The 61,459-nt window shown below is 38.0% G+C and overlaps 3 protein-coding genes and 1 pseudogene across 3 annotated transcripts; 2 read left to right on the top strand and 2 right to left on the bottom strand.

The window, feature by feature from the left end:
- Window positions 1-25,268: 25,268 nt before the first annotated feature.
- LOC111906349 (uncharacterized) lies at window positions 25,269-28,340 on the top strand. Its single transcript, XM_023902111.1, has 3 exons — window positions 25,269-25,439; window positions 25,763-25,982; window positions 26,524-28,340. The coding sequence occupies exons 1-3, from the start codon at window positions 25,269-25,271 to the stop codon at window positions 28,338-28,340; spliced, it is 2,208 nt and encodes a 735-aa protein (XP_023757879.1).
- A 22-nt stretch (window positions 28,341-28,362) lies between these two features.
- Window positions 28,363-31,993, top strand: LOC111906558 (uncharacterized). Its single transcript, XM_042901994.2, has 3 exons — window positions 28,363-28,755; window positions 28,833-31,281; window positions 31,548-31,993. The coding sequence occupies exons 1-2, from the start codon at window positions 28,363-28,365 to the stop codon at window positions 31,272-31,274; spliced, it is 2,835 nt and encodes a 944-aa protein (XP_042757928.1). The 3' UTR covers window positions 31,275-31,281; window positions 31,548-31,993.
- Window positions 31,994-33,667: 1,674 nt separating this feature from the next.
- On the bottom strand, window positions 33,668-38,727 carry LOC111906339 (lon protease homolog 2, peroxisomal-like; annotated as a pseudogene).
- A 16,832-nt stretch (window positions 38,728-55,559) lies between these two features.
- On the bottom strand, window positions 55,560-60,435 carry LOC111906547 (probable serine/threonine-protein kinase At1g54610). The gene is made up of 7 exons (XM_023902298.2): window positions 59,740-60,435; window positions 59,367-59,651; window positions 58,421-58,738; window positions 57,684-57,911; window positions 57,396-57,496; window positions 57,167-57,290; window positions 55,560-56,099 (listed from the first exon to the last, which is right to left on the bottom strand). Exons 1-7 carry the CDS (start codon window positions 60,049-60,051, stop codon window positions 55,788-55,790), a joined length of 1,680 nt encoding a protein of 559 aa, XP_023758066.1. The 5' UTR covers window positions 60,052-60,435; the 3' UTR covers window positions 55,560-55,787.
- Window positions 60,436-61,459: the final 1,024 nt, after the last annotated feature.

Here is a 61,459-nt window from a genome sequence, read left to right as displayed (position 1 = left end):
AAATTGGTTGGATTAATGTTTTCATTGATTTTACTTTCATTTTTTTCCTGTTAAAACTTTTCTTAGAAAACCTGATAAAGAAAATAGGTAATTAGGTAACTTTAGCTACAAAATTTTCCACAAAAGCAAAAGTTGGTGATTTTGATAAACAAGCGCCAAGTGTCTAATTGAATAAGAAGATTCATTTAAAGGGCAACAACATACTTTTGTTTACTTGAATGAATATTGTAGTTCTTTCTATTATATAGTATTTGTTATTAAGGAATTAATTGTAGTTTGAAAATATGGGGATGCAGGAAGGTGGTCTAATCATAAGCCATCTTGCCAACAATATAACATTTGTTATCGAGGCCTTCATTTCCAAAATGTTCACACATGTTCGTAATAATTTTTTCTTTAACTGATCATGGTTATAAAGTTGGCTCTTATACATATTTTATTATTTATACTCATTCAGGAATGGGATCCCTTTGTGTAATCTACTTTAACCTGTTCGAAAGATCGTACTCATCGACCTTTTATTGGACAAACACCTGGATTTAATCTTCCACGTGTATGTGTATCTTTACAATTTGTAGTTTTTTCTTAAAAGATATTTGGATTTATTTGTTAATCATGAGTCTTATTATTCCTCTTAGAATTTGTGGTATTTGATGATTGCATTATGCTTAACTCTAACTATTGAGCTTTTCGAGTGTGATCAAGTATTGTTATTATAGTTTCATTTTTTTTCAATTTTAGCATTCAACTTTCATGTTATTGTCAATTATGGCATTGAACTTTCATTTTTAATGTTGATTATAACATTTTAATTGCATTTTTTTTTCAATTATATCATTCAACTTTCATTGTAATGTATGTTATTATCATTTTACTTTCATTTTTGTTTCAATCATAACATTTACCTTTCATGTTAATGTCGATTATAGCATTTTACTTTCATTTTTTTTCTATTATAGCATTCAACTTTCATATTAATGTCATTTATAGCATTTACTTTCATCTTAATGACAATTATAGCATTTTTAATCTAAATTATAGCATTTTACTCTCATGTTAATGCATAACATTCAACATTCATTTTAATGTGAATATAGAGTTTTACTTTCATTTCTTTTTCCAATTATATCAATCAACTTTTATATTAATGCCATTTATAGCATTCTATTTTCATAAAAAAGTTTTTTTTCGAACACAAACCGGAAATTAAATAAAAGAACATTTTTTTATAGCATTCTCCTTTGTAAAATGGTCCCTTTCTAAGAATTTCTAACATGGGGTGGAAAACATAAAGAAAAAACATCTTTTCTAACATTCTACTATTTGGAAATTATCATTTGTAGCATCCTACTTTGTAAAATGTGTGTTTGTGTGTTTTATTTAGATTTTGAACCTGGAAGGAGTAGAGAAGGTCTTGTAATTGAAGAAAGAGAACATTTTATATTCGGTAATCTTGGAACAAAGAAGTGTTTTTATTGGAGGAAACGTCCGGGGGTGGAGGACTTCATGTATATCATCATAACAACAATTACAATAGTGATTAAAGCAAACACAACCAACATATATATAATTGAAAGAGTTACATCATTGTAGGAATTACATGTTTCCAAATCAATTACAATATGTTGACAAAATGTGAAATGTTTGATGCCTTAACGTCCCATCCTCAAAAGCACTTGGTTACCTGTTTAGTGATTTCCTGAGAATACAAGTTGTTTGAAAAAGTGTCAACACAAAGGTTGGTGAGTTCATACGCTTTTGTTTGGAACTGATAAAAGCCTTGTTCCTTGTAAAAGTATTGTTTGTTCCAGAAAAATCCAATATTTTCCTTAAAATTTGAAATGTAGTCTTAAAACCCAAAACCAAATTGTATAAGTAACTTTCCTTACTTATAGTAAATAATGCATGTTTAAATCGACATAAACTCGGTTGATTTCAATGAAATCCCTGTAAATCCTATGTTTGTTAATACTTAATGTGAGTTACTATAACCATGCTATGACCTAGATGGCCTGAAACGACGTTCTTCAGGCGTCGAAAATGTTATGACATTTGTCACCTCAGACATGCCAGTCTAGTTGTTGCATGCAGCTAAGGTGTGGGTTTGTCAGACCCAATATAGATCTATATACAACTATCATGCTCTCCCTCCAGGAGACTCTGGTTACAATACATGACTTATTTTATAAAGTGAAGCGAACGTCTCACAAAAGTCATTAACGGATTTACGTGTAATGTAATGAAAACCCCTTTATTTATAAATATACCCTTTAGTAATGAATTTGTTATGTAAATGGATCACCAACTATACCTATTATAGTTTATCACAAGGGTAGTAGTAGTAGTGTTCATAAACTATAGTGGTCATAGTTTACCAAATGTTCGTGTATAATATATGTAAACATTTTGTTAAAACGATCTATCATTTAGCATGCTTGATGTAGCAAAAATCCATTTGTCTACTGATGTATGTCTAATTACCAAGACAAAATGACATATAATGTAATGATATATGATCACATAATGATATACACCTTTCTCAACAAGTTACAAGGTGTAAATGAAATGACAACATTTTTCTAGTAATAGCATTTCTATTTCCTATTCTTAGAAAATTTATAGAAAATTCATAACAGGTCCAAATCAGAATCCGTAAATTCTGGGAGTTTGGAAAATGTGTCTTCTCATGATTTTTAGTGACATCCAACTCGTGTGAAAAAGTCCATAATCACAGACTGGTCCAGATTTGTTCTTGAAATGATAGACAGTTTTGTAAAATTCACCATAAATCATAGAAAAATTGTATGGAGATGTGCAAGTAGTCATTTTAAAGCTAATAACTCGAAATATTTTCACTTAGTACATTTTAAAAAAATAAAATGTTTAAGTTGTCCAAAACAGTCCGTGAATAGAGTCCAACTTTTTTGATGAAAGTTGTTGGAGGAGTTTAGTTGTGTTCTTGTTGTTTTAACTTGTATTCCCCCCCCCCCCTTAAAACTTAAGAAAACGTGAAAAGATGGGGGTATGAAATCACCTTGTGTGATTTCAGTGGATGGATGTTGAGGAAAAGGAGTGTTCAACTCAAGAACACTTAGAAGCTTGTCTTGAAGATTCGAGAATCTAACGCCAATGTGATGGAATTTGTGTAAGCAATCTATGATTTTGAGTAAGAGGATGTGTAATAATCATAACAAAGATGATGATACTTACCAAATGAAGGAGAAAATCCTTGAAGTTCTCGAAATTGAGAGAGAAAGATGAGAGAGTTTGGAGTGTGATTCTTGGTGGAAAATGAGAGAATGAATGAAGTGTGAGGAGAGAGGGTGGATGTTCCAGCTCCTAGGACGTGGGAATGGAGGGGAAATGAGTGGGAAAGTACTCTTGAATGACCAGGTATGGTGGGGAGGGGTGTGGGTTGGTCATGGAGTGGGTATGGGGGTGGTTGCTTGTATCTAACATTATGGCAAAGTCAACACTCCACCACAAGATCTTATTTAATGGATTTTATTCTTAAAAAAGGATTTCCTTAAAAAATGCTGAATTTGTGAATATATGGGACTTTATATGTCAAAATATAAGTTTGGGTGAAAATCCCCCATTAAAAATAATCAAAAACGGGCTTAAAACGGAGTCGTTGTCGAAAACCGGGTAAAAAGGTGGAAAATCCGAAGTCTGGGCGAGGGTCCGGTCTCAGCAGCCTTAGATCTAGAGTGGCTTGGTCGCTGAATTGGGTCCGAGGGGGAGGGGACTGCGGTCCGAGGAGATACCGCAGGCGGCTCATTAGGAGGTACCGAAGGCGAGGCTCGGATGCGGTGCTTCAGGTTGAGTGGCTTCGGTTCGGCGCTGCGGGTCTTCATCAGCCTCGGTTCTCAGCAGATCTGGTCCAGTCCGATGGCTGCGGTTCAATGGTTGCAGCCAGATGGCTGCGACTACTCATGGGGAATTTGGTCTCGGCCTCTTGGGACCTCGGTTCAAAGAGGGTTTGGCCCCTATGGAGAGACTTCGGCCCTAAAAGGCTATTTTCCAAGATATCACCCCTTTTCGAGTGGTTTTTCACCAAGTCAAGTGTTGGGATGCCCCAAATGATTGTAAAACTCAAAATAGGTTTTGAGAGAGATTTGGGAGAGATTTGAAATAGATAGAGATAGAGTGAAAGAGATTGAGAGAGGCTTCTTTTGTGTCCTTTTTGAGTGATTGGCTTCGTAACGCAAGGTCTGAAAACCTTGTTAAGCCATGTTTAAGTATCTTACACACTCCCGATGAGTAGGCAACAATGTTTTATCGGTTTGGTTCATTACTTACCACAGTTTTAGGCTAAGGAAATCTAGATATACAAACTTTTCAGTTGATGATTTCTCATTAGAATAACAAGTTTTATTGTAATTACATAGCGTAAACCTTAGTATACAAGGGTTAACTGAGTTGACCGGTTTGACTTGTTGACTTTATTTGACTTTGACTTGACCAAAATTTGACGGTTGTCACAAAGTGTTTATAATTTTATGGCATGTATGTATGTTTTTGTTATTATCTTTTTTATTTTAAAATAATTGATTAATAATCCATCGTCTGGCGGCAATGGGGTCTTTCGCCCCATGAAAATCCGGCGCACCACTGCCCCGAAAGTTCTTAAAGGACAGTGTGCGAGATCCCGACTGGCCAGATGCCATGTCGCTCCTGAACGCCCGAAGGCGATCTTCCATCAACTCGATGATCCCCTCCTTAATCGACCCGAAGATAATGGGGGTCGACTCAAGGATACCCCTGGTGATCTCTGACGCGATGAATTCGTGTAGTCCCTCATCCACTGGCTCGAAACCTGATCCCGAACCTGACCCCTTTCCTGAACCGCCATCTATCGGCCTCGATCGTAGTACCACCATACTGCATTACATAAATAACAATCATTAGTGATACTGATACTTCTTGAGGGATCACAACTATTTACAAGTTCCCTGGTCTTATCTTGGCCTTCTTTGGTTCGGGTACGGATCTTCTGCTTTCAATAGTATGGGCCCATACTACCTTCCACATCTATCTGTACCTTCTTCAAGGACTGCCTCGAATCCACCAGATTCCTTCCACTACTGCTGATCACCGCTATACTCATCCTAGGCTTGCCCTAGAAAATCTCAGGCTCCACCCTACCAGGTCCTCAGCTGCTGAAGGCCTCCTAGTAATGCCAATTAACCATTACCTGAATACCATCACATGGGGTGAGGCTCGGATAATCCTTCGAGTAACAGACTCGTCCCTACAACGGTTAGACTCAAACGAGAGCTGCGCAATAGGGCCAAATCCAACACTCTAAGATTATTCAACCCTGATCACATGTGACGTGGCGTATTCACCTAATGGCTAACTCCCACCACTCAAAGTCCCACAAAGCACAAAGCAAGCAGCATTCGAACTAAGGGAACAATCTCAAGCAAATCCGCTCTCATAGAGAGAAACTGATCTAGCATACAGAGCTAAACTCATACTATCAGGCATAACCTAACAGACTATCCTACTGCTGTCTACTCAATTCTAGCATGCAATTTTCATATACTGAAGCACATAAAGCAGGCACATAAGGCATCACTACTAGATCCTTAGTCCTATTCTAGCATGCTGTTCTACTAAAACTGATAAACACAACATAAGCTTGTATGGGTACTTTGGGGAATACTTACTTGAGCTCGGCCGGTTGCGCACATCACACACTTCATTCTTTCTCAAACCCTTTTCTTAATTCTTAGAAAACATTTCTTTTTGAAAAATCTTTTACTCCCTCGATTTGAGTTCAGACACCCCCGAAGGTGAGTCCGAATCCCTCAAACCAGGGCTCTGATACCAACTTGTAACGCCCCAAAAATACCGGCTAAAATTTTCATTTTTAAAACAAGTACATGACAAAACATTAAAAATAAAAGGCTCGACGATGATATCATTTCACAAAAGATACCGCATGTCTAGAAACATTTTTATAAAACATTAAAGTGTTAGAGTACAAATTCCCAGGAGGATCTCATGATGCGGAAAGCAAAGCATGTGTGTGATGTATCGCTACCACGCCGACTCCTTCCCCTTCAAAGAAGAGGTACCTGAAACCAAAACTGAAAACCGTAAGCACGAAGCTTAGTGAGTTCCCCCACTGTACCACATACCATATAATCACATAACATACATATATTGTCAGACATATCTGGGTGCCCGACCTACCCCTTCGGTCCTCTCGCCCGGATACTACCTAGCATACCTGGGTGCTAGCCTCCCCTTCGGTCCTCTCGACCGGATACTGCCTAGCATATCTGGGTGCTGGCCTCCCCTTCGGTCCTCTCGACCGGATACTGCATGGCATATCTGGGTGCTGGCCTCCCCTTCGGTCCTCTCGACTGGATACTGGGGAACTATTTCTCCCCTGTACTACTACCACATAACATGTATCACAATATCAGAATCTATCTAGCATGGCTGGGTATGACTACCCCTTCGGCCCTACCGACCGGATATCTTGGGGATTATCTCCCCCTACTGTCACTAGCACATAAACATAACACAGGTAGTAGTAATCCCTAGATGAATATCACAGAGACAATCATTTACATACAACTCCTACTGGTGGGCCGGCATTGTGGCCGTAGACCCACCGCTACTGGAAGGTAACTCACCTCGACGTAGCTGCTGATCTGTGTGGGAATTAACTGCCTGCTGCTGCTGCTGCTCCGGAAATCCTCCGGCTATAATTCCCACAAAACACTCAATCAATCACTGCTAACTGTCCCTTGGGGTAAAATGACCATTTTACCCCTGACCAAGTCATAAGCCAAGGTCAGAGTCAACTTTCAGTTGACCCGACTGGCCGAGTTGGCTCTCCAACTCACCGAGTCCCTATTCAATCGATTGACCTGTATCCCGTCTCTACTCGTCGAGTTAGGCGTTGACTCGATGAGTTCTCCTTCTAAACTGATGTCCAAGTTCTTCATCCTACTCGCCGAGTTCATCTTCATCCGATTGAACACTTTATGTTGTGACTCGCCGAGTTGTATGAACAATTCGTCGAGTCTGTTCTTGATCTAAGAAGATTGCCTTGAACTCGCCGAGTCAGGGCATTGACTCGCCGAGTTCCTTCATGTGTGAGTTCGGCTTCCAACTCACCGAGTCCACTCAGGACTCACTACACTACTCGACACAACGAAAAGGGGACAAACTCGGAGACTCGCGAACCGACTCGCCGAGTCAGATGAACGACTCGCCGAGTCGTTACCATGCAATTACTATATGGTCGATTCTGCTTGAATCCAGCTCATGCCATACATAGATCCGTGATCTTGGGGCTTGATTAACACGTAAAGTTTCCAACGTGTAAATAGACAACCATGAGGGTTTTAAGGTCCAAAATGCACCAAAAGGGGGTTGATCTAGGGCTTTCATGCAATATGGTTCCAAAAAGACAGTAGATCTGAGCTCTTGGAGCTCAACCATGCCTAAATTTAAAGGTCAATCAGCTTATTACCAACCCTCAAACATACACAAGCTTGGAAATGGTTCAAAAAGGACTTTAATGGAGCTATAAGGGACAATAACCATGAAAACAAGGGGGAAAACGAGTTATATGTCACACCCCCGAACCAGACGGCGGAAACGTCCGGGGGTTGTCGTGACTCAATTGAATACCATAACATTGAATATATATGAAACATAACAACATTCGTCACCGTGCATTAATATATTACAACCAGCAGTGTTTACATTGTCGTACATTGTTTACACATTACATTCCCAAAAATTTAATTGTTTGATTCATACACAAATAAACTGCAACCGTCACTGATTATGAATTCCCTTGATTCACTGGTTCCCTGAGAATACAAGTATTTTGAAAAACGTCAACATATGAAATGTTGGTGAGTTCATAAGTAGTATTCGAAATCAAATGTTTGTATTGTTTGAAAAACCACCAGAAAATCCGATATTTTCTGAAAAGAAAAGCTTTTGAAAACGTTTGTGAAGATCCACATGTATGCTTGTTTGTTTCTATACTTGTAAAAAAAATATATTCATTGAATATGTATGCTTTTCAAATCTGTATGTATTGAAAACCCTAGGAAAACCCGACGTTCTCCTAGTTCCTTGAGTTACATGAAGTTATATTGAAACCGTTGCATAGCGTATAGTGTCAGTCCCAGGCGACGTTGGAAGGTTCTCGAGCAGGATTATTTACTACAAACCCGCGTTACACAAACGCTCAGTTTATAGATATACTAACGAACCCGAAGGCGTCGTCAGTACTAATCGCGTTATCCAATCGCCCGGACTAGGTGTAGCCCCACATCCGAAGAGAAAGAGGTCACGAAGACCCCGGTGACTCCATTAACCGGTTGGGGAAAATATGCGTGCGAGGGGTCCCCGACCCGCCTCGTAAAATATGCAGACTCTTCTAGCAATACCAAGGACCCTTGGGGACCAGTGGTACAAGCCATTGAAAGTCACTCTACGTTGTGCCAAGTCGGTGAAACTCAACACTTCGTAGAAAATATGTGTCTTCGGGCCTTAAGATCAGGTCATTGGGCTAGCTAGGCCCAACAAGCAAGATTTTACACTTTTGGGGCCCGAAGATGGTGCGTAGACGTCTGTGCACACTCGTATGTATATGTATTACCAAACTTTACTTGTATGAATCGTAGTGTCGTAGAGTTAGTAGTTGTAGATTTCTATTGGCTCGAGACCGAGCCAATTCGTTTAACAACGACTTTTGGTATTGTAATGAGTTGTATTTCATCGATAGTCGCGGTGCCATTATTTGATCAAATTGTACGTATTGAATTAGACTTGAAATATTTATGTTTTTCAGCCCCTCATTGTTTGTAAAATTTACATTTTCAACCCTTTTTATGTAATATTTCCCGGTTTGGTCCTTAAACTATTTTTCTTGACATTTTAACACCAAAAATTATTGAAATTAATATTTTTCAGCATATTTTTCATAGAAAACAGTTTAAGTCCCTAAAAATGCAGTTTTCTCGGTTTTTAACCCTTCTTTTCGCAATTTTGACAATTTTGGCCCAAATTGGAAAATTTTTGCAACTTTGGTCCTTTTTAAATTTAAAAAGCATTTTAAACCTTTGAAAAGGATTTGGGACACTTATAGTCCACTGTTTTACAGAAATTCACAGTTTTGGCCCTCCAAAACAGAAAAATTCTCATAATGGGCCTCATTGGGCCGAAAATGTCATTTTTAGCCCATTAAGCTTGAAATTTATGTTTTTAATCCTCTAATTGAGTATAATTCCAGAAATAATTTTATGGAAACGGTTTTGGCACATTTCATCCATCAGAATCTGTGAAATGTCAATTTGGGCCCTTAATTTTGTATTTTTCACATTTTTGGCCCAAAATTTGTGTTTTTAGCTTAAAGAAAATTGTTGCTAACCACTTAGCTATTTTTCTTGTATCACTTTATATGTAGAAATATATTTGAAGCTAAAATCATAAAACATAAGTTATATCTCGGTTTTGAGGGGTTTAATGGCTAGATCCAACATTAAAACACATAAAAGCATACATATAAGCATGGAAATCATACAAGGCATACAAAACACATATAGATCTACACTTTCACTTGTATTCCCCCCCCCCCCCCCACAAAACTCATAAAACAGAAAATAGGGGGTATGAAGCTCACCTTGGGTGTTGATTCGGTTTTTGAAGAAAGATTGGAAGAAATGAAGTGATTTTTGGCCTTTGCACTCCTTGATGAACTTTTCGAGATTATGGGGGTTTCTAGAGTGCAAGATCATGATTTTTGCATGGATTAGGAAGAGATGTTTGATAAATAAGGAATACAAGTCATAGATCCAAGCAAAACCTTACCTTAGATGATGATTTTTGTGGAAGAACCTTCTTGAATGCTTCCTAATTTTCGAGATTTTGGATGGAGGGGAAGAGTTGTTCTTGAGTGATCTAGAGAGGATTTGAGAGATTTTTGTGTGTGTGTGTGAGTGTATGGCCGAGAGTGAGAGAGGAGAGAAGGAAGAAGTGATTTTGAAGTGATGTTGCATGGATACATGGACTATATTGCATGGATACCCTATGGACAATAATGAGGTGGCACACTTAAGTCAACTCTTCCTTATCTTCTTGGGTTTGGGCCTTTGGGCCGAGAATGGTGGGGAAAAAAAAAATTGGGCCTTTTGGCCCTTAAGCCCAATATTTGAGGTAGTTTGGGTGATCATTGGCCTTATAAAATAAAATTGTGATTTTTATGCTTTATTAGGCGAAGTTAAGTTAAATTATGGATCAAAGCTTGTGATTTATTTCATTCTAGGTTCAACATGGTCCAAAATGTTGAAATAAATAAGTGTGGGTCCAATTAGAGCCCAATTAGGGTTCTAAGCCCATGATAGTCTAATTGGAAGCTTATTGGCCCATTTGGATCCAATAAGGAAGTTCTAGTCTAAAATAGACTTAATAAGAGCTTCTAGGGTCTCCAATTGTTTGATGACTATTTGTAGTACTAGCATGTTGTGTTTGATTGAAGTTTTTGATTCACATTAACTTGAATGTATAGCTTACATGGCTCAAAATTTTCAGTTGTGACATCATCCCCCCGTTAGAGGGAATTTCGTCCCGAAATTCTGCTTGAAAGCTAGATTTGAGAATGCTAGAATAGGTGAGGGTACTTTTGTCTCATTTGATCCTCGCGTTCCCTGGTGAATTCTGGCCCACGCTTTGCGTTCCACCGTACCTTCACGATCGGGATGCGGCTCTGCTTAGTACGCTTCACCTCCCTGTCCATGATTTCGATTGGTTCTTAGACGAACAGGAGATTCTCATTGATTTCGATTTCGTCGAGAGGAATGACGAGGGTTTCATCTGATAGGCACTTTTTCAGATTAGAGACATGAAACACGGGGTGTACACCGTTTAGCTCCGCGGGTAGTTGTAGTCTGTAGGCTACCGGACTTATTCGGGCGACGATTTCGAAAGGTCCAATGTATCGCGGGTTCAGCTTTCCCCGCTTTCCGAAACGTATAACCCCTTTCCAGGGTGAGACTTTCAACAATACTCGATCACCGACCTGGAATTCTAAGGGCTTTCGTCGTTTGTCTGCGTAGCTCTTTTGTCGGTCACGCGATGCTTGTAATCGGGCTTTGATCTGGACAATCTTTTCTGTGGTCTCGCGAATGATTTCCGGTCCTGTTATTGCCCTATTCGACGTATGCGTTCTTGCTAGCTGGGTGTCACCTACTTCAGCCCAACATAACGGTGATCTACATTTACGCCCGTACAGTGCTTCGAAAGGGGCCACCTTGATGCTCGAATGATAACTATTGTTATATGAGAATTCGATCAACGGCAGGTGTGTATCCCAAGACTTTCCAAAGTCTATCACACATGCACGAAGCATGTCCTCGAGCGTCTGGATGGTTCGTTCGCTCTGACCGTCCGTTTGTGGGTGATACGCGGTGCTCATATCGAGATGAGTCCCCATTGCCTTGTGGAGTGATTGCCAAAACCGCGACGTGAATCTACTGTCCCTATCCGAGATAATAGATTTTGGCACTCCATGGAGTCTTACGATCTCTCGTAGGTACAACCGCGTCAATCTCTCCATCTTGTAGGACTCTTTGATTGGCAGGAAATGGGCAGATTTCGTTAGTCGGTCGATTATTACCCATATGGTGTCTAATCCGTCCGACGTCTTGGGCAGCTTGGTCACGAAATCCATAGAAATCCCTTCCCATTTCCACTCGGGAATTGCCGGTTGCTGTAACAATCCGGAAGGTTTCTGGTACTCCACTTTCACTTTGGCGCACGTAAGGCACTTACCAACATAGGTCGCGATTTCCGCCTTCATGTTAGGCCACCAATAGTGTTGCTTGATGTCCAAATACATCTTGTCCGAACCAGGATGAATGGAGTATCGTGTCTTGTGGGCTTCCTTCATAACGGTTTCCCTAAATCCTCCGATTTTTGGGACCCAAATACGGTTCATAAAGTAGTATACCCCATTCTCCTTGACTTCTAGGTTCTTCTCCATTCCGCGCAATGCCTCGCTAGTTCTATTTTCTGCTTTCATAGCCTCTGCCTGGGCTAGTGCAATTTGAGTGGCCAAATGAGACTGAATGGTTATCGAGTGTGTTCTCGTACGGCGATTTGAGTACTCCTTCCGACTTAAGGCATCGGCTACTACGTTGGCCTTGCCTGGATGGTACTTGATCTCGCATTCATAGTCGTTTAACAATTCCACCCATCTTCGTTGTCTCATGTTCAGCTCCTTCTGGTTCAAGATGTGCTGGAGGCTCTTGTGGTCCGTGAAGATGGTGCACTTTGTACCGTACAGGTAGTGCCTCCAAATTTTTAAAGCAAAAACCACAGCTCCCAGTTCTAGGTCATGGGTCGTATAATTTGCCTCATGCGTCTTTAGTTGGCAGGACGCATATGCTATCACTCTTCCACGTTGCATGAGAATGCAACCTAGGCCTTGATTCGACGCGTCACAGTAGACTACAAAGTCTTCTGTTCCTTCGGGTAGAGATAGCACAGGAGCGCTACAAAGAGCTTGCTTCAAGGTTTGAAACGCAATCTCTTGTCGGTCTGTCCACTTGAATGGCACGCCCTTTTGCGTAAGCAAGGTGAGCGGCTTAGCGATCTTAGAGAAGTTTTGGATGAATCTCCTATAGTAACCTGCTAGGCCTAAGAACTGACGAATTTCTGTGGGCGTAGTCGGAGTTGCCCATCCTTCCACAGCTTTGACCTTAGAGGGATCCACATGAATTCCGTCTTGGCTAACAACGTGGCCTAGGAAATTCACACTCCGGAGCCAGAACTCGCACTTGGAGAGTTTGGCGTAAAGCTTTTCCGTGCGCAGAGTCTCTAAGATTTGTCGGAGATGTTGGCCATGCTCCTCTTTGCTTCGAGAATAGACGAGGATGTCATCGATAAACACAATGACGAAGTTGTCCAGAAACGGTCGACAGATTCGATTCATTAGGTCCATAAATGCGGCAGGTGCATTTGTTAGACCGAAGGGCATTACAACGAATTCATAATGTCCATAGCGGGTTCGAAAAGCGGTTTTAGGAATATCCTCTTCTCGGACTTTGAGTTGGTGGTATCCGGACCGTAAATCTATTTTTGAAAAATAGCTAGCTCCTTGGAGCTGGTCGAATAGATCATCGATTCGCGGGAGTGGGTAGCGGTTTTTGACAGTGAGTTTATTTAACTCTCTGTAATCGATGCACATTCTGAAAGATCCATCCTTCTTTTTGACAAAGAGCACCGGAGCTCCCCATGGCGAGTAGCTAGGTCGGATAAATCCCTTGTCCAGAAGCTCACTGAGTTGGCTGGATAATTCCTGCATTTCAGCAGGTGCCAACCGATATGGTGATTTAGCGAGGGGAGTTGCTCCTGGAACGAGGTCGATTCGGAACTCAACCTGTCTCTCTGGGGGTACTCCTGGAAGATCTTCGGGAAACACGTCCGGAAATTCACACGCTACCAGAATGTCTTGGATGTTAGTTTCTTCTTTGGTCTTGTCCACTATGTGAGCCAAGAACGCCAAATTGTTCTTTCGCAAGTGTTTTTGCGCTTTGATGCACGAGATGAGGCGGAGATTCGTACTGGGTTTGTCTCCGTAAATTACTAGGGTTTCGTGATTTGGGAGACGAAGGCGAACGGCCTTCTCGTGGCACATAATCTCAGCATGGTGGGGGCTTAACCAATCCATGCCGATAATCACATCGAAACTCCTAATTGATACTGGCATTAGGTCTATTCGAAAGACGTGCTGGTTAAGGGTTAGGGTACATCCGATGTAGATCTCCCTAGTGGATTCGGTTTTCCCATTGGCCATTTCCACCGTATAGGTTTCATTTAGCTTCTGGGGTTGTTGTTTTAGTAAATGTTTAAACTTCTCGCTTACGAAACTTCGCTCCGCTCCGGTATCAAATAAGATGCATGCATAAGTGTGGTTTAGGAGAAACGTACCGGTCACAACTGCGGGATCTTGAACTGCATCACTCTGACCCATAGTCAGCATTCTTCCTGCTCCTCTGTTTCCTGAGTTGTTGTTGTTGCCAGGGCAATCTCGACGGAAATGCCCCGTCCTTCCACACCCGTAACAGGTGTGGCTAGGCCCTGCGTTGCTGCCGCCGGCATTGGTGTTGTTGGTATTGCGGTGGTTGTTGTTGTTGTTCTGGTTGTTTCCCTGACTCTGGTTCTGAGAAGGATAAGTCCTACAGAACCTTGCAGTGTGTCCCCTTCGGTTGCAACTGGTGCAATGGAACTCCTTACATTCTCCATGGTGATGGAAACTGCACTTATTGCACTTGGGAGCATTACCGGAATAGGGTCTTGAAGCATTTGAAGCAGCTGAGGCTGGAGCATGTGAGGTGACTGGAACCGGCGCAGTAACAGCGTTAACTGCCACTGTTTGCTGCCTTTTTGAGGTCTCGGGGCCCTGACGCCCCTTTCTTTTGTGGTTCCATCCTTTCTTACCATCCCCCTCCTTCTTCTTCTCAGTCTCCACTGGTTTTTCGCCCTTTTGTGGTTATGATCATATAGCCTCTTTGCCAATCTCTTCGCACTGTCAAACGTTTCAGGGTTAGCAGCTATCACATTCCCTTGAATGGGGGATGTCAGTCCCCAGATGAATCGTTCAATCTTCTTTCCCTCTGATGTGATCATACTCGGGCACAACAGGGATAGTTCGCTGAATCTCGATATGTAAGCATCGATGTTCCCATTCTGCACCGTGAGATTCCATAGTTCCTGTTCCATCTTCTGTATTTCGCCTCGGGGGCAGTACTCAGCCGTTAACATCTCTTTCATTTCTACCCAGGGTATAGAGTTGGCGACAGGGAGTGTCATAGCTTCTATGTGACCATTCCACCAAGTGAGTGCTTGGTCCACAAAAGTGCAGGCCGCGAACTTCACCTTCATCTGCTCGGGGCACTCGCATATCTCGAACACCGACTCTACCTTCTCGATCCATCGCTTTAGAGCGATCACTCCCCCAGTGCCGTTGAAAGTTCGGGGTTTAGCGTTCGCAAAATCCTTGTAGGTGCACGTTTTAGTGAGTCCTTGGTTCGTCCCGTTGTTCGAACTTCCGGAGCCTTGACCATTGCCTCCTCCGTTGTTCCCTCGGTGAAGTTGTGCCATAGCTGCCGTGACCGCAGCAGACACGGCTACCTGGAAAGCAGTGGAGTCAACTTCGGGTGGGGTTGGTTCGGGATTTCCGCGAGTAGCTGGGCGAGGCATCTTTCTGTCATGAAACGGAAAGATGTTGAGTGTACGTGGTTTCGGTGAGGTTATGATCCTACTAACTAGGTGTATGGTACGAACCTAAACATTACTATCATCAAGCATACAATCATAACGTCTCAACATATAACAACTGAGAATATCATAGCAAAACACACAAAAGTTTATTAATATTATCCGTGTTTAGTACAAGAAAATTTGCTCGTAAGAGCATACATAAGTAACACTAATCCGACAGCATAACGGCTCCATGAGTAGTGTAGTCACTTAAACATAGAGCCGGAGTACATAACATAGTTCCTAATGTCCTACTACGATAGGTCTATCCCTAACCGCGATGAGCTGCGTCAGGAGGTGGTGCCGAAGATGTGGATGCTCCCTGAAGACGAGCCACCAAGCGTTCTGCATCCTGGAGTCGAGATTCCCACCTTACCTGCCTCATGTGAAACTCCCGGAGGACGTCACGCGTCTCCTGTTCCGCACGCTCTACCCTAGTCCACAGTTGGCGTACCTGATCAGCAGTGTCCTGAGCAAGGTCGCCGGTGTCCCGTAATCGTCTCACCATGACCGGTAGGGCTCGGTCGGCCGGTCCTCCGTCCCTCAAGTCAAAGAACTCACGTGACATGCCAAATGGGGGTCGCTGTCCCTGCTGTCTGCTCCATCTCCAAAGGTCAATGCCCCAAGGAGGGGTAGGTCCAGTGGGTCCCACACGATAAGCAGGCACCCTGATCGGGTAAGGGGGATCGATGACCTCGGACTCTGCGTCCGAATCACCCCCTTCGCTGTCATCGAGCTCCTCTCCGAAAGGTTCTTCGTCTTCTTCGGGTTCGGCAGGCTCGCCCTCGACTTCTGCCTCCGGTTCCCCGTCAGATTCCTCTTCGGGGTCCTCCTCAGGTTCTTCTTCAGGCTCTTCCTCAGGCTCCTCCTCCTCCTCCTCTAGCCACCCGTTGTTTCCCTGATTAGGGAAGTAGGGGTCTCCAGGGTGATGAAAACCAGCCATGCTGTCTGCGCGAGTACGTAATTATGCTACATTATTCCTAGGGTACTATGACTATTACACAGACTAAGCAAACATTCTCTTTTTGGGTGATAGAGGGTATAGTTTTAGGTTCCCTGGCTATCCCGATCTCATCAAGACGTGTGTTAGTTTTACCTTGGAGAGAATGTAGTTGATCAGGCTACATTCACTCCTTGGTATCCCTAAGAACAGTCTCGAATGAACCGAGATACCAGCATTATTGTGTTTGATTCGACGTTAGGTCCTTATTCCTAATGCAAGCAAGTGTATTTTATTTACTTGTTTTGTTCAGAGTTATGTTAGTCCCTCTTTTTGGTTTATAGTTGCATATCAATGTATGGCTCGACATGCTAGTTCACTATAAACAAAGCTCTGATACCAACCTGTCACACCCCCGAACCAGACGGCGGAAACGTCCGGGGGCTGTCGTGACTCAATTGAATACCATAACATTGAATATATATGAAACATAACAACATTCGTCACCGTGCATTAATATATTACAACCAGCAGTGTTTACATTGTCGTACATTGTTTACACATTACATTCCCAAAAATTTAATTGTTTGATTCATACACAAATAAACTGCAACCGTCACTGATTATGAATTCCCTTGATTCACTGGTTCCCTGAGAATACAAGTATTTTGAAAAACGTCAACATATGAAATGTTGGTGAGTTCATAAGTAGTATTCAAAATCGAATGTTTGTATTGTTTGAAAAACCACCAGAAAATCCGATATTTTCTGAAAAGAAAAGCTTTTGAAAACGTTTGTGAAGATCCACATGTATGCTTGTTTGTTTCTATACTTGTAAAAAAAATATATTCATTGAATATGTATGCTTTTCAAATCTGTATGTATTGAAAACCCTAGGAAAACCCGACGTTCTCCTAGTTCCTTGAGTTACATGAAGTTATATTGAAACCGTTGCATAGCGTATAGTGTCAGTCCCAGGCGACGTTGGAAGGTTCTCGAGCAGGATTATTTACTACAAACCCGCGTTACACAAACGCTCAGTTTATAGATATACTAACGAACCCGAAGGCGTCGTCAGTACTAATCGCGTTATCCAATCGCCCGGACTAGGTGTAGCCCCACATCCGAAGAGAAAGAGGTCACGAAGACCCCGGTGACTCCATTAACCGGTTGGGGAAAATATGCGTGCGAGGGGTCCCCGACCCGCCTCGTAAAATATGCAGACTCTTCTAGCAATACCAAGGACCCTTGGGGACCAGTGGTACAAGCCATTGAAAGTCACTCTACGTTGTGCCAAGTCGGTGAAACTCAACACTTCGTAGAAAATATGTGTCTTCGGGCCTTAAGATCAGGTCATTGGGCTAGCTAGGCCCAACAAGCAAGATTTTACACTTTTGGGGCCCGAAGATGGTGCGTAGACGTCTGTGCACACTCGTATGTATATGTATTACCAAACTTTACTTGTATGAATCGTAGTGTCGTAGAGTTAGTAGTTGTAGATTTCTATTGGCTCGAGACCGAGCCAATTCGTTTAACAACGACTTTTGGTATTGTAATGAGTTGTATTTCATCGATAGTCGCGGTGCCATTATTTGATCAAATTGTACGTATTGAATTAGACTTGAAATATTTATGTTTTTCAGCCCCTCATTGTTTGTAAAATTTACATTTTCAACCCTTTTTATGTAATATTTCCCGGTTTGGTCCTTAAACTATTTTTCTTGACATTTTAACACCAAAAATTATTGAAATTAATATTTTTCAGCATATTTTTCATAGAAAACAGTTTAAGTCCCTAAAAATGCAGTTTTCTCGGTTTTTAACCCTTCTTTTCGCAATTTTGACAATTTTGGCCCAAATTGGAAAATTTTTGCAACTTTGGTCCTTTTTAAATTTAAAAAGCATTTTAAACCTTTGAAAAGGATTTGGGACACTTATAGTCCACTGTTTTACAGAAATTCACAGTTTTGGCCCTCCAAAACAGAAAAATTCTCATAATGGGCCTCATTGGGCCGAAAATGTCATTTTTAGCCCATTAAGCTTGAAATTTATGTTTTTAATCCTCTAATTGAGTATAATTCCAGAAATAATTTTATGGAAACGGTTTTGGCACATTTCATCCATCAGAATCTGTGAAATGTCAATTTGGGCCCTTAATTTTGTATTTTTCACATTTTTGGCCCAAAATTTGTGTTTTTAGCTTAAAGAAAATTGTTGCTAACCACTTAGCTATTTTTCTTGTATCACTTTATATGTAGAAATATATTTGAAGCTAAAATCATAAAACATAAGTTATATCTCGGTTTTGAGGGGTTTAATGGCTAGATCCAACATTAAAACACATAAAAGCATACATATAAGCATGGAAATCATACAAGGCATACAAAACACATATAGATCTACACTTTCACTTGTATTCCCCCCCCCCACAAAACTCATAAAACAGAAAATAGGGGGTATGAAGCTCACCTTGGGTGTTGATTCGGTTTTTGAAGAAAGATTGGAAGAAATGAAGTGATTTTTGGCCTTTGCACTCCTTGATGAACTTTTCGAGATTATGGGGGTTTCTAGAGTGCAAGATCATGATTTTTGCATGGATTAGGAAGAGATGTTTGATAAATAAGGAATACAAGTCATAGATCCAAGCAAAACCTTACCTTAGATGATGATTTTTGTGGAAGAACCTTCTTGAATGCTTCCTAATTTTCGAGATTTTGGATGGAGGGGAAGAGTTGTTCTTGAGTGATCTAGAGAGGATGTGAGAGATTTTTGTGTGTGTGTGTGAGTGTATGGCCGAGAGTGAGAGAGGAGAGAAGGAAGAAGTGATTTTGAAGTGATGTTGCATGGATACATGGACTATATTGCATGGATACCCTATGGACAATAATGAGGTGGCACACTTAAGTCAACTCTTCCTTATCTTCTTGGGTTTGGGCCTTTGGGCCGAGAATGGTGGGGAAAAAAAATTTTGGGCCTTTTGGCCCTTAAGCCCAATATTTGAGGTAGTTTGGGTGATCATTGGCCTTATAAAATAAAATTGTGATTTTTATGCTTTATTAGGCGAAGTTAAGTTAAATTATGGATCAAAGCTTGTGATTTATTTCATTCTAGGTTCAACATGGTCCAAAATGTTGAAATAAATAAGTGTGGGTCCAATTAGAGCCCAATTAGGATTCTAAGCCTATGATAGTCTAATTGGAAGCTTATTGGCCCATTTGGATCCAATAAGGAAGTTCTAGTCTAAAATAGACTTAATAAGAGCTTCTAGGGTCTCCAATTGTTTGATGACTATTTGTAGTACTAGCATGTTGTGTTTGATTGAAGTTTTTGATTCACATTAACTTGAATGTATAGCTTACATGGCTCAAAATTTTCAGTTGTGACATTATACCTTAGGAAACACACTGAGATAGCTCAAAGATGCCTGACCTCCTCTTATTCTTCTTGATCTACTCTTCTTCCCACTCCAAAACTTCAAGAGGACACACCAAAAGCTTCAAACTCACAAGGAAACAAAGCTTGAACGAGATATAGGGCTATGAGGGTGAATGGGGGCGAGATTGGGGCGGAATGAGGGTTTAAATAGGGTGTAAACCCCTGAAACTTAGGGTTTCATCCAACAGCGGTGACTCGCCGAGTCCAGAATATGGACTCGCCGAGTCGCCAACTTAAAACGTGTCCCGGGTCCCGACTCTACTCGGCGAGTCGGGCCTACAACTCGCCGAGCACAAGGCTAAGAATGCAAACACTTATACAAATTTCCACATACTAGTAATCAGGTGCTACAGTCTCCCCTTTCCTCTCTATCTCTCTCACCTGCATACTCACAAATACCTCACATGCTTGATATCTTTGGAACTATTTCAGATGTACTTCCACATCTTCATTCGATCATCAAACTGTACAAGAAATATGATCAAATATCTCACCACTGAATTTATTTTTAGATAACACTCTTCACACTCCCCCTTCATCTTCTTAACTCCCTCTCTCTTGTGTTCCACTAGATCACAGAAAAACCCAGCAACAACCGAATCTGTTGCATTCTTCAACCCAACATCTCGTCTTCCTTCTATTTTAATGGCAGACTGACCCGATAACCACCAAACCACCGCCATGGCCAGTTGATGCAAGCCTCCGATCACAAATAGGACCGTCGGCACTGCTCACTGGAGAAGAAGAACCGGCGACAACCACTATTTACCCTCATGTCTTCATCTCTTTTCAACCCTCAAGCAGTTTCTCGTCGTTCTTCCTTACTCCTCCATTGATCTCAGGTAACCATCTTTCTTTTCTGTTCAGAACACATTCAAAAATGTCGAAGAACATTCAACACCTGCTATGGTGGCCGGTGGCATGAACAGTTCCGACGAGATAATCCCGATGATGGGTTCGGTCCTAAACAAACATATATAGTTTCCTTATTCCGTTACCTTTCTGTTTCGAGGTGTATAGGTCGACTCCAAGAATCCCGGAGCAAAACCCGCTCAAAACTTGATCTTCCCGACACTTCCCGACTCTCGTTACTAACGTGACTCTCCATGGCCCCTTTTTACTTTGTTAAACAATTATGGGGGGGGGGGGGAATACACACAAGCATATGATATTACAGGTTCAAACTATAAGAAATTGTATGGGTTCATAAAATTTTAAATGTTACATTTATTACTTATATGACACTTTTAAACATATTGTGATAGTTTTTCTGTCGCATAAAAGCTTTTATCCGCAAAAATACACTATTCACGTAAAATGGAGTTATGAACTTCTTACCGTATAAAACTTGCTGTACTTATTATTATATCAAAATGAAACATTAAAAATCTCCAAATTTTGTATCTCTATCTCATTGCATGTTATTCTATTATTTACATATATGTAAATAAATATACGTAATATGTACAAGTGTACTGTGTACTATAATGTACAAGTGTACTGTGTACTTTTGGGTATAAAAATTTGCAAAATTATAGACATATATAAACCCTATAAGACATACATATGTACTAATATTTTGACTAATTGTTATATATATAAAAAATAATAATGATAATATAAAATTTTGGATGTTTAATATTGTCATCTTATAAAATATTAAATTTTTGGTTACTATAATATTTGCTAAATTTCTAGTTTTTATTATAAATTGTAGGTTTATATCTAATGATCGTTAAAACGGTGGATTTTCACTTAGATTGAAAATTTGCTAGTGCTCCAAATACAACCGTTATGCGGCCTGAGTTTCGATGATAAGTTTTTATTTGTTATTGTTCTAAGATAAATAAACTTTATATAACTAAAGAATTGTGAACAAAAATACGGGATCTTTATGTAAGTTTATTTTTCATCAAACTAAGAATATAAACTTAGTGAAGCCCTCTGAAATAACCGTTAGTCTCCAAGGAGTGGAGAATGTTATGTATAAATCTATATGGATTGACATCCCGTCCGCGGTTGCTAGCTACAACCTTCGTATGACGAGACAAAACGGACGATAACTTCTTATTTTATCTCATTGTTGTTTTGACGTTGATGAAGCGTCGTTGGAACTATTTTATATTTAATAGAGACGGATACAAGTCTCATAGCTTGGTTATTAAACTCTACATAACCCCGGAAATCCACTGCTAAAAATATTAATATAAATCAAAACGGAAAGTATTGGTTTAATTGTTTTGGTGATATTATTTATTTACATAAAGTAAATAATTGGTAATTCACTCATTGAAAATATATAAATTGCTACTTATATATTCTAAATAATACTTATTTTGAAATGTTATACCAATTCAAGAAATTAAGTTCATCTAATATATATTTATTTGAAATTTATAATGGTGTATGTTTCCTTCGTTTATAGTTCTTACATTCATAAAAATTGCATTTTATTTTGTAAAAATATCGGCGTCAAAACTTATGGAACTCACCAACAATTTTTGTTGACGTATTTTTAAAATGTATGTGTTCTCAGGTAAATAAGAAGCCGTAGGTATGACGTCGGTGCTAAGGAAATATTATTTCCTTATTATTAAATAATCGTGATATGTTTTTTTTAATATCGTCAAATGTTAAAGTATTGTAATGCTTTCTTTTTAAAAATTTGAATGTTTGTAATATATTAATTATTGTACTTTAAATGTTCAACATATGTGGTTAACAGTGATTCAATTTATAACGTCGCGACTCCGGCATTTTCCGCAGTTGGTCGAGGTGTGACAAACACCCCTTGGGACAAACTTGCTCAAATATATAAGTCAAAAGTCAAAGTCAATGGTCCAAGTTGACCCAACTCGCCAAGTGTACTCAAAAAATCCTCGAGTTCCCACAAAGCTCAAAAGATCGGGAAAAACCCTAGCCAACTCGCCGAGTTGGCACGACAACTCGTCGAGTTTTCCCAGTCTTAACATATTCAACCCCTTTTCATCGAATCTTATGCTTCAACATACATATTTGGTCCTCTAGGGCTGGAATACCACGTAAAGTTGCCAACTTTATGTTCATGCATTCTAAACGAAGCTCTATGACTCATACAAGGCTTAATAGAGAACTTAATGCATGGATGAGGCATTGAATCCAATAAAGTTTGCAACTTTAAGCCAAAAGAGACCATCAAACGTCCAGATCTAAAGTGATAACTCCATGAAATTCTCAACCCCATGAACAATCCAAAAATGAGTCAAATATGACAATAAACTTCCAAGGAAGAGATCTAAGCAATAGATGTACAAGATTTCAACCTTTTACCTCAAATGAGTAGTAAAACACAAGGAGATTCTGGATCTAAAGCTTTCCCTTCAAGCTAGGCACCACCAACCTCAAGCTCTTTCAAAACAGGACCAAAAGAATCAACTTTTAAGCTCACACACTCAACTTAGGATAAGATTGCACGAATCTAGGTTTTTTCTGGACAAGGGTGGCCGGTAAGGAGGCTAGCCAAGGGGTTAAAGTTCTTTAAATAGGGGCGACACCCTAAACATTAGGGTTCCTAAACAACGCTGAACTCATCGAGTTGGCTCCTCAACTCGCCGAGTTTTCTCATTAAACCCCGCGATCAAAACAACTTCTACTTGCCGAGTAGACCCTTTAATCCTCATGATTCTTCATCTTTGACACGTCGAGTTGGCTCCTCCAACTCGCCGAGTTCAACTCCAAATTGGCCTAAATTCAACAATTGACCTTCTAGATTCTGGGTATTACAAAAAGTTAGAAAAGATTGGTTTCTTGGTTCTAAGGTTTAAAATGGTTCCTTGTTGAACCCAACAATATATATATATATATATATATATATATATATATATATATATATATATATATATATGTGTGTGTGTGTGTGTGTGTGTATGTGTGTGTGTGTGGGTGGGTGGGGGGGGGGGGGGGGCTAAAGATACATAACAATTGTCTTTATAAATGAAAAAATTATAGAAAATTGTCATATAAATGCAAAAAATGACATAAATAACCCTTTTACCATAGAGAGTTATAGAAATTAAACTTTAAATGGATAAAAAGACGTAGAAAATGATAAAAATTACAATTTAAATGCATGAAATTATAGAAGTTAACATTTTAATGTAGAAGATTACAAAAATTATACTGTATATGCAGGAAAATACTGAAATTACCCTTTATGCAAAAATTTTAATATATTTTTTGACTTTATATTTCTTGACTTAAAGGTACAATGCTATTTTGTGCAGACGGATGGCACGAATCAAATAAGATTCTTCTTTGAAATTCGTTTTAGTTATACCCCAAAGAAATACTATGTTAATGCAAAATTCTGGGAAGACTGTAACATGAATGATCCATCACTCAAAGATTGGCTTACTTTAATGCAAAAGTTGGCTGAGTTGAGTTGACCGGAAAACCCAATGATAGTAGATATAAATTCAAAGGGCAATACCATCATTCTTCCCCAATTATAGCAAGCAAGAATAAAAGTAAGGTGTTATGATCCAACATTTGTTACATGTGACTATTTATAACTGTAACATGTATTGTGTATTCGTAGGGAAGAATAATCAATATAACATCAGTTATTTATGTTTTATATCATGCGTTGTACTTTCAAGTTTTTAAAGCTTTGTGCTTAAAAAAATTTAAGCTTCATAGGGATATTAGTCACATAAGTGGCTGCAGCATTGCCAAAATTCAACAAAAAGGACAAAGGGAAAATTGTCATTTTGGTTATAACTGCAACATGTGCTATTTTTTTTCATTTAGAACTTTTTGTGTTACTAATGACATTCTATTTGAGTGCATCATTCACATACTTAAGATGATTAGAAAACCAAGTCATAGTATTATTTCATTCAAAAGTGGTTGCTGCTATCATTTTTTCATTCACAACTAACTCAACCAAATACTAGGAGCATTCTATTTGTATCGCTACCATATTACCCTTTTAACAACACAATTCAACAAAAGGGGCAACAAATGCACCGAGTCCCCAATGTTTGCCTAGCATCCGGCAAACCTAAATGCCAACATATGTAATGTCCTACTTCTATTTTTTTAGATTGCCTATGGAAAATCAGGCTTTTAGGTTTAGCCAATGAAAATATGTACTTTTTAAATAAAAAAACTACAAAGAAATATGTAACTTGAAAGTTCATTGACCCACACCAAGACAACATATTTTCGGACCCATAGCGAAGTGAGAGCACTTTCTCTACTTAAATAAGTAATGTTATATATGGCACCCATAAAACTATTGCGAAAAAGCTTTAAAAGGTTTAATTTGTAGCTAACTTATTTAGTAAGGACTGTAAGTGCAAGTTACCAAAGTTCGCTAGTAAAAGCGGAGTTATTGGGAAAGAATCTGAAGAATCGGAATTGACAAAGACGTCGAATCAATTTATAGTCACCATCCCGCTCTTTTGTTGTCCCAATGATCTTCTCTTCCTTCCTCACCAATTTTCTCTCTATTGATCGATCTGGTTATTAACTATGCGTAGTTTGTTTGTGGTTTGAATACGGAGGAAGACGAATCGTGCATTGTTTTTTTTTTGGTTCACATACAATGGCGTCGACGACTACAGCGGCGAGGGAACATGTGAACGAAATCAGGAAGACGAAGTTCTCTATCGGCGGAAAGGCAAATCCGCTAACGGAGGATCTTCATCAGGCGGTTAAGAATCTGTCTGCCGAGCTTTACGCTAAGGACGTGCATTTTTTGATGGAACTTATACAGGTATATATTTGTTTCATTTCTTTGCTTTCTGTTATTATCTTAAAATAGTTCATGATGTTTTCGCATCACATTTTATGTTTCTGATCCGTAATTTCTCTCGGTAACTGCTCACGGTGGTTCATCGACCGTTTTCTTTTGGATTTTGAACCTGATCACTGGTCTGCTTTACTTCAATACTCTTCGAAATATTTTTGTCGTTTTTGTAGTTTCTGAAAAAAATAAACTATGTGTTAACTTGTTTAGATTTATGGTCTGTAAATTTGACGATGACCGACGATGCTTCGTGATTATAAGCTGTTATTTGGTTTAATGCTATTTCACAGAACGCTGAGGATAACGAGTATCCGGAAGGGGTTGTTCCATCCTTGGAATTCGTGATTACGTCCAATGACATAACAAACACCGGAGCTCCGGCGACGTTGTTAGTTTTCAACAACGAGAAAGGGTTTTCCGTAAAGAACATTGAGTCGATTTGTAGCGTGGGACGTTCTACTAAGAAAGGTCTCCGTAAGCGTGGTTACATTGGCGAAAAAGTAACCTCTGGTTTTTATTTAATTTCTATACTCATAATTTTGTCACGTGCATGCCTTAAATCTCATCCAAATGAATGTAACATCTATATATTATTAAAGAATGACTCTGCATATTAAATTAATCGATCTAAAGTTTTCCACAGAAAAAAGAATTTGAAAATTAGTCAAACGTATGTCATGCTGAAGCTCTTGTGCCTTTACATGATGATGTTCGTGTTTTAAAGATTTTGGATAAAGTAACTATTTTTTAAGGCTTATGTAGAAAAGATGTTGGTGTTTTTAACTTTAGAGACGTCAAACAATAAAGCTTGAACATTGATAGTGTGTTTTTAACAATAAAGTAACAATAACCTAAACTTTTTTCAACATGATTTACAGTTGAGGCTATTTTCATGTTATGAAAGAAGTTAATTTTGTACTGATGGTCTTGGAATGAATATTTGAAATAAAGATTATGGTGTTTCAAGGTTAACAGTAGCCTAAGTGTCCTAAAATGAAAATATTGTAGCACTGTCTTGTGTTGTGACACATTTTTATTTAATTTGTCACAGGAATTGGATTCAAAAGCGTGTTTTTGATAACGACTCAGCCTTATATTTTCAGTAATGGTTATCAGATAAGGTTTAACGAAAAACCTTGTGAGCATTGTAACGTTGGATATATTGTTCCTGAGTCGGTGGAGAAGGATCCAACACTATCTGCCATTCAAAGTGTATATGGTTCGTCTAAAACTCTGCCAACCACAACTCTGGTGTTGCCTCTAAAACCAGTGAAGGTCAAACCAGTCAAGGATCAGCTTTCAAGCATCCATCCTGAAGTTCTCTTGTTTCTTTCAAAAATAAGGCGGCTTTCTGTCAGGGAAGTCAATGAGAATCCTAAGCTTAACACTGTAAGTGCAATATCCATTTCCAGTGAGAAAAACTTTGTTACTTCAAAGAGCATGGATGCTGTTTCTTATACAGTTCATCTCACTGCTGATGAAACTGGTGATGTAATAGACACAGAATGTGGGTACTACATGTGGAAACAAAGGTTTCCTGTGAAGCCTGAAAGGAAAGTGGATGCTAGAATGGAGGTAGATGAGTGGACAATCACTCTCGCTTTTCCAAATGGGACAAGACTCAAAAGAGGGTCAAGTCTGCCTGGAATCTACTCCTTTCTACCAACAGAAACAATCACAAATTTTCCATTCATTATCCAAGCAGACTTCCTCTTGGCATCTTCAAGGGAAAATATCCTCTGGGACAACAAATGGAACCAGGGAATTCTTGATTGCATTCCCCTGGCTTTTCTAAATGCGTTTACCTCACTGGTGAAATCAACAGAAAATGCTCCTGTTTCCAGTCTCCCAAACATGTTTAGGTTCTTACCTGTCTACGAGTCATCTCATCCAAAACTGAACCATGTCAGGGATGCCATCAAAGCTAAGCTGATGAACGAGGCTATTGTCCCATGTGAGTCACACACTGAACAGAAGTTGTTTTGTAAACCCAATGAAGTTGGCAGGCTGAAGCCTGCTTTTTGGAGCATACTGAACAAGGCAAGGAGACAAGGTGTTAGTTTTTCTAATATTTCGTCTCATGGAGCGTATCTTCTGGCTTCTTCGTTTGATAAAAGTGATTACAATGTGATTCTGGATTTTTTGGAAATCAAACCTGTAAGCCATGAATGGTATGCCAAATGCATTGGGAGCTCGAGACTTGTATTGGGTGTCACAGAAGATGTTTATATACAGCTTCTGGTATTCATCGCAGAGAGTTGGGAGTCTTGTTTTCAAAATTCCAACATGAAGAATATACCACTGATAAAGTATATTGGGCGAGATGGAAAAGATGATGTATTTACGCCGGCCTCTGGTACAAACAAGCTTATGGCTGCAGATTCGGTTTGTATTTCCTGGTTGCATAACTGCAACACAGAGTTCAGAAACTCAATAGGTAATTTTTTTCTGCCTAAAGCCACACAAGAAGCCATACGATCATGTTCGCAGAAGTCAACACTAGTAAAATGGCTTAGAGATGAGATGAAAATGAAGTTTGTGACAGTTTGTGAATATGCCAAGCTTGTTAGTCATTCACTCAACAATGACCGCAAGCTGGTTGTTACTTATGCCCATTTCCTTCACAACTCTTTTAAAAAGGAGTATTTAGGGAAACATGAAGTTGAGGAGCTGTGTATTGATATACCCATAGTTGATAACTATGGGAATGTTACTAAAACAAGAAGTGGAGTTCTTGTACCTGCGAAAGGAAGCAGATGGGTGGAGTTGATTGGTTCAAATCCTTGGAGGCAGCATAATTATGTTGAGATGGGTGAAGATTATACACGTGGTGCTTGCTATTTTGGTATGGTGACATCTGGTGAATAGCTTGTTTCGTTTCTTCAAAAATATGTTGGAGCTTCTGATGTTCCTTATCTATCTCCTCCCAATGCTGCTTATTCCCACTCTCTCCTCTCCTCTCACAAAAAGAAATGCATTCTTGCTTTTAGAGTGGCTTCACAATTTAAGGACATCAAGGGATGGTTTACCAGATAGGTTTCTGTCCTCCATAGAAAATGGCAGTTGGTTGAAGATTTCTTTGAGTGGCAATCCTGGCTACCGCCCGCCATCAGAGTCGTTCATGCTAAAGTCATCTATCGGGAATCTTTTACAGAATGGATCGGTGCTTGTTGATATCCCATTGGTCGATGAAAAGTTTTATGGTGTTGAGTTGAAGAAATATGAGGATGAGTTGAAAAAAATCGGTGTTAGGTTTCAAGATACAGAAGCCTGTAATTTATTGGTAAGCGCCTCATGTCTCTTGCAGCCTCTTCACAGCTTACCAGAGACAATGTGCTTTCAATACTGAAATTCATTCAGTATCTTGGAGTGCATTATATCTCCACTCGGGAATTGATCGAAAGTATAAGAAAAGAAAAGTGGCTTAGGACATCTCGAGGTGTTATGACTCCTACCAGTTGTGTTCTGTTCAGCCAGGAATGGAATGCTGCTTCACAGATAAGTGATATTCCCTTCCTTGATCGTGATTATTATGGTTCAGAGATACTTTCTTTCAAGAAAGAGCTAGATCTTCTTGGTGTAGGTGTGAAGTTCAACGGGAATTATCAGCTTGTTTCAGACAAACTCAAGTCCTCATATTCACTCACCTCTCTGTCATCTGAAGCTTTGTTACTCATATTAAACTGTATAAAAAATCTGCCATCATCGGATAAGCTTGTGCAAGCGATTAAAAACAATAAGTGCTTGAAGACAAACTTGGGTCACAGATGCCCATCTGAATGTTTCTTGTCTAACCCTGAATCTGAATGGGGTTGCCTTCTTAAGGTCTTCGGATCATTCCCTGTTCTCGATGAAAAGTTTTACGGGAGGTCTATCTTTTCTATGTTGTACGAATTAAAGAAAATAGGTGTGATGGTGGATTTTGAGGATGCCAGCAAAGAATTTACACGTACTTTCAAGCAACAGGCTTCGCTATCTTCAATAAAAAAAGAACATGTCCTTTCGTTTCTGCAATGTTATGGAAAACTTAGGAAATTGAAAGTCAAATTTCCTTCGGAGCTCAAGAAGTGCATACGAGAAGAGAAATGGCTAAGAACAAGACTTGGCGACTACAGATCGCCAAATGAGTGCATTCTTTTTGGCAAAGATTGGGAACCAGTTATTCCAATCTCCTTGCTTCCCTTCATTGATGACAGCAACAACTTTTATGGCATTGGGATCCATGACTATCACGCTGAGCTGAAGGATTTGGGTGTGGTTACAGATTTCAAAGATGGTGCCAAGTTTGTTGCTTCTTGTCTTTTCTTACCTCAAGATTGCAGTAGCCTGACTGCATTGAATGCTTTTGCCTTGCTTGATTCTGTCAAGAAACTGAAGGAGAGCAGAACTGATTTTCCTGATGGATTTCTAGAAAAAGTTTCTAAAAAGAATTGGTTGAAAACTCATTTTGGCTACAGACATCCTGACGAGTGCTTGCTTTTCAATTCTTTCCATGATTCTTTCTTGAAGTGTAACGATGGTCCTTTTATCGATGAAGGATTCTATGGATCTCGCATTGTATCTTACAAAGATGAGCTCAATGCTTTAGGAGTTACCAATGATATAAACAAGGAATGCCAGTTGCTTGCTAGCTACCTCGAATGTCACTATAACTTTGAAACAATTTCCCGAATCTATAATTTCTTGTCTACATACAAGTGGGTCCCTGTCGATGAAGAAAATAAAAGGATATGGATCCCAAAAGGAACTGAAAATGGAGAGTGGGTGATGCCTCAAGCTTGTGTTCTTCACGACAAAAACAATCTTTTTGGTGAACAGCTGAAGGTTTTGGAAAATTGCAAATATGAGAACACAATTCTTGACTTCTTTGCCAAGACTTTCGATGTCAGAGTTCATCCCTCGGTTGAAGACTACTGTAAGCTCTGGAAGTCATGGGAAAGTTCAGAAGGGCGTCAAATCACACACAAAGAGTGTTGCGCCTTTTGGGAGTTTGTGGTGCGAAATTGGAGCCCAGGAACGGAAGATACCTTCAAAAACAACTTATCCAAACTCCCTGTTTTGGATCCTGCTTCCAATGTCATTTTTCTGTTTGACAAGTGTGACGTGTTCATTGGTGATGATCTTTTCTTGACGGATCTCTTTACAAAAACCTTCTCTCGTCCAATATTCGTATGGTTTCCTCAGCCAAGTCAGAAAACCCTAACCCGAGCCAAGCTTGTGGACATCTACACCAAACTTGGTGTCCGGATCTTGTCCGAATCTGCACACAAAAACATATCTGATGTTGATCATGCTGGATTCGAGCCGGTCAATTTGAAAGAAAAGATCAACAAAAAGGGTTTGTTTAAACTCATTCTTTCCTTTCTTGCTGATCCTAATCTGAAAATCGAGCCGGAGAAGAGACATGAAGCTGTTAGCCGTGTGCTTGCAATCGAAGCTTTTGAGACACCGGAAAAGATGTCGGTCAGATACAGCTTAACTTTTTCATGTGGAGAAATTGTGGATGTGGAGCCCAGGAGAATGATCCATTGGGACAAACAGCTGTCTAAATTATATATGCAGAAGATGGAGAGATCTTCTGGTCATAAGAATGTTATTGAATACGCTTCTCATTTTGCTGAAGAAATAGCAGAGGGAGTTCTGTGGGATAATGAAGAGCTTGTTCCAGATCTGTGTGAGCTCATAAGGCTGGGGTTTTTGTTGGAGTTTGATGAGGAAGCAGTTGAGTTCCTCATGAAGATCAAGAATCTGCAGATCTTTTTGGAGGATCACGACTACCTTACTTCCACCTTCTCATCTTAATTATAAGGTATGCGTCAGTCATATAATTTGTTGCTTCACATGCATTTATTTATCTTATTTCCTCATTTTGCTATTTGTTTGTATTTTCTAACATGTATTTGTATTTTGCTTTCGTATTGTTAAGTGAAGCATTCTACTTTAAACATTTTATCTATGGTATCTAGCTAGCAACTGATTGCATGATAAACAAATAACTTTCTACCACTTGGTTGATGTGGATGCCAACTCAAGATGGTGTTATTTATTTATTTACATTTTGTGTTTTGGATGCAGGAGAAACTTGATAAATCAGAGAGTTATGGCGGTGGAGGTTTGTTTAAAGTGGCAGAAACTTAATTGATAAAGCTTTTTTTTTGGTATAGTATCATCTAGTGCCACAATCTCCAATATTTCCCTTATTTTACATTTCTAAGTTTGGTTTAATTGTTTTTAATGAATGTTATGGAACAAATGGTTATCTATGTTTGTAGTCTTTGACCTTTTCAAACAAATCAAGTTTTATGTCGCCCAAAAGTCATTCATAAACATCAAGTATGACTGTATGGTTGTCGTTTTTTATCCTCGTAATATTGTCTATGGCCAATAGGCCATCATAACTAAATGTAAAAGCTCCCTAGTTCGAGGTAAGGGAGTTAAACTAAATGTAAAAGCTCCCCTAAAGTTGATACAAAACAACAATTGTTTGTCAGTTAAAAAAAATAATAGTCTTATTCTCATCGTGAATATAAGTGAACTTTATATTAAAGTAGTGCTAGTTTTTGTAACATTGTAATATACAAAAAATATTTCATCTTTATACCAAACAAATGATTTTAAGGTCACATGGCATTACCCAACATTTAATGGGCATGAATGTTGACATGGATGAAGGCATAGCATGACAACATAATGTCCACACCCCTCTGCACGAGGTCCCCAAAAATAAATGCTCGGTTGTTCTTGAAATGTTTGAAATGAGGGTATTTTCTTGGAAATTTTTATGAAATTTTGATAAGGAAAAAAATGGCAATGATTTGGGGTAAAAAGTTGAAAGGTTAAAAACTTAGCATGCCATGTAGCCTAAGTAGGTCTGACAATGGGGTGGGTTTGGAGCGAATCAACCTTGATTCAAACCCCGTTTTAACAAATTTCAAAATTGAATCCAAACTCAACAAATTTCAAAATCGAATCCAAATTCACTCCGTAACCCGTAGGGTTTTGAATAATCAAACACATATTCTTATCAACCGAATCAACAGATATCCAAACCCGCTCCATAGCCCGTAGGTTTTTTGAATAATCAAACAAAAATGTTTATTTAGAGAACACATTACATACTCGAGAACTTTCGATTGGAATTAAGTTCACTATTATAGTAACTTCCGATTGATTTTTAAATGTCTAATACGGTGATAGAGAATAGCAATTGCAAACTTTCTTCTGGTTGATAATGAATTTGTTGATTTATAATTGAAATTAGTGATTGCTTGATGAAATATTAATGAAATGATACCTTGATTCTTGTAAATAGACCATCTAGAAGTTGACTCCAAAAATAGTTTGACCTTTGGCTTTTCCCCTTGGGACTTTCGATTAAAATTAAACTTTAGACATGATAAAATATAGACATATATTTCTAAAATTTATACATGGCGGGTTATAAACGGATCGAATCAGTGATGATTCATACCCGACCATTTTAATAAAAAGATTAGCGGGTACGGTCGTTAACGGGTAAACGAATCAAAAACTATGCTCCAAACTCATATATTTTTTTAAGGGTTTGGATCGGATCAGGCCTAAGCCTAAGGCTTGGACATGTAACATGTGTATCCCAATTCTATATACACTTGGGGTTTGGACATGTCTCTCTATTTAGGTCTAGTAGACTATCGAATTTAAAAAGTTTGTCATTTTAGCCAACAAAACATCGAAAAAACTTATTTGAGCTATAAAACCACGTGCTTGTTTCGACCAAATCGCATTAGTGATAATAAAAATGATAATTTTAACCCCTATGATTTTCATTTCATTTTCAGTTTTTTTTCAAGAATCACTAAATGGAATTGAACTGGTGCTTAATTTAAACTTAAATGAATTTATATATTTTGATTATTATTTGTATCATACAAGTTTGTTCGATAAAGTGACATCCATATAAAGCTCATGGGGTGATTTGAGTTTGAAAAAAAAAATGTAAACGTTTACTATAGCTAGTATAGTCACTTAACTTTTAAAACCATATCAACTACACCAATGTGACTTGTTGACTTGATATAGTAAGTTATTAGATTATCTAACTTTTTTTAAGTTTGCTTCTAGTTTTAATTTTAATTATGAAACTAAAGTGAAATTAGTTGCTTCTTTGGCGCTGTGTTTGTTTTTTTTTTTTTTCCTTATTTCAAGTTGTACCAAATGGTAGAACATAATATAATACTAATCAAAATATATTACATTAATTTGATCTGAAATGTTATATAGCTTATAAAAGTAAAAATTTCAAATCTATTTTTGTAAAAAAAAATGTAAAAAAATCACCTATAATCCATCAATAAGGCGACCAGGTATGCTTCCAATGTATGTCCTTCTATGGCCTCTAATGTCAGCTTCATCTTTTACACCACCAAGAGATATTCTTATGAACTTCCTCCCAAGAGCAGTAGCAATTGATGACGCCTATGATGTTTTCCTGACACCTGGCGGGCCTACAAAGCATAATATCGGACTTTTTGCATTCGGTTTCAGCTACAATTCAAGAAATTCATCACAACATGGCAATGGAATGGAATGAACGACTCCATTCCTACCATGATTCCATCATTCCAAATTAAATGTTTTTCTAACCTCGCGAACTGTCGGATATTCAATAATCATTTGTTCGACTTTGACTAAGCCATAGTGGTCACCATCAAGCCTTTTTTTTGCAGCTTTTAGGTCCAACCCAGCTTCTTCAATGGCTGTATGCCATGGCAAATCAGCAAGAAGTTTAAGCTAAACACGTGAGCTGTTATACCCTGGTTGCTGAGGTTGCATTTATTTTCAATCTCCTGATTTAACATTTTATATAAATATTAAAATAAAAAAAATCATATTTATTTGTCAATATTTTAAAGAAACAACAACAATACGTAATATCCCATAATGAGGTAAGACACAATCACAATCGGAAAATGTTCTTGAGTAAATCTGATTTTTTCCATTTTGGTCCTAATTTGAGGTTTTTGTCATGTTTTTGCTTCCTATTCCAAGTAACATGACTAGATTTTTGGGAAAAAAATATTGCAAAAATCACTATAACCAATGGCCTAAAATATTCATTTTACTTGGATGAATAGGTACAAAAAACGTTTCAAGAACCATAAATAAGGACCGAAACTGCAAAAAAAAAAAAAAGGACCAAAATTGCGAAAATCAACTATACCTTAATCCCCTTTGTGCATATTTCCAAACATTTGGATGCATTCCACCATCTTACATCTTTCTTTCAAGGGCAGCCACATCATCATCTTCATCATCATTATCTCCAAGCTCTTCTTTAATAGCCCTCATCTGGTTTACAATCAAGAAAAAGTTTATATTAATAAAAAACATAAAAATAAAATCCAAAAACATACATGTTGGCGTAAAAGATATTCCTTCTGTGTTTTTGACAGCTATCATTCAACCTTTTGTGTAATCTTTTCTGTCACACGAATAGACTGATACACGTAATAATTTCATCAATTTCTTCTATAAATTGCAAAGTTTCTAAATATAAAATTATAAGGTTTTTTTTTTACCTCTAAATGTCTATCAACTAATTTTGTGGCTTTTGAAGCCTTACTTTTACATCAACTGAATCTAACATAGCCAGTTGTTCTTCAAAGCTTATCTCAAAGCTTGCAACAAATATATCTGCGAGTTTGTGCACGGGGACAATTTTCAAGAAGAACTTTATAGCCCTGTCAAAAATACCTGTTACCCGAATTACCCACCCGATTTTTTCGGGTATCGGGTTAATTTTTTCGGGTAAGTGGGTAACCCGAATTTTTTTCGGGTCGGGTAAAGGGTAAGTTGTTTGGGTTTCGGGTATACCCGATTACCCAAAATATATATAAGAAATAAAGTCCCTTTATGAGTTTATCTAACTCTCCCAAATCCCAATTTCCCTCGTTGAGGCTCGTTCTATTTTTCCCACGTCAAAAAACCTTTGTACCTCGTCCGCTCTTCGTTAGTATTCGTCATCAATGGATGACTATATTGAAGTAGAAGATGAGACGATTGAAGTTGACAACCCGACCAATGATCAAGTTCCACAAGAAAAAGAGAAAAAAAAAATAAAGAATTCAACCCAAGATTGAAAGTTTGGAAAGAATACTTGACATCTCAAATATTATTGAGTAAAAAATCTCAATGCTCAAAGTTTAGCATGACATACTTATTTCATTACATTTATTTTTAGGTGCCCTTAAAAAATTAAAAATCGGGTAATACTCGGATTATCCTTACCCGACCCATTACCCGAATTTAATTTGGGTAGGGTAACAGGTAAATTTTTTTATATGAAAAACCCGAATTACCCGAAACCTGAAAATTTTACCCAATCAACACCCCTAGAACTTTAGTTCTCCCTCCAGTTTTTTGTTTCAAAAAATGAAATTTTGAAAAAAAAAATTGTTACAATATTACTTTTAATAAAATAAGAATGAAAATAGTCACTGTTTATACATGTTCAAGAACAGAAATAAGCTCCATGGCAATTTGTATAAACTGTGTAGACAATACTATGAAGTCTGTGTCTTGTTCTACTTGCTTCATTTCTAATTAAGATTAGAGAATGTAGCAACTCATCATCTTGAAAGACCCTAAATGATATAAACTTTGAAATTTAACATATTTATACTCCATTTCATGTTTATTCAATAGTTGAATAACTCAATTACTAATGATGAAAACTTCAACTCATTGGCATAATGCTTCTTCAATCTTCATGCATGAATGGATAAATGATGTTGTTGTATAAACAAATATTGTTTTTTTTTACAGGATGAACTGTTTGAATATGAAAAAATGACCACTCTACCTTTTTGTATAGACAAAGTTGTTTTGTTTTTGGATTGAATGAACTGTTTGACTTAGGAGATTCTTCCATTTTCTCAAGTGTGGCATCAATTTCTCAAAACTTTTCACTTTATTCAAATACCATGAAATCCATAAAGTAAACTTGGTGAATGTGAATCTACATAGAAATTGAAAAGGAATAATGTGGTTTTGATGGTATACCAGCCTCTGTCATATCAATAGGAGAAATTCTTCCAGTAGTGTAAGTTCCTCTTGTGTTAAGCTCCTCAACACTAAATCTGCTCAATCCTTCAAGAACAACTATGTAAGTAACCCTACCACTTGGTTTCTCAACTCCTCTTGATAGATGTAATTCACGAGCAACAACACCCCTAACATCAAACATAAAGTCATAAATACAAATAATTTTATCATAAATTGCTTATAAAAATTGCTATATTAACAAAATATACCTTGTATGGCAATTGGGTTCTTATTGACTTTTCCCATCAAGTTTGTGAGAATCTGATAAACCTTGTTGATTCTTAGAGCTTATATCACCCAAATCAGCCCCTATACACTCAACAGGATCAATGTTAAATAGGGTCAATGTTACTTTCTATATATGTGTATATTCCCTATCCTATATATATATATATATATATATATATATATATATATATATATATATATATATATATAGGATAGGGAATATATATTACAACCCTACCTAAGCATAGGTACTAAACCTATAAAATATGTTGTTTTAACATAGTAAATATACAAGATTTGTTTTTCACTTGATAAATATATCATCCTCGTTAACATTTCTTTCCTTCATCATCATTTTACCATCCATATTTTATTTCCTCAATTATCGTTTATTACTTCACCCCAGTGAATATTACTTTTATTCGCTGTCAGAAACATCTAAGATAATCAATATTTTTGCTTTCTTATCATAACTATTGCGTCGATCTTGAATCTACATCTTCAATTGTTAATTGTGAATCCCCTAATCGCAATCTTTATATAGTAAATCAACATATTTTCGTAAGGTTTAGTACCTAAGCTTAGGTGGGGCTGTAATGTATATTCACTTTTTCCATATATATATATATATATATATATATATATATATATATATATATATATATATATATATATATATATATATATATCTTTTGGAGATGTATCTTGATGACATGTATATTGATGACATGGGAATCCGATATAGTTTTTATAATGATCATTTATTAAAGAATGACTATGGTTCTCAAATGATTGAAGAATAGGATAGTGACCCTAACAAAATTATCAGGCGTTACAGTATGTTCCATTGTAAAATCCCGCCAACAATACATACCATTCAAAACATCAAATAAACAATTAACATCTACATCTTATTCGATCAATTTCAGCAAAAACCAAAACAGGAATTAACATAACTTTTTCTAACATCTTTATTCTTTAACGCCTCACGTAACCACTACATCACTGCTCTTCGAAAATGAAACTTATAGGGTTGATATTCATATCAAAGCAAGCACTAACAAACTGAAAAAGGTAATATGAGGGAAAATGTTATAATGGACTTCCATTTTCAGAAGACAGAATACCAGATTATTATATTAGACATGCCTCTACAGTTTCAGCAAAGCAATCTCTATTCTCATCTCGCAATCAAAAAAACTATAGTTTTGTTTCAGGTGAATATTTTAATGGATCCAAAAGAGTAATTCACTTAACAACTTGTGAGAAAGAAGTCTTAAAAAAACTCTAGATAGGAGGGAGGTATGTGTAACTATGAATACATGAGACATAACTACCAATACCATATGTGTCATGTTCATTAACTATAACTCATTTCTTAGGTCAAGTCTCGCAACTAAGACTCCCTTCCTCTCGCCTGACAGTTGCTACAACAAAAATCGACAATCAATATACAAATTAAGATAAAAATCTACTACCTGTGACAAAAAGAAAAAAGATGGTTTCTTTTCATAATAGAACAATCAATATACATACATGTAACCCCATTTGTTGCCATAGCAAGAGACAAGCTAGATAAAATGTCAACACCAAAATTCAGGGTTTGTAGTACACGAGCTTCTACGAACTGATGCAAGTCAGAAATTGAATCCTTAAATCGAAATTTAAAGCTCGATTAAAAATCGAAATCAATACGTTTAATCTGCAAACAACAAACAACAAAAAACCCACATAAATCATTGAACAAAAAAGGCAGGTATTTAGGAACGACAGCAACTCCTTGGGTTGCTCGAAAACCCTGGTGGTGGTATACGCCTCACTTGCTGTTGAGAAGAAGCTCCATTTGATCAACGCCCTCCACAGTTGACAACACCGTCGTCGATGTTGTTGACAAACGGCTATTCAGCTGTGATGAGGTCGACGACGATATGTTGTCAATCATAAAACGATTTCTTCTGTGACCCTCTCCAACGTATAGAAAAAGACGAAAAAAGAAACACCAAGAATTTGAAAATCAAAAATCATAAAAAGTGAATTCAGATTTTAGGTGAAAGCCTAAATAAAAAACACGGAAGTGATTTTCAATGAGACGAGGCTCAGAAAAAGGGGATGAAAGACAGTATGGTTGCAAACACCGGTTGCATAGTCTAATCGGATATGCCTTCCGAGTTGCCTTGACAAAATATGACCTTCAAGTTCACCCATGGTCGACGGTGCAAATTGTTTTCACAAACAAATATCATCATCGCCTCTATCTTTGTAAAGAACAATCAAAATACGACATTTGCAAGACAAAAGTGCCGACATGAGATTGTATAAGACAAATTACAACACATACCTAAAGAAGAAACAAAGACGGCGAAGAGCAGAGGAAGAGAGACGCGGAGGCGAAATAGAAACACAAAGAAGCGAAGAGGAAGGAAGAGTAAAGAAGAAAGGGGAAAAATTAAATAAAATAGAAACGAACCGTATTGGAGAAGAATGGCGGCAACTGGGTGTGAGGAAGAGAAGATAAGGATGACAAATTATACGGCTGTCTATGCGAAAAAATGAAAAGTAGAAGTTTCAGTGGCAAAATAAGAAAGGCAAAAACTTCCGTGCGAAAATAAGAAAGAGGGAAAGGTAACAGTAGCTAACATTTTGAGAATTAATAGTATATATAATGGTCCCGATCTGTTTCCACAAATTTGCCCTATTTTTTTTTTAATTTTTACAACTTCATTTTTGAATTTCAAAAGTGTTTTTTACAACTTGGTTTTAACTATGGCTTTACAACTTTTATTCTTTATAACTTCGTACATATTTTTTACTTTGGTTTTAAATGGTGCTATTATGTTGTACCAATTTATTATTTCAAATCATAAAACTTACTCTCTCTCCATCAGTCATCCTATCAAGTTGCATGGATGAAGGCAAACCAAAAGGATCATGCTACTATCAAATCAAGTACATACCAATTATAGGTATGGGCTTAGACACCAAATCCAAAAGAAGCGAGCCTCCACCAATCCTTCGCTCCGGACCTCAAAAGGTTCAGAGCGCACGTCACCTTCTGGTCAGCAAGGTATGAACAACTGAAGAAGCATCCCTCCACATCAGATACCCACTTCATAGCTATGATCGGGTCTTGGACTCCATCAAAAGTCGGGGGCTTCATATTATCGAAGTCCCGATACTGAAAGACCCGCCATGTCCCAACACATGCAGCCGCCACAGCTGTGGAGGCTGTATTTTAAGGATTTGGGTTTAAATTGGGAATGTTTTAAGGATTGAGAGTGAGAGAGTTATTAGGAACGTAGGGCTTCTCGCCACCTTTTCATGGATATAAGGTTCGTTGGAAACGGACCTCGGATGAGGAAGTTATGGCACTTTGAAGTTATTGACAACTTTGGTCTCTTATGGAGATAAGTGGCAAGGTAGTCCCATGCATGCAAGGAATGCATGCACGTGTTTGGCTGGGTACATCCAACATATAAGGTTATCTGTTCACGGGTGATTTGTGAGTACGTCGGGCGTACTCCCTTCAGACTAAAACCCTAATTTTTAGGGTTGAGCACTATATAAAGAACGTTATAACCTTAAAGATCAGCCATCCTCTCACCCTTAGACAGCTTTCACGAAACTCTAATCCATCCTTGTGTATTCTTGGAGCTTAGAAGGTCATTAGAAGATTATTTTGGTGCTTTTGAAGAAGGTGTTCACTCTTGAAGATTCATTGAAGATAGATCTTTTAGATCCAAAACCTCATCAGCATTTGACTTTCATTTGAGGTATAAAGTCTTAAACTTGGTGATTATTTCCTTAGATCTCTTGTGTTGGGTTTTGGACCTTTTTGGTCCCAAGGATGAAGCTTTATGGTTCAAATCCGTTTCCTAAGCTTAGGGTTGCCACCATTGGTGCTATTTCAATCCTTATGACAGAAAGTTGCCATCTTGAAGGTCTTGATGTGTTCATGCATGAGTTAAAGTCATTTTCATGGAAGTAGATTGCTATACTTCGAGTTTGGGTTCATTTGGGTCGTGTAAAGTCTCCAAGTCAGCGACTTTATGGATTAAGACATTGAAGAGGACTTGGATCTGTGATTTTAACCTCTAGAATAAAGTATTGAGTGCTTAATGGTATAAGTGGCTTAACAGAGCAGTATGCTGGGCGTACAAGCATGTACATACAACGTACAATCGAGTACACCCCACATACTCATGTAATGGGCTAGGTTTTGTTTTAGGCCTCGGTTTGGGTCATTCCTTGGACTTCTTTACTTTGGGCCTTGGTGGACCATCAGAAATCAGATATTTTTGGGCTAAGAATATATGTGGGCTTAAAGTGAAGGCCCATTTGAGGATTTGGGCCCAATTTGGAAAATTGGGCCATTAGTGGTCTTTTATGGATTTTACAGTTTTGGGCCTTATCGGTTTTGGGTTGGGACTTAGTTATGAATCTTGTTGGGCCAGGGGTAAAATGGTCAATATACCCCCAAGTATGGATTATGGATCATGGTTTGGGACCTAATTGCTAATTGGGCGATATTTTGGTATTGATAGCTCGAGGAGTTATCAGGACAACAGCTAAGGATTTCTTGCAGGGAGTTTCAACATTTGAGGTGAGTCTCCTCATTGTTTGTATGGGTCGAAGGCACCAATGTCGAATAACCCCTCGCTGTTAGCTGGTAGATCCTCGAACTGTTGATCACTCGACTCCCCAAGCTATCAATTACCAAAATGTCACTTAGACCAAAATACCCTCCAAAAGTCAAACTAAGTCAACCATGGTCAAAGTCAAATTCAACGCTCCGAGTTGACTCAACTCGCCGAGTTGCTCCCTTAACTCGTCGAGTGCTAAAACACCGAACACTGAAATTGTGAACTAACTCGTCGATTCAGCCCCTGACTCGCCGAGTTCTGTGGCTACTCCTGGTCCCCATTTGTCGAATCTACTCGTCGAGGCAGTCCTCATACTCGTCGAGTCCTCGCATGAACAGGAAATAGGACAGCTCACTTCGACTCGTCGAGTCCCTCCCTGGACTCGTCGTGTCCCTCAGTCTGTTGGGCTATCTTAATGGATTAAGCCACTATTCTACAGATCCAAGCTCCAAACTTCGAAGATACACTGGAAATGACCTTGGAAGGGTAAAGTTTCTAACTTTACCCGTTAATACCCTCACTTAATGGGTTTTGTGACATCCCCATTTTCACGGCCAGAAAAGACCGATTTTGTTTATGATTTATAAAAATCAGAGTACCTCTTTTAATGAAAACTTTGCGGAATTTGTTCCCATAAAAACATGATAAATACGTTATCAAATCATTTCCGAAGAAATGTATTATATTCATTTTAAAACATTGGGATGTCATCTTCAATACAAAAACATAAGCATAAACAGAACTTACATTCATTATCACTAGTGATTTATATTTCCTTAATCTCTCAGTGTAATGTTGATGGGTTTTAGCCATAAGAACTTTCCTATGTGCGCATGCAAAACCCTAATGCTTGGATCTAGGCTTTCTAATTAAACATGCTTTGAATCCAAGACTTCTAATGGCTAATTAGGTTAAATAACAACATTGAAACAGATCTAGAACCATACCTTTGAATTCCTTGTTGATCTTGTTGTCTTGGAGCTTCTAGAGTCACAAATGTCACTCCTCTAATGGCTTACAAACACCAATAGCAAGGAAGATGATTTAGGAGAGAGGAGAGGGGAGGAAATCGGCCAAGGTTCTCTTGCTTTAGGAGAGGTGCTGATTTCCTTATGCCATAGGGTCTATGACAGTTTATACCCTTTTATTTAATTAATCTCTTTAAGTCACCAAATTAATTCTAATTAATTCTATGACTTATATTAATCAAATAACAATATATTATACTTTATATTATTCTCATAATATATTAATAATATTTACTCTCTCTTAATAAATCATCCTATCAAGTTGCTATGGTGAAGGCAACCCAAAAGGACCATGCACAACCGGGTCAAATACTTGCCAAATATAGTTGAAGCCTTAGACACTATTCCAACAGTCTCCCACTTGGATAAGTCTAGTAACTATATGCACAAGTACAATTCGGTTTGATTAAATAGATATACATATCTACTATAATCATCGGTAAAAGTCACGTAGAAGCAGTTCCCATCCTTCGTGGTTGATCTAAACGGTCCACATACATCGGTATGTATTAGGTCCAATAGACCCTCACCCCTTTCACACGTACTCGTGAAGGGTGATTTAGTCATCTTTCCAAGTAAACAAGACTCGCATGTGTCATCTTCCCTAAGGTCGAATGACTCCAACACTCCATCCTTTTGGAGTTGGGCTATGCGTTTCTTGTTGACATGTCCAAGACGACAATGCCACAAGGATGCTTTATCCATACTAGTGGAAGAATCTATATTCAAAACATCATTTCCTAAGTTATCAACAATCATAACAGTTTCATATATTCCATTACATGGTATAGCTTCAAAGTAAAAGACACCATTTAGATAAGCCAAAATAGAACCATTCTCATTATTAAAAGAAAATCTAAATCCTTGTCTATATAAACCATGAAATGAAATGATGTTTCTAGCCATTTCTGGCGAATAGCAACAATTGTTCAAATCTAAACACAAATTATTCCTAAGCACTAAAGAATACACTCCAATCTTGGTCACAGGCGATGATCTTCTGTTCCCCATGATTAGATTGATCCTTCCTTGCTCCACATCCCTACTTCTTCTTAGTCCCTGCACATTAGAACAAATGTGGTAACCACAACCGGTATCAAGAACCCAAGAAATAGCATGATTAGAATCGTTAGATTTAATTGTGTATATACCTACGAAAGATGGCTTGATCTTTCCTTCTTTGATTGCTTGCAGGTACTCTGGGCAGCTTCTCTTCCAATGTCCTATCTTGTGGCAGTGGTGGTACTCTGCCTCCTTCGGGTTAGGACAGGGCTTAGCGGGATCAACTTTGGTCCCACTAGAAGAGGCACCATCTCGGGCTTTAACCTTGCGATAGTTCTTCGATGAAGCTTTCCTCTTCTTTCCCTTTCCTTGACCAATAGCCAAGACAGGAGCAGTAGGCGGATTGGGAGTTGGTGCAACAGACTTGTCTTTGAAGTTGCTCTCAGCAACCCTCAAAAGACCTTGGAGTTTGCTTAGGGTGACCTCTTCTTTGTTCATGTGGTAGGTCATCCTAAATTGGTTGTACATCGGAGGCAAAGAGTGAAGCACCATGTCGATCGCCAAGTCTTCCCCAAAGTCAACATTTAACTTGCGAAGGCGGTCGACATACCTTTGCATCTTTTGCAAGTGCACGGTAAGAGATTTTCCATGACCCACCTTAGCGGAAATCATGTTGGTGAAAATCTCATAACGCTCTTGTCTCGCGTTCTGGTGGTATCTCTCCAATAAGTCTTGGTGCATCTCGTACGGGTACATGTCCTCGTAGGACTTTTGGAATTCGGAGTTCATGGTGGCAATCATGATGCAATGTACCTTCGCTGCATCTCGCTCATGAGTTTCAAAAGCGGTGATTTCGGCCGGAGTAGCGATTTCGGGGTTGATCTTTTCAAGCTTCTCATCAAGGACATACTCCTTATCCTCATAGCGAGCAATGGTGCGAATGTATCTTATCCATTCGCTAAAGTTCGTTCCATCGAAGGTGACCTTTTGGCAAAGGCTCATCAACGTGAAAGAACTAGCAGCAGCGTTGTTAGCGTTTGACATCTACAAACAGAAAGGACAAAGATAGATTAGAATAAGAATCCCTAATTATCACCCAATAAGAAAATTAGGGCTAGGATCCAACAATAACATTTACATACTAGAAAAGGGATGTCGTAATCTAACATGCAAATAAATTGAAGGTAAGTGAATGACGATTCACTAATTCTCCATCACAAAACTTAAACTATTAGTCCTAAGTGTTTTGAGAATTCCTAGGTTCGGATGAGATTCATTGAAACTATTCAATGGCATGTTTAAATCTCGATATGCCCCTCTTGTTTGTGACTGGGATACCGAGGATCACAAAGCGGGTGTGAATTACCATGCAAATTCACATGGTGCCTTCATTGTAACGATCACCTATTCGATGTGCCGGTAAACCACACACGCTCCATCGAACTATGATAAACAATGAATCACCCTTTGCCACCTTTGCTTAGAACCAATTAGTGTGCCGGTAAACCACACACGCTCCACTAACTTCTTAGCAAGGGTGCAAAGTGTAATTTCATGGGATTGCATCAATTCACTTTTCCTAAAGTAACTAAGATTGAGAAATTTTTAAAAAATGTGTAGTTACTTTGTATTACTTATTATACTTTTAATGAGAGGATGAGGTTGCCCTATCCTACCCGTTCGGCTAACGACCCTCCACCAATCAAGCAAGCGGTGGGTGTGAGTGTACACCCATTAAGCGCCATTTTATAGGTTGCAACCTTATACCCACCTTATAGATCGGCTTCGTGAATGAGGCCTACTAACGGTAAGACTAGCATTTAGTTATACATATACATATACATATATATATATATATATATATATATATATATATATATATATATATTATTCTAGTAATATCATATTAGTATAAGGTTGTATTTTAAATCTTTTAAAATCTAGGGTTTGAAATTTAAGTTGTGTAAATTAAAAGTTTTAATCACAAAATATAAATTTCAAAACTTGAGGGCAAGTTTTAAACATTTAAAACATGGAGGATCAAATAACAAATAATTCCAATTAACAATTAATATCCTAATTATCTATATTTGATTTTATTCAAGATTTCTTTTTAAGATAATTACCAAAACAATCAAAATAATTAATTAATTATCATATAAGGAAATTAAGTATTTTATTAGTTGATAAATATCTTTAATTAGATCAAGATTATAGTCATATATATCAAAAAATCGGATTAGGGTTGATCTAATATGATTAAGGTAAGTTTCCATAAGATAATTATGAAGAAATCCTGAATCTGGCCATTCCTGACGCTTGGACTCGCCGAGTGCACAAAGTGACTCGCCGAGTCAGGCCAACTCGCCGAGTCCACTTTGGAACTCGCCGAGTCCATGACTCAGAAACACAAAATTCGAATTTTGCAGTTATGTTTCAGACAATTAAGCAACAATTTAATGAAAACCAAGCTAGGCTCTGATACCACTAATGGGTTTTAGCCATAAGAACTTTCATATGTGCGCATGCAAAACCCTAATGCTTGGATCTAGGCTTTCTAATTAAACATGCTTTGAATCCAATACTTCTAATCACTAATTAGGTTAAATAACAACATTGAAACAGATCTAGAACCATACCTTTGAATTCCTTGTTGATCTTGTTGTCTTGGAGCTTCTAGAGTCACAAATGTCACTCCTCTAATGGCTTACAAACACCAATAGCAAGGAAGATGATTTAGGAGAGAGGAGAGGGGAGGAAATCGGCCAGGGTTCTCTTGCTTTAGGAGAGGTGTCGATTTCCTTATGCCATAGGGTCTATTTATACTTGTAGACTCCTTAAGGGTTACAGTCTAAACCCTAATTGGATAATCTTCTCTTAAGGCTATCCAAATCCTTTCCTTACATAAGTCATGGACGATTTTGAAGCTATCCGAGCTTCTAGAATCCGTCCACTATATATCTATAAGGATTTATAGTCTAAAGCTTAACTATCAAACAATTGACAGTTTATACCCTTTTATTTAATTAATCTCTTTAAGTCACCAAATTAATTCTAATTAACTCTATGACTTATATTAATCAAATAACAATATATTATACTTTATATTATTCTCATAATATATTAATAATATTTACTCTCTCTTAATAAATCATCCTATCAAGTTGCTATGGTGAAGGCAACCCAAAAGGACCATACACAACCGGGTCAAATACTTGCCTAATATAGTTGCAGCCTTAGACACTATTCCAACAGTGTCTAGGCTTTCTAATTAAACATGCTTTGAATCCAATAGGGTTTTCAACCCACAATAATATAATTATTATGTTTCATCATCAAACAATTATCCCAATTACCCATCCCCAATATCTTCTTTATTCTTAAGGGTCTACCCTAAGAATTATTTATCCTATATTTCTTCAAACCGAAGTCCATTGCTTCCAGGGTTTATATGATAGGCACTAAGTCCATAGCCTCCAATGCTCGTTCGTAAAGCACTAATTCCATAGCTGCTAAAGTTCATTCATCGGGTACTAAATTCATAGCTACCAGTGTTTATCGAATAGGTATTAAGTCCATAACTACCAACTTTTATCTAACATGTACTAAGTCCATAGCTACCAACGTTTATCCAATAGGCACTAAATCTATAGCCGCCGATGTTATTTATTAGGCACTAAGTCTATAGCTGCCAATGTTCACTCATATCATCTTTCATCTCTCATCATTTATCTACCCATGTTTTACCCAATATATCCGTAGATATAAAATACATATACATTTTAAATCATTTAAAACTTGTATAAAATCGTTCATCCAGCATAGATAACAAGTATACAGATAATGTGCACACATAGCACGTAGTTTATATAAAATATTTCATATCTATGCGTAAGATGAAAGTAACTATGCACTCACAACTCGTAATTTATATTAAATACTTCATATCTATGTGTAAGATGAAAGGGACCATGCACTCACTTGTTAAGGTGGTGATTCCGAACTCAGACAGCGCTTCGCTTCTATTAATTTATTTTCGTTCGACGAAACCTAGTATCATTACCACTAGAGTTTAGTATAATATTGACCGAGACTAATTAATAGTCTAGCTATTATTACTATTATATAAGTGTTAAACAATACTCTTCACCCACTATGTACAAACAGGGGCCAGACATAAAACACCGGAGGGCAGGACCATTTTGGCATATAGCACTTCTGAAATCCAACAACCTTATGCGGCCCTTTAAACCAGATTCTCCGTACCGCGAGTGGTTAAAAAGATATTATAATGACACTTATATAACTCATAATAATAGCCCAAATATTTATTATAAGTTCCTAATAACAATACTATATTTAAATAAAAGTTATATTTAAAATAGGGTAGGTGTATCTTACCTACGAGGAGGTTTGGCTAGAAGTCGTGCTCTACAGGGGCAGAACTCATTTTTGATGCTCATCGTCTTTAAATTGACTAGCCCGGATCTGCGGGCGTTACAAGTTTCCATGCAAACCCTAACTCTTAAGGACTTGGATCTTGGTCCACAAGCCATCCAACACCAAATCAATGCATCCAAACACAGATCTGGACCCAGCCACCTCATAACCATGCAAAGCTCCTGCCTTTTTCCTCCAAACATGGCCTTATGAGCTAAAAAGGCAAAAAGAAAACTTCTTATGCTTGCATAAGGATTCCTATGGCATAAAGCTTACACCTTTATGCAATAACACCCTTAATGGTTCTAGATCTGAAAGCATAATCCCCTGGGATGTCCGTTCCTCACATGCTAGGGTTCTTGGACCAAAAACCCCCAAAAGTGACAAATAAGAGATCTAAGTGCACAATGATCAAGGTTGAAGGTTTCTTACTAGAAAATGGAGAAGGATGTAAGAGATTTTTGGATCTACTAGTCTCTTCTTGTATCCCAAAGGCTTCACCTTCTTCTTCAAGCTCCAAAGCACTCTAGAATGCTCAGTAATGGCTCGCAAACTCATGGAAGGCACTAGGGTTTCGTTTTGGACTTGAGAGAGAATTAAGGACGCTGGAGAGTGTTATAATGTTCTTTAAATAGGGTACAAGGCCCGAAATTAGGGTTTCCCAAACCCAAACCAACTTGTCGAGTTGGTCCCCCGACTCGCCGAGTCGGTCACTTAACTCGCGACTCAAAAACCGCTCTGACTCGCCAAGTTCTTCCATGGACTCGACGAGTTGACTTCATCATTTAAGGATTTTCCTTCCTTTATTGATCTTCTAGATTCCGGGTGTTACAATTCTCCCCACTTAAACTAGACTTCGTCCTTGAAGTCCGTTACCGCCAACTACCCCGCAACCTCTAATGGTGCTCTGATACGATGCATACTCTGTCTGCCCGGTCCAATCTTTGAAGAACCGCTTCTATTTGTATACCGCCCAATCTTTCTTGAGCAAAATGCTAACCCTCGAGGGCATCCTCTGGAGAACTATCCAATCGCTAGAAACCTTTAGTACATCTCTCTTACCCAATCGATACTCCTTCCAATACTCCCCGCGTATTCCTGTTGAACATCCTAGGGGTCCCCCCTTCTTTTCTGGCGTGTTAACTGGCCTTCCTAAGACAACTTTACATAAACAAAAACCTTCTCTATCTCTGTGTGGGAGAGCCCTACGTTGTACTAAATCTACAGTCACTCCCAGTGCTGTCTCGTTGCTGCTACCGACCGAATAGTTTCTCTTATCACGTCTTAGTTCCGAACACCCAACTTAGCGGATGGTGTGAAAACCCGAAACTTGTTCCGTTTCCGTTAAGCGGTTCCGTTAATAAAAATTCAAATTTGTTAACTTTTCCGTCAAAATCTTTGGTTTATTAAAATAATCTAGTTATATTTAATTAAATTATTACGAGTCGGAGCCAAAAATCGCGCGGAAACCCAAATATCTCGAAAAATCAACATTTTTGGTCTAAATGGGATTACGACCGTAAACCTGTTTACGGTCAAGGACGAATGTGTTGGATTAGTGTTTAAGTCCATAACTATTTTGGTATGTACTTGACCCGATTATGAGCATGGTCCTTTTGGGTTGCCTTCACCATAGCAATATGTAGGATGATTTAAGGAGAGAAAGGTTTAAATATGATTTATTAATATATTATGAGAATAATATATTAAAGGAGAAATCATATTGTTTAATTAATATTAGTCAATAATTAATTGATAATTAATTTTGTGGCTAAAAGAGATTAATTAAACTTAGGGGACTGAAGTTGTAATTATAAGATAATTATAATTGGGCTATGGATCACCTAATAATATAGGTTGGACGAATTCTATGGGAAGCCCATTAGAAATCGTCCAAGGGATATGTTTAAGGAGTCCATGGGCTGCTTAGGGCCTAAGCAGTCAGATTAGGGTTTCCTAGTTGTAAACCCTAATAGCCTACATGTATATAAAGGGCCCCTATGCCCCAAAAACGTGGACAAGTCTTCCATTAGGGTTTCCAGCCGTTTTTGGGCAGCCTCTCTTCTTCTCCTCTTCATCCAAGTTGCATATGGTGTTTGTGACTCCATTAGAGGTGCAGCACTTGAGGCACTAAGCTTTCTAAGGCCAATTCAAGCAAGGAATTGATTGTTATTGCTATATAACAATCAAAGGTAATTCTATAAACCCTAATTCAGTTTCTAATATGTTAGATCTATGTTTATTAGTCTTGGATTCAAAGCATGTACAATAGAGAAACCTAGATCCAAGCATTAGGGTTTGTATGAGCACATAGGATTGTTCTTATGCCTAAAACCCATCAGAATGGACCCCATTTTCACCCTATAAATACGATGCCTCCGACTTCATTAGGACGTTTCTGGCCACATTCTCTCCTCCTCTCTCTAAGAAACATAAACCGTAAACACTGAAAACGCAATTAAACTTCGGGAAACATCGAGAAAATCACGTTTGGAGCCCTTTAGAATGCCTAGAAACACTCAGCTCGTCGAAATCAGCATCCAAACATCATTCTTATTGAGTTTACGGTCCAACCTTCAAAGACCGTAAACTCTGTTCTTGAGTTTACGGCCGTAAACTCGCCAAGTCTTCAGAAACCGTAAACTCTTTTTCACGGTCGTAAACACCTTTTTGGTAGTACTTTTGGCTGAAAACCCATTTCTTCAATTCAAGCAAGTCTCGGTAACATTCCTCAACTAAATTCAAGTGTTTTCTGACACTTTATTTATCGAAATTGCTAATTTAGATACATATACGTATTTATTTGATAATAGGATTTCATTAAGTGTCGCGTGCAACAACTCAGGAATCTTCTTTTCAGTCAACAACCCCACGCAACAACTGTGAGTTCATACCCCTACATTTTTCCGTATTTTAAGGTTTTCAAGGGGGGAATACAAGCTAAACATAAATGTTTTTCTTATAAGCTAAACATAAATGTTTTCAGGAATATACATAAAACTTATGCAAATTTCATACTTTATTTCCCTTTTGTACTATGTTGAGCATAAGGGACGTTTTCACTAAAATTACATAGTTTTTACGGATACGCTATTCACTACGTTATACATGCAAACTATAATCGGTATGGTTTGGAAATTCTCTAAAAACTTATCAAGCATAGAAACTTTCTCTACTAAACATATGCACTGGAACAGAAACCGTTTATAGTTTATATCACTGTTTTATCATGATTTTCATAACTGTAACTTATCACTATACGCGGTATACATTCGGATTTTCACTACGGTAGAACGCTACTGCATTACATGTAAACTAGATTGTACGATACTGTGAGGCGCTACTTCACTATTGTACCCTTAGGTGTACAGGTATAAATCCTACCATTGTATAACCAGAGTCTCCTAGAGGGAGAGCGTGAGGTTTGTGAATAGATCTATTCGGGGCTGACAATCCCACATCTGGACTGCTAGCTACAGTTAGGCGGGCACGCCTGAGATGTACAAATGTCGTTTAACATCAACGCCTGAAGAACGTTGGAAAGGTCACTAGTCATATCAAACATGGTTATATGACTCACATTATGTATAAATCACCGATAGTTTACCAACCTGGTTTTCCCTAGGGTAACTACTACTACTGCTCCTAGAACTACTCTCATCCTAGGCTTTCCCTAGGGTAACCTCCAACCTGAACCCATTCCTCAGCTATTGAAGGTGTCTTCATAATGCTAATTAGCCACTACCTGAATATCATCACATGTGACGAGGCTTAGATAATCCTTCGAGTAAAGCACTCTAAGATTATTCAACCCTGATCACATGTGACTTGGCGTATTCACCTAATGGCTAACTCCCATCACTTGGAGTCCCACAAGGCACAAAGCAAGTAGCATTCAGACAAAAAGTAAAATCTAACCAGAACATAATCAAGTTATTCTATTCACATATTAGGAATCTGTACTAGCATGCAACTCATAAAGCTCATACACATATAATAGGCATATAAGGCATCCTTCCTAGATCCTTAATCCTAATCTAACATGCAGTTTTCATAAGCATATCATATCTAAACAAACATGTATGGGTAATTTAGGAGAACTTACTTGAGCTCGGTTGATTGCATGCACCACACCCTTTTTCTCTTTTTCAAAGTTCTTTTCTCTTTTCTCAAAGTTCTTTTATAAAAATGAATTTCCTTTGAAAATTTTCATACCAAGTCCTCAGTTTGAGTTCAGACACACCAAGAGTGTGCCCGAATCCCTCAAACCAAGGCTCGGATACCAACTTGAAAAATCCCAAAAATACTGTCCAAAATTTTCTTTTTTAACCATTAATAAAAATCATAATTATCATCCATTTCATTCATAAACAGAAATCGTTATATCAAATCAGAGTATCATCTCAAAACATTCTCTTTTTATCATGGTAAACATCCCAAGCTAAAACTTCTTGTTGTGTGTCATGCAGTCATCCCGAGCTCTTCCCTCTGCTACCGAAAGTACCTGAAACAAAACTGAAAACTGTAAGCACGAACCTTAGTGAGTTCCCCAATGTACCACATACCATACACATAATCACATACTACAAACATTGGGCCTATCCTGCTACATCGGGCCCCGCCCGACATGGGACGAATCCGGCATCAGGCCCTGCTCGGTATACAGATCTGTTTCTACTAGGCCCCGCCTGTCTCCGGGTCCCGCCCGCTACACACATACAATAATAACATATAAGCATGCTAATACATAACAAACAATCGTTATATTATAACTGCTAGTCTCAAGGCCCCGCCTATCTTGGGCCCCGCCCCTACTCTGCTACTAATGAGATATGGAACCCCGTCCACACTCAGCTAGTGATGAGATAAGGGCCCCCGCCCACACCCATCTCCCTACCAGGCACATACAAGTATCACAAAGACAACAAGTATAATGAAACATACACTACTGCCTCAGGTACCACCCGGTATCGAACCGTAGCTCGGAAACATACATATAATCCTTCCTCAGGCCTCGCCCGACATCGGGCTAAACCCGACGTCGGATCTAATTCCGGTATACACTAACATACATAAACGGGCCGACATTGGTGGCTTAGACCCGTTCCTACTAGAGAAAATTCACCTCACAAGCTAACTGTAGAATCATGTGAATAACCCCCCGCAACTAGCTGACAGATCCTCGAACTGTTGATCACTCAACTTCCCAAGCTATCAATTACCAAAATGACACTTAGACCAAAATACCCTCCAAAAGTCAAACTAAGTCAATCCTGGTCAAAGTCAAAGTCAACGGTCAAAGACAACGCTCCGAGTTGACTCAACTCGCAGAGTTGCTCCCTCAACTCGTCGAGTGCTAAAACTTCAAACACTGAAATCGTGAACCAACTCGTCGAGTCAACCCCTGACCCGTCGGGTTCCTTGGCTACTCCTGGTCGCAATTTATCGAATCTACTCGTCGAGTCAGTCCTCAAACTCGTCGAGTCCTCGCATGAATAGAAACGGGACAGCTCACTTCGACTCATCGAGTCCCTTAGTCTGTTGGGCTATCTTAATGGATTAAGCCACTATTCTATAGATCCAAGCACCAAACTTCGAAGATACAATGGAAATGACCTTGGAAGGGTAAAGTTTCCAACTTTACCTGTTAATACCCCCACTTAATGGGTTTCCATGCAAACCCTAACTCTTAAGGACTTGGATCTTGATCCACAAGCCACCCAACCCCAAACCAATGCATCTAAACATAGATCTGGACCCAACCACCTCATAACCATGCAAAGCTCCTGCCTTTTTCCTCCATACATGGCCTTGTGAGCTAAAAAGGCCAAAAGAAAACTTCTTATGCTTGCATGGGGATTCCTATGGAATAAAGCTTGCACCTTTATGCCATAACAACCCTTAATGGTTCTAGATCTGAAAGCATAAGCCCTTGGGACGTCCATTCCTCACATGCTAGGGTTCTTGGACCAACCCCCCCCCCCCCCCCCCCCAAAGTGACCAAGAAGAGATCTAAGTGCATAATGATCAATGTTGAAGGTTTCTTACCAGAAAATGGAGAAGGATGTAAGAGGTTTTTGGATCTACTAGTCTCTTCTTGTATCCCCAAGGCTTCACCTTCTTCTTTAAGCTCCAAAGCACTCAAGAATGCTCAATAATGGCTCACAAGCTCATGGAACGCACTAGGGTTTCGTTCTGGACTTGAGAGAGCATTAAGGAGGCTGAGGGAGTGTTATAATGTTCTTTAAATAGGGTAGAAGGCCCGAACTTAGGGTTTCCCAAACCCTAACCAACTTGCTGAGTTGGTCCCCCAACTCGTCGAGTCGGTCACTTAACTCGCGACTTAGAAACCGCTCCGACTCGCCGAGTTCTTCCATAGACTCGACGAGTTGACTTCATCATTTAGGGATTTTCCTTCCTTTATTGCTCTTCTAGATTCCGGATATTCCAGTCTGATGACTGATTGGACCTGTTGCATGTTGGCATTCCAGTCCGATGATTGATTAGGTTGTGGTAGGCCAGTCCGATAACTGATTGGGATGGAGTATTCCAGTCTGATGACTTATTGGGCCGATGCATTCCAATCTGATGACTGATTTGGCCGGCACATTCCAGCCTGATGACTGATTGGGTCAGCACATTCTAGTCCGATGACTGATTGGGCCGGAGTATTCCAGTCCGATGACTGATTGGGCCCATTACATGTTTTATATGTCTTAATGCATGTGATATTTTTGGGGAGTCACTGAACTTTATGCTTACCCAGTTGCTGTTATTTTCAGGTATTATCGGTTCGTAGGAAGGCGAAAGCATGACTGTACACACTCATCAGCAGTATTGAAGATTCTGCATTATTATGTTACTCTGATTTTCAATAAATATAACTTTGGATAAATGATTTTCGTAACTTGTATTCTAAAAATGAGCAATTCCACGTTAATTAAAAATGAAATATCTTGATGTGAAAATGGGACTTTACAAAGTGTGTGTTGCAGACTACATGGCATAGCACAGTCTAAACTGTGTCCCCTCCCAACAACCCTCAATGACACCACTCCCAATCTTAAGCCTTAAAGTAAACCATATGCTAAAAAGAAAGTCAGACAAAGTGAGGTGTATCCTATTTGGGACCCTCCCATGTATGGCATTACAAAAGTCTTTCTATCTCTCTCACGCAGAGGTACACCATCCCTTTGTATGGCAAATATATAACAAAACAATATGGAGCTTGGCATCTTTTAGGCATAACATGCATGATTGCATACCATAACGAAAATATACAAAACTGGTATACGTTAAAACAGGCTTGTGGACCACCATAACTTTTGTCTAAAATTTTTAAATCCATATCCATACATCCATACATAACTAATATATTACATATTTGCATACGATTATAATAACCATCGAAATAATATCCACTTCCTTCTAATTAAAACAATTTGGACTTCGGTGATTGTAAAAGTCGCACACATCAGATAACCTTTAAAACCTTCAACTCATTTTATTTTTATCCAAGCTTTTTGCTTTTTTTTATTATTTTAAATATAGTACCCGTACCCGTACCCGTTAAATAAAATATAACCCCAATTATATAATTCATTTTCCAGATATGGATCCAAGTGGCCTCCTCCACAAACAATCTTCATATCTAAAATACATAATTTTCAGAAACTGTACAAGGGAATTGGAATTGCATTTTGCAAATTATGAACAAGAATCCATTGTTTCTCCCTTTGGTGCATTATAGATTATACAACTAACAATCAAATCACCTCACCACACCTCAAGTCGATTTTTCTCGTACAAAAAGTGGGATCCATTCTGTTTCTCCTTTCTCCACAATTCCATCCTACCAATTACCAATTACACACTTAAACTGCATCTCTCATCTACCTTCTGCCAAAAACCTCGGAAACGGATTCTTTACTCCGGAATCCTAAATCCATCGATAGGCTTGGAAGGAATGTTCGAATGAAGTTATGTGACACACGTTCTTTCTTCCCCTTTTTTTGCCTTGACGACCCGCCCATGGACCCGGGTTCTTTGACGGATCTTGAAGACCCAAATGAATTGTCATCATTTGTGCAGAAAGACGCGGGCCCACCATTATTTGAAGGGTACCCCACAGCTGCATCTTGATGGGGAGGTGGGAATTTTTCACTCTTGCTTTTTGCATTTGCTTCTGTCACAACTCTCCTTTTCTAAATACCAAAATCCACAAAAAAACATTTAATTTTATTCAGTAAATTTATATTAACAGTATAGATTCTGTAATCATGTTTGATACATTCATTAATTGTTGTTTTGCTTGATTGCGTGTTTATTTAAATTTACAATTATTTTGTGATGGATGATGTACATAAATCAATCAACTACTTTTGCCTTATAAAGAAATAAGGTTGCTTTTATGTGGGCCTCAAAAAAGACAACTTACATATTATTATTCAGTATATAGGCTCAAAAAGTGGTTAATAACTACTACCTTTTTGCCTTTAAAAAGGAAAAAAGGTATACTTTTTTCTCCTTTCAAGTAGCAACTTTAAATTTCGAATGACAGGTGTACTAGACTTTTCAGCTGTCAAGGAAAATCACCAAACTCACATGTACTTTATAAACTAGATGAATAGAATAAGAGGTTTCAAAATCAAATATTATTATCTGTTAAGTATGATCTAAAAACTATGTTATTACAATAATATAATATAATATTATCTGATAAAGCGATTTGGGAGTTTGTATGGATTTAAATACACTTTAGACAACCTTATCCGTTTAACTTTTAGCTAAATATTTTAGTTTGACCCATTAAAAATTAAGTGTCATGATCTTTTGAGAACTCATATATTCGTGAGAACACGAGAACTTTATTTCCACTTACTTTTTTCAAAAAAAAATTGCACCTCTAACATATACAAGCACTTTCGTAAAAAATAATAACAAAAAAATGTGTAAATATGAAATGTGCATATGCATAATTCGTAAACAACGCAAATGTGCATATATGCACATTTCATATATCCACATTTTTTTTTGACAAAAGTGCTTATATATGCACGTTTCAAGGTGCATAAACTTTTTATTTGAAAAAAAAGAAAAAAAAGTTGCTGAAAAAAAGGTTCTTGGATTTCACGAATATATGAGTTCCCTAAAAATAAAATATAACCCAAATCAACTCATCTATAAGTTGATGGATCTAAAAAGAACATGAAACAAAAGAAAATGAAAAAATAAATAAATAAAAACAAAAATAAAAAGAAGTTTGACTTACATCTAAATTTGATTGGATTTCTGCATTGGCTTCTGGAGCTGGAACTGCACGGCTAACCCTGTCACGTGTCCTTGTTCTTCTATTTCCATCCACAGCATGAGATTTACTGCTTAAACCTCTTTGCCTATCCATAAAAATGTAATGCAATTTACATTATTTAACATTTACACCAAATTATGGGAAAAAATATTATATATCATGGGGTTCAAAGAAAATACAACATAACAACCTTCTAGCTTCCTCGTCCCTCAATTTGACATCTATTTCTTTGCTTGGAGGGTATTTTGGTAATTCAGATGGTTCACAAGCATAAGGTTCGGTGTTGAAGAACTGCACAAAATAGTTTTAACCCCAATCATGCACACAGTTATAAAAATAAAAGGGAATGACAACAAAGCGATTACGACTCTGATTATTTTGGAATAATCGATTTGTGATGACATGCAACAAAAATGATTAATTAAGAGAAAACAAAAACAAAAAAGAAAATTACTATATTACCCCTCCTTTTACTCACATTGCTATTGAGGGCGGAAGTGGCAGTGCCTCTGTCCTTGGGATCGATTGCAAGAAGAGTTTCTAGTAAAGGTAGAGAAGAAGGTGGAAAGTCCTTGAATGTTTCTATTGTACAACGCCTGTAAGGATGTTGTGGCTTGAAAAGTGTTGCATTTGGTAATCGGTATTTCTTCCAATATTCATCTGATGGAGAGCCACATAATTTAAAAATCTTGTGTAGTTGTTCAACCTGAATTTATAAAACCAAATCAAGGTGGAATACCAATTGATCACCATAAAACTAATTTTCATGTATTAAACATTATAGTAAATTACAAAAAAGGTCCTTGTGCTTTTTAATATTTTACCTTGTTTGTTTAGTCCAACATTGAAACATTTTTCAGTTTTGGTCCTTATTTCAATGATCATAGTGAATTTGGTCCTTATTCCATCGTTCCAGGTACCAAATCTGAAAAAGTTTTCAATTTTGACTACACACAGTAAAAACTAGAAAGGACAGGGACCACCTTTGTAACTTACTCTAAAACATTATCTGACATAAGTAATATGTTACTGTAATCAAAATATAAGTCAAAAAGAACAAGAAGGAACAAAGGAGAGATGCAAAATGAATCTTTTTGTCCCACCCTGATCTCTCCTTTGTGCAAAAGACATGAATACCCTCGAAAATCCCAGGTAACTTAAGGACAGTTTTTGTCTAAATAAATAATACAATAAATGTATAGGAGTTATACAGACCTCTGTCCTTCCTGGCAATATGGGTTTCCCAGCAAGAAGCTCAGCCAAAATGCAGCCAGCACTCCAAAGGTCAACACTGACACCATAATAAGAGGCACCAAGAAGAAGCTCAGGGGGTCTATACCAAAGGGTAACAACACGACTTGTCATTGGTTGCTTATTTTGTGGATTAAAGAAAGAAGCCAATCCAAAATCAGCAATCTTCAGAATCCCATCATTGTCAATAAGTAAATTTGAGCCCTTGATATCACGGTGTAGCACACCGTTCTTGTGGCAATGCTCAAGCCCAGAAAGTAGTTGCTTCATATAGCACTTCACCTGCCCATTTCATTACTTTTTCAGATTATACAACACAAGGGTTGAGTGAAAATACAAAATCAGCAAGTTATTACTACATATATAGATTTCATAATATAAGAGAGCTCATTCCTTCATCATCCCTTCATGAAAAGTGAAAACTTTCGGTTAGTATATATTCTTGGAACTTCTTTTCTTAAAGAAGCATTCTGTAGCTTCTCTGATATTCTACAAGTATTAAATAATGATACTTTGGATCATTTCCAAGTTCCGACTTTTTAGTCAAAGTCAATGTAATATAAGCTGAAAACAACGTAAATCAGAAAATTTGACAGTATTCTCATCCGTTAGACTTTAAAAGCATATCATTGGATACCATCTTATGGACAAAAACATTAGAAAACAATAATGTCGGAAAGCACAACCAAAGGCAAATACAACCATACAAACCAGAAACAATAAGACAAATGCAACTATATGATAAAAAAATCAACATGACAACCAAGCATAAGGTCAATATATGTGTGGGGCCAGAAATGGATCTAAATATAACAAGACTTGTTAGTTGTTACTAACCTTAGATTAAAGAAGTAATAAGTCCGTATCTATCTTAATTGTTGAGATTATGATAATGAGTTTTGAAAGATACCTGTGGCTCTGTAAACTTGACACCTTGGACAGCAGAAAGACCAGAGAGATCATGTTCCATGTATTCAAACACAAGGTAGAGACTACAAGACATTCTTGATGTCACCAATCCTTCAAGCTTAATAATATTAGGATGATTTAGCTTCTTCAGTATAAGAATCTCTCTTGCCATGAACTTCACACTTTCTGGCTCTAAATTATCAAATCTAACTTTCTTCAAAGCAACTATCTTCCCTGTTATCAAATCCCTCGCTTTATATACATTGCTATAGGTCCCTTGCCCAATCTATCATCATTCATTTACAGTTTAAACAATCTGGTAATCGTTTTCACGTAATAAAGCTTTGAGATTTATGACTGATTCTAGGGTTTACCTTATCGAGTTTCTCGAAGGTATTTGCACGACGAGGTGTCCAATCTTTGATGGCTTCGCCAGCAACGTCGCACAGCCACGACGGCCATCCCTGAGAGGTTTTCAAGGTATACTCTGGCCTCGGTCTGTGGCGGTCCGGCGCCGGAACTTCCCCGATGGATTGCCTGATTCTCTCAACTGATCCATCCTTTCTATTACCCCTAACTCCACTGGACACCACCTGTTTGACGTTTTGCTTAGCTAAGGATTCTTCCCCACTCCGGGACTTCGGGCGATGATCTGGAGTGGCTCTCTTACCGAGCACACATCCCATTCTGACGGTGAAGCTAGTTTCCCATTAACAGTAAAACCGGGTAGCTGGTGACTGGAAAACTGCTAGTGGTATTGTTGTTGAGTGCATTAAATGTTGAGAATTTATGGTGGTTTTGAAATGAGGGAGGAAGTGGTGGTGGTGGTTTGATTTGTGGCACAAATTGTACTGATTCTCTGCTAAACTAAAAAAATTGCAGAGAGCAGAAAGTGGTAGATGTGTGTGTGTGTGTGTGTGTGAGAGAGAGAGAGAGAGAGAGAGAGAGAGGCTTGTAGAATTATGGAGGGGTAGAGAGGGTAAAAAGGCAGTCAGTTTTTTAGATTTTCTAGTTTCATTAGATTTTTACCTTTTTAACGTCCCGATCCGACTTTTTACGTATTAAATGAAGTAGACTTTACCACTCTATATTTTGAAGAGAAAACTTCGAATTTGATCACTATTTTTTTTTGTGAGATCGAGGTTTTTGTCCTTATATTTTCGTTGTGTGTTTTGTATTCTTATAACAATCCCTCTTTATCACATAATAATTCAATAAAACGACAATGTTTATATTAATATTTTAGTTTAATATAAAATCATTATTTTATAGTTAATCCTCTTTAATAAATGAAAGAAAAAATAACAAAAATAGCCATTTACACTAATTACATTACAAAAATAGCCAAAAAAAAACCGAAGTTGCAAAAATAACCATGAATTTCGCAGATAGAATAGTCTCATCTGTGAAATGGGTTTTCCATCTGCGAATGTACAAACAGCTAAAGCACAATTGTGCTTTAGCTGCTTGTACATTCGCAGGTGGTTTATTTATTTATTTATTTTTCTCTATATATATTGAAATTGTAGGGTAAAATCGTAGATGGAATAGCCCCATATGCGATTTACTCTGATTCCATCTGTGAAATTGCGGTTACTTTTTTTTTTAAGTTTAAGTTTAAGTTTAAGTATGAAATCAATTGGTTTGTAGCTCAATTATATCTAAACGTACATCACCAACATCAACATAATGCCCATAAACATGCTTTTTTTTTTTCATTTTTTTGACTTGAATTTTTTTCTTTTTAGTTTTATCTACCACACGCCTATTCATAACTTTAATTTCTTGTTCAGCAACATTATTTCGTAGTCAAACCAATTGATTTCATAGTAAAACTTAAAAAAAAAAATACCGCAATTTCACAGATGGAATCAGAGTAAATCGCAGATGGGGCTATTCCATCTGCGATTTTACCCTACAATTTCAATATAAATAGAGAAAAAAATTAAAAAAAAATAAACCACCTGCGAATGTACAAGCAGCTAAAGCACAATTGTGCTTTAGCTGCTTGTACATTCGCAGATGGAAGCCCATTTCACAGATGAGACTATTCCATCTGCGAAATTCATGGTTATTTTTGCAACTTCGGTTTTT

This window comes from Lactuca sativa, chromosome 5 (genome assembly GCF_002870075.4).
Source record: "Lactuca sativa cultivar Salinas chromosome 5, Lsat_Salinas_v11, whole genome shotgun sequence".
NCBI classification, from domain to species: domain Eukaryota; kingdom Viridiplantae; phylum Streptophyta; class Magnoliopsida; order Asterales; family Asteraceae; genus Lactuca; species Lactuca sativa.
Note: the sequence above shows the minus strand (reverse complement) of the source record. Positions and strands in the feature narration are given on the sequence as shown.

Bases quoted from the DNA above. Each gene is read 5' to 3' on its own strand.
- LOC111906349 (XM_023902111.1), top strand. From the start codon at position 25,269: ATGGCGTCGACGACTACAGCGGCGAGGGAACATGTGAACGAAATCAGG. The intron at 25,440-25,762 runs GTATATATTTGT...GCTATTTCACAG, and splicing joins TTTTGATGGAACTTATACAG to AACGCTGAGGATAACGAGTA. The intron at 25,983-26,523 runs GTTTTTATTTAA...AATTTGTCACAG, and splicing joins TGGCGAAAAAGTAACCTCTG to GAATTGGATTCAAAAGCGTG.
- LOC111906558 (XM_042901994.2), top strand. From the start codon at position 28,363: ATGTTGGAGCTTCTGATGTTCCTTATCTATCTCCTCCCAATGCTGCTT. The intron at 28,756-28,832 runs GTAAGCGCCTCA...AAATTCATTCAG, and splicing joins CAGAAGCCTGTAATTTATTG to TATCTTGGAGTGCATTATAT.
- LOC111906547 (XM_023902298.2), bottom strand. From the start codon at position 60,051: ATGGGATGTGTGCTCGGTAAGAGAGCCACTCCAGATCATCGCCCGAAG. The intron at 59,652-59,739 runs GTAAACCCTAGA...GAATGATGATAG, and splicing joins CCTTCGAGAAACTCGATAAG to ATTGGGCAAGGGACCTATAG. The intron at 56,100-57,166 runs GTAAGTCAAACT...TTTGGTATTTAG, and splicing joins AAATCCAATCAAATTTAGAT to AAAAGGAGAGTTGTGACAGA.